We start from the raw sequence: 72,089 nt of genomic DNA, 5'->3' as shown, positions 1-72,089 counted from the left end.
TTATGTGAATACGATTCTATGTCTCATTTAATAAATGTTTACATTTATTACCTTGGAGATAATTGTGGACATTTCTGTTTGACTTGCTCCAAACAAAGAGTCAGAATCTCTGTGCTTTCCTCACTTATTATGAAGTAGGCGACTGGCACACCCCGGCCAAAATCATTTCTAACCAAAAGCACATATAAGGCAAAACCATACGCAGTCACACCTTTATAGGTAGCATCCATGAAAACCATATTACTACCAAAGTTGATTAATTGTTGTGTTTGCCATGGTGACATAATAATAATGATAAGAGGATTATCAGACAATTTGGATAATGTTTGGTAGTATAATATAGTGTCTTTGATTTGATTTTTAACCAAAAAATCAACACTTATGGCGTCGGATTTATCTAAATAGATGCTTTCCAAATAAGATTTTTTCAGATTTTTCAGGTCATCAGGTGAAAGAAAGAAACGACGATCCTTTAAATCATGATGGCCTCTTTTATTTGACCATTCAGCAGACTGCATAAGAATATTGGTTGAAGACTCTCCATCAGAAATCCATTGTTGAATCTGTTTAAGGAGTTCTGTGTCTGTTCTATTCATTTCCAACATTATGTCCATTATGTTCAGCTTGAAAACGGACAATAATGCCGCTAAACACACCTTCAGCAACATATTTAAAACTTACATATGCTGTACAACTGTTTGCTCTTGTTGTACATGGACTGCCTTTAGAATAACCTTTTGGTTTGTTTCCTCTTTCACAAAAGAAATAACTTACATTCCTTTTTTTTTTAAATGTGAAAATGTGCCAAGTCCATCATCATACAGTTTTTTCAAATAATTAGATATGAAATCATCCTTAGACTGATTTTGTAGGATATAAATATTCCGAATAACATTATTGCTTCCTTTACGAAGTTTTCTTTCTATTGCCTTAATCCAAAACTTATCCATTATTTCTGGAAAAATAAAAACAAAACATCTGTTAAAATAAATTTTACTGCATAAAAACAATGCACACGATTATAGTAAGTATAAATGACTAATAAAAAGGTAAAACATACAATAAATAAATTATACAAAAGACAGAACATAAAATATAGCACCATCGTTTCAGTCATCAAATAATATATATCACAAGTCAGCACATACAATACATGACCACGCTGGCAGGCAGCACACAGCGCCGGATTTACTGGGCGGGCGCCCCTAGGCCGCACGGTCCTAGTGCCCGCTTACCGCACGCAGATGCAAAAGCGCCGGAACACTGGGGAACAACGCGTCCCTGTGCTCCCTATTGACAGCTGAGCGGCATGCTGCCCCCAAAAATGTGCCACCACAAATCACAAATCCGGCCTGGCAGCACATAAAATATAATACCATCCCTGAAGGACGCATATCAAATATATCAATAACTAACACCATTCTAGGAGGCTGTGCATAATATATAACATCATATTTTAAGGCAGCACATAGAATATACATAATCCTCCACAATGGTCATACATCTCCTGCCTGCAGAATGGTGTTACTTAGTATGTGCTGCCTCACATGATGGAGTTATATTTTATATGCTGCCTTCAAGAATGGTCATATATTCTATGTGCTGCCTTCAGCATTTGCGGTCTTGTTGGATTTTACTGCCTCCTAGGATGGTGTTATATTATATTTGCTTCATATATTCTATGTACTGTCTGCAAGAATGGTCACATAGTGTGTATTGCTTACATAGATGATGTCAATTAATAAGTGCTGCCTCCTAGGATGGTGTTTTATTATATATGCTACCTTAAAGGATGGTCAATCATTCTATATGCTGCCTGCAAAAATGATGTTATATTAAATGTGATGCCTGAAGGGTAGTCATACACTGTATGTGCTGCCTACAAGAATGATGTCACTTACTAGAAAGGTATTTTATAATATATGCTGCCTTAAAGGATGGTCATACACTCTATGTGCTGCCTGCATGGCTGTTATATTATATATGCAGCTTTAAAGGATGGTCATATATTCTATGTGCTGCCTGTAAGGATGGTGTTATATTATATGTGATGTCTTCAAGAATGGTCATACATTGTGTGCTGCCTACAAGGATGATGTCACTTAATATGTGCTGCCACCTAGGATGGTGTTTTGTTACATTGGTTGCCATACATTGCATGAGCTGCCATAAGGATGATGTCACTTAGCAGTTGCTGCCTCCTGTGATGGTGTTATAATATATATGCTGCATTAAAGAATGGTCATCAATGGAAAACACAGCAAGTCCAGTTGATTTCACTTATTTCTACAGATGACATATGTGCTGCCTGCAAGGCTGGTGTTATATAAGTGCTGCCTCCTAGGATGGTGTGTATTATATATGCTACCTTAAAGCATGGTCATACATTATATATGCTGCCTGCAAGTCTGGTGTTATATTATATATGCAGCCTTAAAGGATGGTAATATATTCAATGCTCTGCCTGCAAGGCTGGTGTTTATATAAGTGATGCCTTCAAGGATGATGTCAATTAATAAGTGCTGCCTCCTAGGATGTTGTTTTATTATATATGCTACTTTAAAGGATGGTCATACATCCTGTATGCTGCCTGTAAGGCTGGTGTTATATTATATGTGATGCCATCAAGGATGGTCATACTTTGTATGTGTTTCCTACAAGGATGATGTCAATTAATACTTGCTACATCATAGGAGGGTGTTTTATAATATATGCTACCTTAAAGGATGGTCATATATTCTATATGCTGCCTGCAAGGCTGGTGTTATATTATATATGCAGCCTTAAAGGATGGTAATATATTATATGTGCTGCCTGCATATCTGGTGTTATATTATATATGATGCCTTTAAGGATGGTCATACATTGTGTGCTGCCTTCAAGGATGATGCCACTTTATATGTGCTGCCTGCAATGCTGGTGTTATATTATGTGATGAATTCAAGGATGGTCATACTTTGTATTTGTTTCCTACAAGGATGATTTCAATTAATACTTGCTGCCTCCTAGGAGGGTGTTTTATAATATATGCTACCTTAAAGGATGGTCATACATTCTATATGCTGCCTGCAAGGCTGGTGTTATATTATTTGTGATGCCTTCAAGGATGGTCATATATTCTATGCCCTGCCTGCAAGGCTGGTTTTATATTATATGTGATGCCTTCAAGGATAGTCATACATTATGTGCTGCCTCCTAGGATGGTGTTTTATTTCATTGGCTGCCTTAAAGGATGGTCATAAATTCTATGCACTGCCTGCAAGGCTCGTGTTAAGTGATGCCTTCAAGGATGGTCATATTTTGAATGTGCTGCCTACAAGGATGTTGTTTTATTATATATGATACCTTAAAGGATGGTCATACATTCTATAAGCTGCCTGTAAGGCTATTGTTATATTATAAATGCAGCCTTAAAGAATGGTGATATATTCTATGCGCTGCCTGCAAGGCTGGTGTTATATTATATGTGATGCATTCAAGGATGGTCATACATTGTGCTGCCTACAAGGATGATGCCACTTAATATGTGATGCCTCCTAGGATGATGTTTTATTACATTGGCTGCCTTAAATGATCATAAATTCTATGCACTGCCTGCAAGGCTGGTGTTAAATTATATGTGATGCCTTCAAGGATAGTCATAGTTTCTATGTGCTGCCTACAAGGATGATGTAAATTAATAAGTGTTGCCTCCTAGGATGTTGCTTTGTTATATTTGCTACCTTAAAGGATGGCCATACATTCTATATGCTGCCTGCAAGGCTGGTGTTATATTATATATGCAGCCTTAAAGGATGGTCATATATTCTATGCACTGCCTGCAAGGCTGGTGTTATATTATATGTGATGCCTTCAAGGATGGTCATACAGTGTGTGCTGCCTACAAGGATGATGCCACTTAATATGTGCTGCCTCCTAGGATGGTGTTTTATTACATTGGCTGCCTTAGAGGATGGTCATATATTTTATGCACTGCCTGCAAGGCTGGTGTTATATTATATGTGATGTCTTAAGGGTTTTCATACATTGTATGTGCTGCCCGCAAGGATGATGTCATGTAATATGTGCTGCCTGCAAGGATGGTGTCACATTATATATACAGCCTTAAAGGATAGTCATACATACTTTGTGCTGCCTGCAAGGCTGGTGTTATATACATCATGCCTTCAAGGATGGACATACATTGCGTGCTGCCTACAAGGATGATGCCACTTAATATGTGCTGCCTCCTAGGATGGTGTTTTATTACATTGGCTGCCTTAAAGGATGGTCATATATTTTAAGCACTGCCTGCAGGGCTGGTGTTATATTATATGTGATGCCTTCAAGGATGGTCATACATTGTGTGCTGCCTACAAGGATGATGCCACTTAATATGTGCTGCCTCCTAGGATGGTGTTTTATTACATTGGTTGCCTTAAGGGATGATCATATATTCTATGCACTGCCTGCAAGGCTGGTGTTATATTATATGTGATGCCTTCAAGGATGGTCATACATTGTGTGCTGCCTACAAGGATGATGCCACTTAATATGTGCTGCCCCCTAGGATGGTGTTTTATTACATTGGCTGCCTTAAAGGATGATCATAAATCCTATGCACTGCCTCCAAGGCTGGTGTTATATTATATGTGATGCCTTCAAGGATGGTCATACTTTGTATTTGTTTCCTACAAGTATGATTTCAATTAATACTTGCTGCCTCCTGGGTGGGTGTTTTATAATATATGCTACCTTAAAGGATGGTCATACATTCTATATGCTGCCTCCAAGGCTGGTGTTATATTATATATGCAGCCTTAAAGGATGGTCATATATTCTATGTGCTGCCTGCAAGGCTGGTATTATATTATATGTGATGCCTTCAAGGATGGTCATACATTGTGTGCTGCCTACAAGGATGATGCCACTTAATATGTGATGCCTCCTAGGATGGTGTTTTATTACATTGGTTGCCTTAAAGGATGATCATAAATTCTATGCGCTGCCTGCAAGGCTGGTGTTAAATGATATGTGATGCCTTCAAGGATAGTCATAGTTTCTATGTGCTGCTACAAGGATGATGTCAATTAATAAGTGTTGCCTCCTAGGATGGTGTTTTATTATACCTGCTACCTTAAAGGATGGTCATACATTCTATATGCTGCCTCCAAGGCTGGTGTTATATTATATATGCAGCCTTAAAGGATGGTCATATAGTCTATGTGCTGCCTGCAAGGCTGGTGTTATATTATATGTGATGCCCTTCAAGGATGGTCATACATTGTGTGCTGCCTACAAGGATGATGCCACTTAATATGTGATGCCTCCTAGGATGGTGTTTTATTACATTGGTTGCCTTAAAGGATGATCATAAATTCTATGCACTGCCTGCAAGGCTGGTGTTAAAATATATGTGATGCCTTCAAGGATAGTCATAGTTTCTATGTGCTGCCTACAAGGATGATGTCAATTAATAAGTGTTGCCTCCTAGGATTGTGTTTTATTATACATGCTACCTTAAAGGATGGTCATACATTCTATATGCTGCCTGTAAGGCTGGTGTTATATTATATATGCAGCCTTAAAAGATGGTCATATATCCTATGTGCTGCCTGCAAGGCTGATGTTATATTATATGTGATGCCTTCAAGGATGGTACTTACATTGTGTGCCTGCCTTCAAGAATGATGCCACTTTATATGTGCTGCCTCCTAGGATGGTGTTTTATTACATTGGCTGCCTTAAAGGATGATCATAAATTCTATGCACTGCCTGCAAGGCTGGTGATATATTATATGTGATGCCTTCAAGGATGGTCATACTTTGTATGTGTTTCCTACAAGGATGATTTCAATTAATACTTGCTGCCTCCTAGGAGGGTGTTTTATAATATATGCTACTTTAAAGAATGGTCATACATTCTATAAGCTGCCTGTAAGGCTATTGTTATATTATTAATGCAGCCTTAAAGGATGGTGATATATTCTATGTGCTGCCTGCAAGGCTGGTGTTATATTATATGTGATGCCTTCAAGGATGGTCATACATTGTGCTGCCTACAAGGATGATGCCACTTAATATGTGATGCCTCCTAGGATGGGTGTTTTATTACATTGGCTGCCTTAAATGATGATCATAAATTCTATGCACTGCCTGCAAGGCTGGTGTTAAATTATATGTGATGCCTTCAAGGATAGTCATAGTTTCTATGTGCTGCCTACAAGGATGATGTCAATTAATAAGTGTTGCCTCCTAGGATGGTGTTTTATTATACATGCTACCTTAAAGGATGAAAATGTACAGTATAATGTAAATGTAGACAGTACTTTTTGACTGAAATATAACTACACTGGTTAATTAAAATATTATATGTATTGGCCATGGCATTCTGTAAAGTTGTGCTCCTCCATGGTGTGTGTGTGTGTATGAATAAAGAGGCACTTACCAACAAAATTAAATACCTGGGTGTCAAGCTATAGTTCAGCAAAACCAGAAGGAAGCTCCAGCACCCACAGATTTGTTAAAAATACAAACAAGTCTTTATTAAAGGGGTTGTTCTCCTTTGACTTAACTTTTAGCATGATGTAGAGAGCAATTTGCAGTTGGTTTTCATTTTTTATTATTTGTGGTTTTTGAGTTATTTATCTTTTTATTCAGCAGCTTTCCAGTTTGCAATTCCACCATCTGGTTGCTAGGGTCCAAGTTACCCTAGCAACCCTACATTGTTTTGAAGAGACTGTATTATAAATATGAAATTTTTGAATATTTATCAGTATTCCAAAACTACCTTTCCAAAAGATTGTTGGTTTCACTTTCTTCATGATACACCTGTCGACCATATTGTGCCCACATGTCAGATACAGGAAACCAGTGATGCTGTAGATAGTCACCAACTTTATCGTTACCAGTGATTGCTTTTACCCGCTCAAGAATCTCAGTAGAATGTTCTTGAAATACTTTTTTCTGAAAGTAAACGATGCAAAAAATAAAATAATATAATAATATAACAGTATTTACTGTGAGTTTACCTACTGTAGAACAAAGAAAAAATATATATAATGTATATATGTTCATTATGTTCAATACAACAATATATTGCCACACAGTTGTTAGGAGTAAGACACCTCAAAAAGTAAAGATTATTAATATATTCTTTATATAAATATTGTTACTATTAGAACAGTAATGAGAGCATTTGCAATTCAGCTGACAGTTTCTTACTTTTGCAGAATCAGTGAGTAAACATTTACTTATATTATTATAACATTATAAATTTTAGTTTTCTTTTAAAAAAACAAATAAATATATACTGTATAATCATTTTACATTACATGTACAACTATTATCCTGGGTGGGGGCAGAAACTTACACTGCTTGACATTTTAAGTGAAATCATAAACTGTAAGACTTCACGACGCACAGAAGGATCTAAGTTACCACAGGTTTTTTTTGACAACCATCTATGAACAGCCTAAAAAAGAAAAACATTTTCAATAATTAAAAAGCTGTATCAGAATGAAATCTTAATCTTCGTAATCTTAATCTTAATTTTCGCGAATATGAAACAGAATTTAAGACGTTGGATACTTAAATTCTTTTATTAACAAGGTATGTGTGGAAAATGTGCATGTGATCAAATGTTATCCAGAAACCTGTTATCCAGAAAGCTATGAATTACTAAAGGGTCATCTCCCATAGACTCCATTTTATCCAAATAATCCACATTTTTAAAAAGGATTTCCCTTTTCTCTGTAATAATAAAACAGTAGCTTGTACTTGATCCAAACTAAAGATATGATTAATCCTTTTCCAAATTATGGAAAGATCCATGATCCAAGTCCTGAGCATTCTGGATAACAGGTCCCATACCCGTGGATTTGTGTCACAAAAAGATTTCATAAAACATAAGGATTTAGATTTTATAATAATCTGCCTGATGCTTGCAAAGCTTAAAGAATGTATGACATTGATTACAATTTTAATAACATTCCCCCTAATGTATAATTATATTTATTTAAAATTATAACTCTATTATGGAGAGAACACAATCACAAGACTAGAGAATATACCTAAAAACACATACTGATATAAACTTTGTTTTAATCTTTAATGTGTCGAGTAACAGTATAATATTTTAGGTGCATTACCTGAAGGACATGGAACCAGCACAGTAAGACTTTACTATAAGGAAACACTTTCTGAATAGCTTTAACCTCCTTGATATCTTTATCAACCATGAAGCATCTAAGATTGTGACATATAAAAATAAACAAAGTATTAAAAAACTAAGAATAAATAAATAATGTCAATGATAGAAGATACTAAACTTTTACATTTTCTCTGTGGTTTTTACTTTGGTGCATAAACTTTACTATCATATAATGATAGACTCGGAAGTATTCATTTTTATTAGAATTGCTCAGTGAAATATGTCCAGAAATGGAGATAATAAAGTAGTATGAATTTTACATGTTGCAGCTCGCTGCTGCCACTATGAGGATATTTAAAGAACAGTAACACCAACACTTAGGGGCAGATTTACTAAAAGTAGGAAGGCCCATACTTTAGTAATGGGGATCTATTTTTAGCAATGTTGTCCACTATGATCTACATCCATATCACAGTTGGCATTCTGTTTCATGGAAAATATTACTTTAAGGAAAACTATACCCCCAAAATGGATACTAATATATAAGTTGCATATTAAAGGGACAAGAAAAGGCAAAAACTAAAATCCCCATTTTTACTTTCTTTAATGAAAAGAAACCTATCTCCAATATACTTTAATTAAAAAATGTGTACCGTTTTTATAAGAAACCTGACTGTATGCAGTGACATTCTCCCTTCACTTACTGCTGTGGATAGGAATTGTCAGACAGTCCCTAACTGCTGTGCTGGTAAACGATCATATTTTCAAATTGCAGGGGGAGCCCCCCACCTTACTTCCTAGAACTCGATCAGAATTGTTGGATTCCCTGTAGAGATTTGTATCCAGAGACTCAGTACAGTCTTTATATTCTGATTATTAATCAGTCTTGCTGTATTGGCTTCTATGGCAGATATTATTTGACTTGTGCTGTTCTGATCATTTATTACGAACCCTAAGCTTAACCTCCCAACTGAAGCCCAGACCACACTGAGCATGTGCGAGTCTTGATATTGCAGAAAAGTCTAACAAAGTTACAAGATGACAGCTCCCTGCGCCAACTTTGAAAGCATAAATCATTTGTGTTATTAGGCTGCTGGTGCAGTACGTTCATGTTTATGTTTAGTATACAAAATACAGCATTTCTAACATTATTCTATTTTAGACTTTAGTGGCCCTTTAAAGTACCCTACCAAACTGGCCTATATATCTAAGTAAATATTGCCCTTTTGCATCTCTTGCCTTCCTTGAACCACCATTTTGTGATGTTCTGTGTGCTGCCTCAGAGATCACCTGACCAGAAATACTGCAGTTCTAACTGTAACAGGAAGAAGTGTTGAATCAAAAGACAGATCTGTTAATTGGCTCATGTGACCTAACATGTATAGTTTGTTGGTATGTTTGTGTGCACCGATAATCATATGATCCCAGGGGGTAACCCTTATTTTTAAAATGGCAATTTTCTATTTATGATTACCCATGGCACATACAGTATTCTAGAAAAGCATATTATTATGAAAATTTACACGAAGCAGGGTTTTACACATGAGCTGTTTTATGCAATATATTTTTATAGAGACCTAGTTTTACTATAAATATTATATTGATTTATAAGAGAATTCATATTACTATATTAAAAAAAACTATTTCTTGTGTAGCTTTAACATAATAAATATCTGAATGAAAACCATAAAAGAGGAGAGTGATTTAGTCAAGCAGTTTGTTGTCTTGAGATCTACTGATTAACAACTAAAGGTCTACTGATAGATCCTGATCTTCCTTTTGGACACTGCGAATTTAAAGGAAGAATATCATACTAGGGAGAGAGGCTGACAGTATGGGTTCTATAAAGGCAACCTTATGTGAATACGATTCTATGTCTCATTTAATAAATGTTTACATTATTACCTTGGAGATAATTGTGGACATTTCTGTTTGACTTGCTCCAAACAAAGAGTCAGAATCTCTGTGCTTTCCTCACTTATTATGAAGTAGGCGACTGGCACACCCCGGCCAAAATCATTTCTAACCAAAAGCACATATAAGGCAAAACCATACGCAGTCACACCTTTATAGGTAGCATCCATGAAACCATATTACTACCAAGTTGATTAATTGTTGTGTTTGCCATGGTGACATAATAATAATGATAAGAGGATTATCAGACAATTTGGATAATGTTTGGTAGTATAATATAGTGTCTTTGATTTGATTTTTAACCAAAAATCAACACTTATGGCGTCGGATTTATCTAAATAGATGCTTTCCAAATAAGATTTTTTCAGATTTTTCAGGTCATCAGGTGAAAGAAAGAAACGACGATCCTTTAAATCATGATGGCCTCTTTTATTTGACCATTCAGCAGACTGCATAAGAATATTGGTTGAAGACTCTCCATCAGAAATCCATTGTTGAATCTGTTTAAGGAGTTCTGTGTCTGTTCTATTCATTTCCAACATTATGTCCATTATGTTCAGCTTGAAAACGGACAATAATGCCGCTAAACACACCTTCAGCAACATATTTAAAACTTACATATGCTGTACAACTGTTTGCTCTTGTTGTACATGGACTGCCTTTAGAATAACCTTTTGGTTTGTTTCCTCTTTCACAAAGAAATAACTTACATTCCTTTTTTTTTTTAAATGTGAAAATGTGCCAAGTCCATCATCATACAGTTTTTTCAAATAATTAGATATGAAATCATCCTTAGACTGATTTTGTAGGATATAAATATTCCGAATAACATTATTGCTTCCTTTACGAAGTTTTCTTTCTATTGCCTTAATCCAAAACTTATCCATTATTTCTGGAAAAATAAAAACAAAACATCTGTTAAAATAAATTTTACTGCATAAAAACAATGCACACGATTATAGTAAGTATAATGACTAATAAAAGGTAAAACATACAATAAATAAATTATACAAAAGACAGAACATAAAATATAGCACCATCGTTTCAGTCATCAAATAATATATATCACAAGTCAGCACATACAATACATGACCACGCTGGCAGGCAGCACACAGCGCCGGATTTACTGGGCGGGCGCCCCTAGGCCGCACGGTCCTAGTGCCCGCTTACCGCACGCAGATGCAAAAGCGCCGGAACACTGGGGAACAACGCGTCCCTGTGCTCCCTATTGACAGCTGAGCGGCATGCTGCCCCCAAAAATGTGCCACCACAAATCACAAATCCGGCCTGGCAGCACATAAAATATAATACCATCCCTGAAGGACGCATATCAAATATATCAATAACTAACACCATTCTAGGAGGCTGTGCATAATATATAACATCATATTTTAAGGCAGCACATAGAATATACATAATCCTCCACAATGGTCATACATCTCCTGCCTGCAGAATGGTGTTACTTAGTATGTGCTGCCTCACATGATGGAGTTATATTTTATATGCTGCCTTCAAGAATGGTCATATATTCTATGTGCTGCCTTCAGCATTTGCGGTCTTGTTGGATTTTACTGCCTCCTAGGATGGTGTTATATTATATTTGCTTCATATATTCTATGTACTGTCTGCAAGAATGGTCACATAGTGTGTATTGCTTACATAGATGATGTCAATTAATAAGTGCTGCCTCCTAGGATGGTGTTTTATTATATATGCTACCTTAAAGGATGGTCAATCATTCTATATGCTGCCTGCAAAAATGATGTTATATTAAATGTGATGCCTGAAGGGTAGTCATACACTGTATGTGCTGCCTACAAGAATGATGTCACTTACTAGAAAGGTATTTTATAATATATGCTGCCTTAAAGGATGGTCATACACTCTATGTGCTGCCTGCATGGCTGTTATATTATATATGCAGCTTTAAAGGATGGTCATATATTCTATGTGCTGCCTGTAAGGATGGTGTTATATTATATGTGATGTCTTCAAGAATGGTCATACATTGTGTGCTGCCTACAAGGATGATGTCACTTAATATGTGCTGCCACCTAGGATGGTGTTTTGTTACATTGGTTGCCATACATTGCATGAGCTGCCATAAGGATGATGTCACTTAGCAGTTGCTGCCTCCTGTGATGGTGTTATAATATATATGCTGCATTAAAGAATGGTCATCAATGGAAAACACAGCAAGTCCAGTTGATTTCACTTATTTCTACAGATGACATATGTGCTGCCTGCAAGGCTGGTGTTATATAAGTGCTGCCTCCTAGGATGGTGTGTTATTATATATGCTACCTTAAAGCATGGTCATACATTATATATGCTGCCTGCAAGTCTGGTGTTATATTATATATGCAGCCTTAAAGGATGGTAATATATTCAATGCTCTGCCTGCAAGGCTGGTGTTTATATAAGTGATGCCTTCAAGGATGATGTCAATTAATAAGTGCTGCCTCCTAGGATGTTGTTTTATTATATATGCTACTTTAAAGGATGGTCATACATCCTGTATGCTGCCTGTAAGGCTGGTGTTATATTATATGTGATGCCATCAAGGATGGTCATACTTTGTATGTGTTTCCTACAAGGATGATGTCAATTAATACTTGCTACATCATAGGAGGGTGTTTTATAATATATGCTACCTTAAAGGATGGTCATATATTCTATATGCTGCCTGCAAGGCTGGTGTTATATTATATATGCAGCCTTAAAGGATGGTAATATATTATATGTGCTGCCTGCATATCTGGTGTTATATTATATATGATGCCTTTAAGGATGGTCATACATTGTGTGCTGCCTTCAAGGATGATGCCACTTTATATGTGCTGCCTGCAATGCTGGTGTTATATTATGTGATGAATTCAAGGATGGTCATACTTTGTATTTGTTTCCTACAAGGATGATTTCAATTAATACTTGCTGCCTCCTAGGAGGGTGTTTTATAATATATGCTACCTTAAAGGATGGTCATACATTCTATATGCTGCCTGCAAGGCTGGTGTTATATTATTTGTGATGCCTTCAAGGATGGTCATATATTCTATGCCCTGCCTGCAAGGCTGGTTTTATATTATATGTGATGCCTTCAAGGATAGTCATACATTATGTGCTGCCTCCTAGGATGGTGTTTTATTTCATTGGCTGCCTTAAAGGATGGTCATAAATTCTATGCACTGCCTGCAAGGCTCGTGTTAAGTGATGCCTTCAAGGATGGTCATATTTTGAATGTGCTGCCTACAAGGATGTTGTTTTATTATATATGATACCTTAAAGGATGGTCATACATTCTATAAGCTGCCTGTAAGGCTATTGTTATATTATAAATGCAGCCTTAAAGAATGGTGATATATTCTATGCGCTGCCTGCAAGGCTGGTGTTATATTATATGTGATGCATTCAAGGATGGTCATACATTGTGCTGCCTACAAGGATGATGCCACTTAATATGTGATGCCTCCTAGGATGATGTTTTATTACATTGGCTGCCTTAAATGATCATAAATTCTATGCACTGCCTGCAAGGCTGGTGTTAAATTATATGTGATGCCTTCAAGGATAGTCATAGTTTCTATGTGCTGCCTACAAGGATGATGTAAATTAATAAGTGTTGCCTCCTAGGATGTTGCTTTGTTATATTTGCTACCTTAAAGGATGGCCATACATTCTATATGCTGCCTGCAAGGCTGGTGTTATATTATATATGCAGCCTTAAAGGATGGTCATATATTCTATGCACTGCCTGCAAGGCTGGTGTTATATTATATGTGATGCCTTCAAGGATGGTCATACAGTGTGTGCTGCCTACAAGGATGATGCCACTTAATATGTGCTGCCTCCTAGGATGGTGTTTTATTACATTGGCTGCCTTAGAGGATGGTCATATATTTTATGCACTGCCTGCAAGGCTGGTGTTATATTATATGTGATGTCTTAAGGGTTTTCATACATTGTATGTGCTGCCCGCAAGGATGATGTCATGTAATATGTGCTGCCTGCAAGGATGGTGTCACATTATATATACAGCCTTAAAGGATAGTCATACATACTTTGTGCTGCCTGCAAGGCTGGTGTTATATACATCATGCCTTCAAGGATGGACATACATTGCGTGCTGCCTACAAGGATGATGCCACTTAATATGTGCTGCCTCCTAGGATGGTGTTTTATTACATTGGCTGCCTTAAAGGATGGTCATATATTTTAAGCACTGCCTGCAGGGCTGGTGTTATATTATATGTGATGCCTTCAAGGATGGTCATACATTGTGTGCTGCCTACAAGGATGATGCCACTTAATATGTGCTGCCTCCTAGGATGGTGTTTTATTACATTGGTTGCCTTAAGGGATGATCATATATTCTATGCACTGCCTGCAAGGCTGGTGTTATATTATATGTGATGCCTTCAAGGATGGTCATACATTGTGTGCTGCCTACAAGGATGATGCCACTTAATATGTGCTGCCCCCTAGGATGGTGTTTTATTACATTGGCTGCCTTAAAGGATGATCATAAATCCTATGCACTGCCTCCAAGGCTGGTGTTATATTATATGTGATGCCTTCAAGGATGGTCATACTTTGTATTTGTTTCCTACAAGTATGATTTCAATTAATACTTGCTGCCTCCTGGGTGGGTGTTTTATAATATATGCTACCTTAAAGGATGGTCATACATTCTATATGCTGCCTCCAAGGCTGGTGTTATATTATATATGCAGCCTTAAAGGATGGTCATATATTCTATGTGCTGCCTGCAAGGCTGGTATTATATTATATGTGATGCCTTCAAGGATGGTCATACATTGTGTGCTGCCTACAAGGATGATGCCACTTAATATGTGATGCCTCCTAGGATGGTGTTTTATTACATTGGTTGCCTTAAAGGATGATCATAAATTCTATGCGCTGCCTGCAAGGCTGGTGTTAAATGATATGTGATGCCTTCAAGGATAGTCATAGTTTCTATGTGCTGCCTACAAGGATGATGTCAATTAATAAGTGTTGCCTCCTAGGATGGTGTTTTATTATACCTGCTACCTTAAAGGATGGTCATACATTCTATATGCTGCCTCCAAGGCTGGTGTTATATTATATATGCAGCCTTAAAGGATGGTCATATAGTCTATGTGCTGCCTGCAAGGCTGGTGTTATATTATATGTGATGCCTTCAAGGATGGTCATACATTGTGTGCTGCCTACAAGGATGATGCCACTTAATATGTGATGCCTCCTAGGATGGTGTTTTATTACATTGGTTGCCTTAAAGGATGATCATAAATTCTATGCACTGCCTGCAAGGCTGGTGTTAAAATATATGTGATGCCTTCAAGGATAGTCATAGTTTCTATGTGCTGCCTACAAGGATGATGTCAATTAATAAGTGTTGCCTCCTAGGATTGTGTTTTATTATACATGCTACCTTAAAGGATGGTCATACATTCTATATGCTGCCTGTAAGGCTGGTGTTATATTATATATGCAGCCTTAAAAGATGGTCATATATCCTATGTGCTGCCTGCAAGGCTGATGTTATATTATATGTGATGCCTTCAAGGATGGTACTTACATTGTGTGCTGCCTTCAAGAATGATGCCACTTTATATGTGCTGCCTCCTAGGATGGTGTTTTATTACATTGGCTGCCTTAAAGGATGATCATAAATTCTATGCACTGCCTGCAAGGCTGGTGATATATTATATGTGATGCCTTCAAGGATGGTCATACTTTGTATTTGTTTCCTACAAGGATGATTTCAATTAATACTTGCTGCCTCCTAGGAGGGTGTTTTATAATATATGCTACTTTAAAGAATGGTCATACATTCTATAAGCTGCCTGTAAGGCTATTGTTATATTATTAATGCAGCCTTAAAGGATGGTGATATATTCTATGTGCTGCCTGCAAGGCTGGTGTTATATTATATGTGATGCCTTCAAGGATGGTCATACATTGTGCTGCCTACAAGGATGATGCCACTTAATATGTGATGCCTCCTAGGATGGTGTTTTATTACATTGGCTGCCTTAAATGATGATCATAAATTCTATGCACTGCCTGCAAGGCTGGTGTTAAATTATATGTGATGCCTTCAAGGATAGTCATAGTTTCTATGTGCTGCCTACAAGGATGATGTCAATTAATAAGTGTTGCCTCCTAGGATGGTGTTTTATTATACATGCTACCTTAAAGGATGGTCATACATTATATATGCTGCCTGCAAGGCTGGTCTTATATTATATATGCAGCCTTAAAGGATGGTGATATATTCTATGTGCTGCCTGCAAGGCTGGTGTTATATTATATGTGATGCCTTCAAGGATGGTACTTACATTGTGTGCTGCCTTCAAGGATGATGCCACTTTATATGTGCTGCCTCCTAGGATGGTGTTTTATTACATTGGCTGCCTTAAAGGATGATCATAAATTCTATGCACTGCCTGCAAGGCTGGTGTTAAATTATATGTGATGCCTTCAAGGATAGTCATAGTTTCTATGTGCTGCCTACAAGGATGATGTCAATTAATAAGTGTTGCCTCCTAGGATGGTGTTTTATTATACCTGCTACCTTAAAAGATGGTCATACATTATATATGCTGCCTGCAAGGCTGGTGTTATATTATATATGCAGCCTTAAAGGATGGTCATATATTCTAGGTGCTGCCTGCAAGGCTGGTGTTATATTATATGTGATGCCTTCAAGGATGGTACTTACATTGTATGTGCTGCCTTCAAGGATGATGCCACTTTAAATGTGCTGCCTCCTAGGATGGTCTTTTATTACATTGGCTGCCTTAAAGGATGGTGATATATTCTATGTGCTGCCTGCAAGGCTGGTGTTATATTATATGTGATGCCTTCAAGGATGGTACTTACATTGTGTGCTGCCTTCAAGGATGATGCCACTTTATATGTGCTGCCTCCTAGGATGGTGTTTTATTACATTGGCTGCCTTAAAGGATGATCATAAATTCTATGCACTGCCTGCAAGGCTGGTGTTAAATTATATGTGATGCCTTCAAGGATAGTCATAGTTTCTATGTGCTGCCTACAAGGATGATGTCAATTAATAAGTGTTGCCTCCTAGGATGGTGTTTTATTATACCTGCTACCTTAAAAGATGGTCATACATTATATATGCTGCCTGCAAGGCTGGTGTTATATTATATATGCAGCCTTAAAGGATGGTCATATATTCTATGTGCTGCCTGCAAGGCTGGTGTTATATTATATGTGATGCCTTCAAGGATGGTACTTACATTGTATGTGCTGCCTTCAAGGATGATGCCACTTTAAATGTGCTGCCTCCTAGGATGGTCTTTTATTACATTGGCTGCCTTAAAGGATGGTGATATATTCTATGTGCTGCCTGCAAGGCTGGTGTTATATTATATGTGATGCCTTCAAGGATGGTACTTACATTGTGTGCTGCCTTCAAGGATGATGCCACTTTATATGTGCTGCCTCCTAGGATGGTGTTTTATTACATTGGCTGCCTTAAAGGATGATCATAAATTCTATGCACTGCCTGCAAGGCTGGTGTTAAATTATATGTGATGCCTTCAAGGATAGTCATAGTTTCTATGTGCTGCCTACAAGGATGATGTCAATTAATAAGTGTTGCCTCCTAGGATGGTGTTTTATTATACCTGCTACCTTAAAGGATGGTCATACATTATATATGCTGCCTGCAAGGCTGGTGTTATATTATATATGCAGCCTTAAAGGATGGTCATATATTCTATGTGCTGCCTGCAAGGCTGGTGTTATATTATATGTGATGCCTTCAAGGATGGTACTTACATTGTATGTGCTGCCTTCAAGGATGATGCCACTTTAAATGTGCTGCCTCCTAGGATGGTCTTTTATTACATTGGCTGCCTTAAAGGATGGTCCTATATTCTATCCGCTGCCTGCAAGGCTGGTCTTATATTACATGTGATGCCTTCGAGGATGGTCATACATTGTGTGCTGCCTACAAGGATGATGCCACTTAATATGTGCTGCCCCCTAGGATGGTGTTTTATTACATTGGTTGCCTTAAAGGATGATCATAAATTCTATGCACTGCCTGCAAGGCTGGTGTTAAATTATATGTGATGCCTTCAAGGATAGTCTCAGTTCTATGTGCTGCCTAGAAGGATGATGCCACTTAATATGTGCTGCCTACTAGGATGGTGTTTTATTACATTGGCTGCCTTAAAGGATGATCATAAATTCTATGCACTGCTTGCAAGGCTTGTGTTATCATCATTTTAGTAGACAATGTGTGATCCATGACACTATTATAACATATACATTATCATTTACATTAAATAACACTGTTACATAATGCCATTCTACCAGGCAAAGTATGTAAAATAACTGGGAGGCTTTGAGCACATATAGGCAGATAAAGTAACAATATATTAATATAAAATAAAATTCTTTATTAATGGTATTATTGCAGGTAGAATATAGAGAGTACCCTTTATAGGAAGATAGCACACAAATCTATCAGCACATTTTGAGTAAAATTAACATTGTAGGTAAGTTATAGAAAATAACACAATCCTTGAAGGCAGTGAGCACATGGTGCATGGGATAACACAAGTCTTTTAAACAATTTCTGGAGCAATTCTGTTACATTAGGCTGAATATTGAGAGTGACATGGTTTTGGGAGGGAGCAAGCAAATGGAGACATTTTTTGACTTTGTAGTCATAGTGTAGAATAAACATCAGCCTTACAGGCAGCAAGCACATGGTTGATGGAGTAACATACTATTTACAGAATTTTTGTAAAATTATATTCGGATAAACAGAATATATAGAGTAACACTATTTTGGTAAATATCAAACACATGAAGAAGTCAGTACATTTTAAAAAATTTCTTTGTGGGCATAGTGTAGAATTAAAATCAGCCTTACAGGCAGAGAACACATTGTTAATGGAATAACATACTATTAACAGAATGTATGTAAAATTATTTTCTGATAAAAAGAATATATAGAGTAGTACTATTTTAGGTAATAGCAAGCACACAAAAAAGTCAGTACATTTAAAAAATGTATTTGTAGGCATAGTGTAGAATAAACATCAGCCTTACAGGCAGCAAGCACACGGTTGATGGAGTAATATACTATTTACAGAATATTTGTAAAATTATATTCAGATAAACAGAATATATAGAGTAACACTATTTTGGTAAATAGCAAACACATGAAGTCAGTACATTTTAAAAAATGTCTTTGTAGGCAAGGTGTAGAATAAACATCAGCCTTATAGGCAGCGAGCACATGGTTGATGGAGTAACATACTATTAACAGAATTTATGTAAAATTATATTCTGATAAAAAGAATATATAGAGTAGTACTATTTTAGGTAATAGCAAGCACACAAAAAAGTCAGTACATTTAAAAAATTCTTTGTAGGCATAGTGTAGAATAAACATCAGCCTTACAGGCAGCAAGCACATGGTTGATGGAGTAATATACTATTAACAGAATTTTTGTAAAATTACATTCGGATAAACAGAATATATAGCGTAACACTATTTTGATAAATAGCAAACACATGAAGAAGTCAGTACATTTTAAACATTTTCATTGTGTGCAAGGTGTAGAATAAACATCAGCCTTACAGGCAGCGAGCACATGGTTGATGGAATAACATACTATTAACAGAATTTATATAAAACTATATTCTGATAAAAAGAATATATATAGTACTACAATTTTAGGTAATAGCAAACACACAAAGTAGTCAGTACATTTAAAACATTTTTTTGATAGGTATGGAAAAGAAATCATCTTGGGATGAATAGAGTGCATGTATAAGATTGCTTTAATCATAAAGATTAAAATCATAAAGATACATTCGGCTCCGATATGCAGCTTACCTTATGTTGGGTCTTCATCCAGAGTCTTTCTTGTGCGCAGCTTTACTTTTTTGTAATCCAGTGAGGATTGTCTCTTAATGATATTTCTTTTTGAAATGATTTTCCCTCCTGATACCATTACACAGAATATGTGTAAAGCTGAGCAATCAGTTGGGGCAGGTTTGGTTAGCAGGAGAACCAATCGGTTAGGGGAGGTGTGCTTTGCATGGCTAGAGGGTGGGAAAAGGGTGTGTTTAAGTTGTTATCTGCCTGGTAGATAGAGCTGCCTGGAAGGCACTCTTCGTTCCCTATTCCTCCCTACTCCGCCATTTTGCAATGCCCCTCCCCCATCATACCTCCTGACAAGACCTTTGAACACTAGTCTTCCCTCAACACACTTACTACAGCCAGTAGTATACTAAAAAGAAAGCCATACCTCAGGAACACACTACAAATTACCTCTTGACTTCATGAAGGGCTGTTCGATACTAAACCTCCTGTCTTCATGTATTTAACTAGTCTGTGGCCCTTTAATAAAACATTGTACTTTGGTGCAGTTTAAGCATACTCTCTGGCATGATAAATCATGCTTTTTCATCTCAGAGCCCACCTGAACATCTATTGGATAAATATGGATGTCATCTGATCCACCAACACGATGGACCAACTTGCTTGTAGTTGAAGCAGCATGGAACCAAATCCCTACAACAATGTTCCAAAGCCTTTGCAGAATATGTTTAAACTGAAATTTGAATATCTATTGTTTTTAAATGGATGAAATAATTTTAATATTGCTGTTCTTTTTTTCAAACAGATGGCATAGACTTTTTGAGAGAACATCTTTAGTAGACTTGCTAACTGAAATTCATTTAAAGGGGACATTTCATATAACCTTCATATTCAGATATATTGCACATCCTTCCTCAAAACATGTAATGATGCAGAAAGAAAAACGTTTCGAAAGCATTTTACCTCCTAGAACTGTCATTATATCAGAGCTGCAGAGAGAACCTCTCAGGTCAGAAGCTAGGCTGAAATGAAGAGTGGGAGTGTCTGTTCATTCTCTCACAGGAAGTGGTCACAGCACTGACTGACAGGCTGAACTCCTGAGCTTTAGCAGCCAAACCCCTCCCCTCCCACCCTCTGTCCTGTGTGTCCAGCCTGCACATAACTGTCTTATGCTGCTGCCTGATCATTCACTTATAACAGCATCCCTGAAATGCTCAACATTAATCAATATATGTGAAGGTTAATACAAACTGTAATAGTAATATAATAGTATTTTCTTTTATTTAAAGTACAACAGTATTGTCCTGTGTTCCACAGCAAATAGGCATCAGTCACACATGTCCCTGGACATAATCTATAGTCCATAATATATTGTTATACACTGTGCAACTCCCTGCCTCTATTACATTATAAAACTTATACAAACAGTGTCCATTAGTATTCACTGTTATGATATTGCAGAACAGCAGCTGTAGCTTTGTTTTCCTTCATATTCATATATGATCAGGTTCAGGGAGTTGCAAGGGAGTAAATGCAGCTGTTCTGGAACAATTTATGATCAGGTGCAGGGAGTTGCAAGGTAAAATGCAGCTGTTTAGGAACAATTTATGACCAGGTGCAGGGAGTTGCAAGGTAAAATGCAGCTGTTTAGGAACAATTTATGACCAGGTGCAGGGAGTTGCAAGGTTAAATGCAGCTGTTTTGGAACAATTTATGACCAGGTGCAGGGAGTTGCAAGGGGAAATGCAGCTGTTCTGGAACAATGTATGACCAGGTGCAGGGAGTTGCAAGGTAAAATGCAACTTTTCTGAAACAATTTATGACCAGGTGCAGGGAGTTGCAAGGGGAAATGCAGCTGTTCTGGAACAATTTATGACCAGGTGCAGGGAGTTGGAAGGTAAAATGCAGCTGTTCTGGAACAATTTATGGCCAGGTGCATGGAGTTGCAAGGTAAAATGCAGCTCTTGTGGAGCAGTTTATGATCAGGTGCAGGGAGTTATAAGAGGAAATACAGCTGTTGTGGAACAGTTTATGATCAGGTACAGGGAGTTGCAAGGGAAATGCAGCTGTTGTGTATCAATTTATAGGGAGGTGCAGGGAGTTGCAAGGGGAAGTGCAGATGTTATGGAACAATTTATAGGGAGGTGCAGGGAGTTGCAAGGGGAAATGCAGATGTTATGGAACAATTTATAGGGAGGTGCAGGGAGTTGCAAGGGGAAGTGCAGCTGTTATGGAACAATTTATAGGGAGGTGCAGGGAGTTGCAAGGGAATAAATACAGCTGCTCTGGGATTTTTTATCAGATGCAGGGAGTTGCAAGGGGAAATGCAGGGAGTTGCAAGAGGAAATACAGCTGTTATGGAACAATTTATAGGGAGGTGCAGGGAGTTGCAAGGGAATAATCGCAGCTGTTCTGGGATAATTTTTGATCAGGTGTAGGGAGTTGCAAGGGGAAATGCAGCTGTTATGGAACAATTTATAGGGAGGTGCAGGGAGTTGCAAGAGGAAATACAGCTGTTATGGAACAATTTATAGGGCGGTGCAGGGAGTTGCAAGGGAATAATCGTAGCTGTTCTGGGATCATTTTTGATCAGGTGCAGGGAGTTGCAAGGGGAAATGCAGCTGTTATGGAACAATTTATAGGGAGGTGCAGGGAGTTGCAAGAGGAAATACAGCTGTTATGGAACAATTTATAGGGCGGTGCAGGGAGTTGCAAGGGAATAATCGCAGCTGTTCTGGGATCATTTTTGATCAGGTGCAGGGAGTTGCAAGGGGAAATGCAGCTGTTATGGAACAATTTATAGGGAGGTGCAGGGAGTTGCAAGAGGAAATACAGCTGTTATGGAACAATTTATAGGGCAGTGCAGGGAGTTGCAAGGGAATAATCGCAGCTGTTCTGGGATCATTTTTGATCAGGTGCAGGGAGTTGCAAGGGGAAATGCAGCTGTTATGGAACAATTTATAGGGAGGTGCAGGGAGTTGCAAGAGGAAATACAGCTGTTATGGAACAATTTATAGGGAGGTGCAGGGAGTTGCAAGGGAATAATCGCAGCTGTTCTGGGATAATTTTTGATCAGGTGTAGGGAGTTGCAAGGGGAAATGCAGCTGTTATGGAACAATTTATAGGGAGGTGCAGGGAGTTGCAAGAGGAAATACAGCTGTTATGGAACAATTTATAGGGCGGTGCAGGGAGTTGCAAGGGAATAATCGCAGCTGTTCTGGGATCATTTTTGATCAGGTGCAGGGAGTTAGAAGGGGAAATGCAGCTGTTATGGAACAATTTATAGGGAGGTGCAGGGAGTTGCAAGAGGAAATACAGCTGTTATGGAACAATTTATAGGGAGGTGCAGGGAGTTGCAAGGGAATAAATGCAGCTGTTCTGGGATAATTTATGATCAGATGCAGGGAGTTGCAAGGAGAAATGCAGCTGTTATGGAACAATTTATAATGAGGTGCAGGGAGTTGCAAGGGAATAAATGCAGTTGATGGAATTGTATAACATATAATAACAGATGCAGGGAGTTACTAAGGAAACCCCAAAAAGACGTTGATTGCTGGTTGTATACAACATAATACTGGGTAGAAAATGACTATGGTACTTACACTAACTGCTCATACTCCTCATTGCCCCCAGAAAAGAATAAAATACTTTTAGCAGCAGATTATGTATTATTTATACAGAAATTTGCTTTTCTTTCTTTTCCACAATTATTGCAGGGCAAGAGAAAGGAACAAGCAGTGAAGGGAGGGGGAGGAAAACAAACAGGGCAGAGAGGGGGTTACATAAATAGGAGAGGGAGAGAAAGGAGCAGGGAAGGGAAAACTAGCAGTAAGGGTTAACAGAAGTTAACAGAAGTCTGCAGGGAAGGACTGAGAGAGACATCACAGACACGCCCACTCCTCCCTCATTGGCTGTTGCTCTATAGCTTATACAGAAAGAGCCGTCGGCTGCAGTTCAGATACTGAAGAGTCTGAGACAGGAAGTTTCAAAGGGGGAGGGCTGAGAACAGTTTTCAAGCTAATACAGGCGTTTTTTGATGCAAAGGTATTGAAATAAAAACACTCTCTTCTATTTTACATTATTTGAAATGGTTTAAAGCATTGTGAAAATGTATGCTATATGTCCCCTTTAATTTAATTCTGCCTAGAGGGGAATGTACAATGACTGGTACAGAGGCACACAGCTCTGTCTGCACTGTAAAAGTTGAATTCATTGGTGGATGATTTCTCCACTGATTATGAGCAGTTCTCTGCATTAGTCCGAGCATCTGCTGGAAAACAATTCTGGGGCAAAATGACCTCCACTCAACTACACTCACGCAGATCTGTATAATCTTTTTCTAACTATACTTTGATAAGAATAAACATACAAAATGTAATAATCTCATAATAAGTCTTAGTTTAAGGTTATATAAACACACAGTAAAAACAAAAACAAAAAAATGTACTAGATTTTCCCAGCTTTTCTTTCTGCCCTTTAAATGATCAAAGTACAGAAAGGTGTTGCACTGACCATTCTCAAGTCTTGGTGTACACTTTCAAGGATCCTGAAAGGTCTGGCATGGAGCCCAGAAACTGGCACATTGAAGATACAATCTCTCTGATGAGAGCTTTCTAAGAGAAAGTATGAATGTAGGTGTCTCACAAACTGAGTTGATCTGATGTTATTGGTCAGATTTGACATTGTTAAATCTATAAAACTTACCATTAGCATTGGAACAGTTCATTATTCTATTGGTTACAAATCTCTGAAATCTGATCATTGATATTGATGTATTTTTCTGTATAGCTACGAATCATGCTGGATGCTGTAATGTTTGACTTCATTCTCAGTGAATCTTATGTATTAAGCCTACATTCTGCTGTTTATCTGATATCAATCCAACCACATGCTATTTATCCAGCCTTGTTACTTGTCAAACATAATTTATTTTGTGCACAAAGGGATCCAGGCCCTGTTGTCCCCATTGGCCTCTGATGCATATTCAGTGAAGAACCATACCTACTCAGTATTTGGTTTGCTTAATGTCCAATATTCACAAAACAGACTTATTTTATGCAGTTTAAATAATGTCCCTTTATATAAATATACTTGCCAGAATAGACAAATAATAGGGTCAACAAAGAAAAGGAAATCAGTTCTTATCGAAGCAGTAATGCTGTAATTATTGACATTTCTTATGATCCAAACAAGTATCAGACTGACAGGTCAATGTAGTTATTCAAGGCTTTAGTCATTTTCCACAAATGACTGGAACAGTATATTTTTGAATATGGTGCACAAATCAGACTTGTAAAAACCTTTCCAAAAAGCCTTCTGTGATTTAGGAGTATGGTTTAGCTGATGGGTTTCAGGACAGAATTTTACAAGCCGCTGAGTGGCATCTTGTGTAGAAATAACATCCTGGATAACAACAAGTACTGATTTGTTTTTATTACATGAAATACTCAGCTGATCTTAAAGGAGAAGGGAAGCTATGGAGGCATTTTATTGCCAATAGATTAGCTGCAATAGTGCAAGCTAGAATGCTATATTTATTCTGTAGAATGTTTTACCATACCTGAGTAAAAAGCTCTAGAAACTCTCTGTTTGTTTAGGATAGGAGCTGCAGTATTAATGTGGTGTGACATCACTTCCTGCCTGAGTCTCTCTCTGCTCTGGGCTCAGATTACAGTAGAGACGGGAGGGGGGGGGAGAGGAGCAAACTGAGCATGCTCTTGCCCAGGGCAATGAGGTTTAAGCTGAAGGCAGGAAGTCTGATACAGAAGCCCATGAGTACACAATAGAAGGAAAGCAATGTGCTGTTTCCTTTGACAGGGGACTCAGAGCAACATTACTTTGGGGGTTTACTGGTATATTTAGGTGGACCTTTCTGATAAGGCTTACTTAGTGTTAACCTTTCCTTCTCCTTTAACTTAATCAGAATTTCTTGACTTTTCCTGCAACATCCTCTTTTTTCCTGTGTCTTGGAGTATGGGATTTTCCTTGGTAGTTTGAGTCCAAATCCTAGACAGAGGACAGAAAGTGAAACACAATCTGCACACACCATACAATTAGAAATGGGGCATACTTGCCGAGACCTACCTCTGTAGGATGCCTGCTCTCGTTATCAATATATTCTTCATGCACAACTTCTGCAACTCTCTGTAATGGAGTAGCATAAGGTGACACAGTTGAAAAAAATAATGGCAACTATATTATGTACATGACAATAGCCCTGAATTATGGGCAGGTATAAACAAGCCACATGAACCAAATAGTAAAATGTGACCTCGGCTAATTGTATAATGAATGTTGATATGTGTTGACAAAAAATGTTGGCACATGTACAGATGCTCGATATGTTCACAGTTTTCTGTATTGTTCCTGTGTGAATGTCCAAGGGCACCACACAGTCACAATACAACAAATGCAAGCAAGATTGGTGAGAGACAAAGGTTGTGAGAGTTCACCTCTCTAGCAGCATTCCTGGCGGTGTGCTTAAAACGCTAGTTTTAAATGTAGAAAAAGTGATAAAAGTTTCATGGTTTTTCATGAGTTTCATGGTTAGTTAGGGTATCATATCCTGAACAGTTAAAGATATCAAGGTTCCCAGAGCAGTGGGGGACTCAGTCTGAAGGTCAGTAGGGTAAAATTCTCTTAGATATGCCTGTAACCCCATCTTGAAGGTCATTTAGGGTCAGATTTAGGGGGAACTTGCTCCTTCCTGTATTATGAGAATGCATTTGTTGACAGGTTTTTAGTCCAATATGACCAACTTTGGTCCAAATGGATGACACAAGTTGCCTGCCACACTGAGACTGACAATTTTTTGGTTTGTTTATATTTTTTTTTAAATATATTAATAATCCAACAAATTTCCCTTAGTAGTTGAGACCCTGCTTAAAAGGTTTTGATGGTCTATGCAGATGTAATGGTTGCAGATGACAAAGTAGTTTTGGTGGGTTTATGTAACCCTATATGTGGCATTGATCCAAATTCTGGTGTACATGGCAAGTATGTACTATGGGGCCTTTAGGTTCAGAACCTCAGTGGGAAACTTTATAAAAGGAGGCACATGAAATGAGATACTGTGTATTCAATAAGGACCATTTACCCCCCAGAAATATGTGTACATGTACATACAGAATAAATAAAACAGCATAGCCTCTAATATTACTAATTAAACTTTTGCATGTATACACATACATATTTTTTAAGGCACTGAGTGCAAAGTCTATTTTATAATTATAGTCTGGTGATTTTCTTACACAACAGTTTAGTGATATGCAGCACCTCCTTTCCTAGGGGTGAGAGGTGAAACAGCCACTGCACAGGGGAGTGGACAAATAAAATCTGGTGAGGGTGTTACTCCTTCCGATTCTCACAAAAGGAATTCCTGTTTTCACTGGCAGAGGTAGTTTCCAGCAGTCTGGCTATTATTGCTATTGTAATTAGCATGATTTCCCCCACACACATTACTGAATCCTGTGTATATTATTTGTAATGTTTCTGCTTTATACAATTGTTCCTTATCCTGGGCCAGATTTAATGCCTTGTAACATAAAAAACAAAGGTAATAAAAGGAAGTAAATCAAATCAATTATAAACTAAAAGAATAACAGCGAGTGGGGCAGGTATGGTAGCCATCTTAATGTGTCAGGAGCTCACTTGCCTGCTTCTCTTTAGGAATATGATTCCTGACCTGTATTGCAATGCATTGTGGTAAAGAATCAATTTTCTATTGCGTGCTTACATTATTAGCATTGACACATTTTATACAAACATTTGCAGACACATGGAGAACTCACAATCCCATAATGCAAGACAGCAAAGCTAACCACTGTGCCACCCAACAGAAGATATCAAAATTGTCTTTCATCCACATTAGTTTACTGTCTTGTATCATTGGCTGCCTAGCAACAAAATCCCCACTTTTACCTTTAGCCCTTTATAATTTAACCAATGCTTTTATGCCTGGTGCATTTATTATGTCCTAGTGCAGATTCTGAGGTTGTGAAGACACCACAACATTTAAATTCATATATGACTGTGTTTACAAAATTTGGTTTTGTGCTGTTGTTTAACAGGTCAATACATTTGCTTTGCTACTGCAAAGTGTTATTAGAACTGCCAGCCTACTCCAAGAGGTTTAATTTGAGGTGCCTGTGTATTTTCATTTGTGACAACAAATATGTGATATTGCAGAACATTTGTTGGGCTGTAGTCTCTCAAACTGCAGAAGAAACCAATATATTATGAAGTGCGATCAACAGTATACCTGATCCACTGGTAACTCCACATGGGTATGTGCATCCTCCTTAACTTCCCGTGCTCCTTCCAGCTCTTGCCGAGTCTCCTTTACCTTGAAAACTCCTTCTCTTCCTGCAGACATTAAAACACTTTGATAATATTTGGTCTTCAAGTCACACCACAAACAATTGGGGGAAATAAAGAGTGTGTTTTTGTTGCTGTATGTGCTTGTGCTGTGTTCAGGGCAGCCATCAGGGGGGGACAGGGGGGAGAGTTGTAGGGAGAGCTGCTGACTTCGGGAAGGCATGGACGTTTAAGGGGCCCTGGCCACCAATTTTCTTATAATGTGGGGATGGGCCCTGGCCACCAATTATTTTTTTCTCATGTGGGGTCCTAGCCACCAATATTTTTAATGGAGGGGCCCTGGCCACAAATGTTTTTTTATGGGGGGCTCTGACCACCAATAACTTTTTATTTTATATTAACATGTGGGAACCCTAGCCACCAATATTTTTTTTGTTTTTTTACTGTGTAGTGGGGGGCGGACCTGTAGGTGGGGCTTGCGGTGGGCTGGGCCCAGGAAATTTTGTCGTATGGGGCCCTGCGATTTCTGATGGCGGCCCTGGCTGTGTTCTCACCTGTAGTATCTTCCAGGTTTGGTTTTGCTTTACGTTTTGGATAAACTCTCACTGGTTTGGCATAGAATACAGATTCATCCCCTTTAGATGGGTGTTTGGGACCAGAGAATTTCGATTTTTCTTCTGCACCAGTGGAATGGACCCTGCGGCCATCCTCCTAAAATATAGGATAGTATGTGTTAACATTAAAATGCACTTTTCAACATGAAAATACCTAGCCACGTTATACTCATGAGATGTTTTTTTTTACCCGCATAGGAGAGTCGCTATAACCATCCTGGGAAACAGAGTGAATTTTTACGACCTGTGGAGGAAAACTGGATGTAGCACTTTCTAGCAGGATATTCAAAATCAACACACCAAAATAAAGATACAAATCAGTAGACATTAGTAAGAGTTTATGAGGCAAGTGCTCATATTTTAAAGAATGGCCTTGCATGCTGTAAATTAGTGGCAAATAGAACATGGTCTTACTCCGAGTTATAAAAACAGTAATACATTTACAAAAACCAATTATCCAGAAAGCTCCAAATTACGGGAAGGCCATCTCACATAGACCGCATTTTAAGCAAATAATTCTCAATTTTAAAAGTGATTTGTTTATTAAACTGCCTAAATCAATATTGGTGGCAAAACAAACCTATTGGGTTTATATACTGTTTACTGTTTCTAGCAGACTAAAGTTATGGTGATCCAAATTACAGAAAGATCCATAGATACTATACTTGTATTACAATGCAGGTAAGAGATCTATTATCCAAAATGCTTGGGACCTGGGAATTTCCTGCTAAGGGATATTTCCATAATTTGGATCACAATATCTTAAGTCTTCTAAAAAAAACACTTAAAACATTAAATAAATTATTTTGCCACCAATATGGTTTTGTGTAGCTTGTACACATTATAACATAAAAAGGAAAGTATTTTTAAAAAATAGAATTATTTGCTTGCAATGCATGCTACAGAAGAAATTTGTAAGGGAGAATGAAACCCCCCAATAAGAAAAACCCCTACATACTACGCTAGATAGTCCCCCACCAAGATTCCCCCCCCCCCGCATAGTTAATTACCCCTGAAAGTGTCCAGAATACAGTGCTCACGTATCGGTGCAGAGTAAGTGCAGCGGAGCTCATGGGAGCCATCTTCCGGATATTTTATCTTAATCTGTAAGGGAGCGCTGTATTGGCGCAAGCGCAGTTGAAGCTGTCTTCCAGTTTGCAGCAACTGTGCAGTAAATTGCCAAAGGGAAGGAAGAGGAAACTAAGAATACCGAAGATACGGAAGATGGTGCCCATGAGCTCTGCTGCAGGGGTGAGGGTTAGTTCTCCTTTAAAGGAATAGTTCAGTGTAAAAATAAAAACTGGGTAAATAGATTGGCTGTGCAAAATAAAAAATGTTTCTAATATAGTTAGCCAAAAATGTAATGTATAAAGGCTGGAGTGATTTGATGTATAACATGTCAGTCAGAACACTACTTCCGGCTTTTCAGCTCTCTTGGTTTACACTGACGTTACCCTGGCTACCAGGCAGTAACCAATCAGAGACTTGAGGGGGGGCCACATGGGTCATATCTGTTGCTTTTGAAGTTGAGCTGAATGCTGAGGGTCAATTACAAACTCACTGAACAGAAATGTACCATGTGGCCCCCCCTTCAAGTCACTGACTAACTCAGAGTTATAGAGCTGAAAAGCAGGAAGTTGGATTCTGGCTGTTTTATTAGACATCTGTTCACTCCAGCCTTTATATATTAAATTTTTGGCTAACTAACTATATTAGAAACATTTTTTATTTTGTACAGCCTATCTATTTACCCAGTTTTAATTTTCACACTGAACTATTCTTTTAAGGAGCCACACAGAAACACTATTTTATGCAGTTGGGACCTTATCCCATTTTTTCTATTGGTGAGTTGACTGTGCCAGTCATGTAAGGAGATCTGCACCTCCAGTGCATTGATGTGTAAACTGTGGTAAGTGCAGCTATAGCCTGTATTGGATAACTCTACGGGAAATGCCCATCCTGTAATTCTGGATAATGGGTTTTTGCATAATGGATCCCATACCTGTACTAAATAACACAGACAGAGAGATCCTATATGGTATAGCAGGAGGAAACATTTCTGGAAGAGGTGTTAAGTGACAGTGTAAGCAATATCTGGGTACAGAGTAACCTCATGATACTTGTTACTGACCCCAGCTTTGGCAATCTTGCGTCTGGCACCAAGATGACCCCTACAAGACAAGAAACCAAGAGAAATGATTAAAGCAAGGAGAACTGACATTTATTTTTTTTAAAAAAATCCATATTTAGGCCCAAAAGCTATGTACTTAGTATTTTTTGTAAAACCGAGTAGCTTTTGGGGAGGAGGAGGGTAAACTTAAAGGAATAGTTCAGTGTGAAAATAAAAACTGTGTAAATAGATAGGCTGTGCAAAATAAAAAATGTTTCTAATATAGTTAGTTAGCCAAAAATGTAATGTATAAAGGCTGGAGTGACTGGACGTCTAATAAAACAGCCAGAATCCAACTTCCTGCTTTTCAGCTCTATAACTCTGAGCTAGTCAGCGACTTGAAGGGGGGCCACATGGTACATTTCTGTTCAGTGAGTTTGTAATTGACCCTCAGCATTCAGCTCAGATTCAAAAGCAACAGAAATGACCCATGTGGCCCCCCCCCTCAAGTCTCTGATTGGTTACTGCCTGGTAGCCAGGGAAACCAGTCAGTGTAAACCAAGAGAGCTGAAAAGCAGGAGTGTTCTGACTGACATGTTATACATAAAATCACTCCAGCCTTTATACATTACATTTTTGGCTAACTATCTATATTAGAAACATTTTTTATTTTGTACAGCCTTATTTTTTACCCAGTTTTTATTTTTACACTGAAAAAAGTTCTAGTAAAATTTGTCCTTTCATAAGGAAGTGTAATCCAAAAGTTCTGTTAAAAATAAGCTGTTCTGTCGTGAATTTGTGCAGAGATTCTAGCTGTCCTTAGATGGCAAAGATCCTATCTGAAAAATGTTATCATTACAGGATGTAAACCTCTTAGGTGCAAAGTCAGATGGGGTATTTTGTCACTGTGTGAAACAAAACGCCTGAAAATACCTCCGTTTTGTAGACTACAGGAATCACTGTGCTCAAAAAAGTCCCGTTGTCTAATCACACAGCAGACAGGATGTCTGGCCACTGCCACCTGAATGCTTTATTCTAAGGATTGCTATAATCCACTGGTGAAAGGTTATTTCCATTCCCTGAGCTAATCGTAGTGAGGAAAAAAAGTAGAGTTTTGAACTTTGAAGAGAGGGAAAGCTCAGCAGCAAAGGGGAGGAGAGCAGTTTTGAGAAAGTGAAATGTTGAGGATAGCCACAGTGAGGATTGATTGAAGTCCAGTTATTCACAGATTGCATTCATTTACTCTGGACAGAATGAGGGTTAATCTTTTAGCAGTAGAAAGACACATTAGAGGACCTGAATGAGTATTCTAGATTTTCATTAGATACTTAAAAAGAATACCTAGTGGCCATAATAAAAAAGTGCTGTAGTGTGTATTTGGAGAATGATATATATATATGAGAGTGATATTCTGAGACAATTTGCAATTAATATTCATTTTTATGTGTGGTTTTCAAGTTATTTAGCTTTTTATTTAGCAGCTCTCCAGTTTGCAATTTCTGCAATCTGGTTGCTAGGGTCCAAATTACCCTAGCAATCATGCCCTGATTTAAATAAGATACTGGAATATGAATATGAGAGGGCCTGAATAGTAAGATGAGCAATACAAGTACAATACAAAATAAATGTGTAGCTTTACAGAGCATTTGTTTTAGGTGGAGTCAGTGACGCCCATTTAAAAGCTTAAAAACAAATAAGACCATTTGAACAGTTGCTTAGAATTGGCCATTCTATAACATACTAAAGTTAACTAAAAGGTGAACCACCCCTTTAAGGAAAATAAAATGAGACATACATTTATTTCTTCTTTAAAAAGGAACGAAAAAAAACAAATCAATACAGAAGCGAAGGCAGTTTAGTGTCATACTTGTCTTCGTTTAGCGTCAGAAGTTCTTGGTAAGGAAGGCACTTGTACTTCTCCGATCCCAGAGCAACATAATATTCTCCAGAGACCAGCTCAGCCCCATTAGAGAGAGACACTCCATCAAGTGTGCAGAGCCTAAGAAGAGAGTTCAGAGTGGTGTGAATTGCAGTAATTAAAACTAGACACACAAGGAGAGAAAGCATGAACAGTAAGAGAAACAACGGTTCATTTACAACTAAGGGGAATACAAACATCACCACAGTTTCTATACACAAAATTCTGTTTGTAAATGAACACCTTTGAGAAAAAAATGTAGAGTAGAATGTAGATGAAAGCTTTGGCCAAAAGTTATTGCTTTGTAAAGTCAAGCAAAACACAACATTCTTTGCAGTTTGGAAGTATGAATATTGTTCCATAAGAGATGTTTAATTTTTTTTTGTTTAAGTTTACCTTGCAAAGTAAGTAGTATTGCAGCCCTAATGCAAACATGATTAGAAAAGATTCTGAAAGCAAAACCTAATCAGGGAATTAATATATCCACCAGCACACGTCACTTTAAACTTCATAGATACAAGTAAAACTGTAAATGAAGGCAGAGAGAGCATTTGAGGCGATAACATATAGAGCTGTGAGAATGAACCAAACACTATGTAGATAAATGTATGTAGAGCACTCTGTAGATAAATATACTCCCTCCACTGAAAATGCCACTTACTTCCGCACTGCACCGCTGTTGAGGTTAACCTTCTGAGTCAGTAGAGAGAGAACCAGTTCCCATTCTTTCAGAATAATCGGATACAGAAGCACTCGGTAGGGAGGAGTCATAAGGTCTCCATTACGAAAAACGCTAATCCACACGAGAGGAAAGCATGTAAGTAAAAGTAAAAAAGTTATAGCAGTTAATTTGTTAATTTTGTTAGAAGTGGTTGCATACAGGCTCATACAGGTATGGGACCGGTTATCCAGAATGCTCCAGTCCTGGGGTTATCTGGATAAGGTGTCTTGCCAGAATTTGTACGTCCACACTGTAAGTTTACTTAAAAAATAAAAGTATTTAATTGTTAAATAAACCCAACAGGATAATTGGATTAATTATATCGTAGTTGGGATCAAGTACAATGTTTTGTTTTTAAATAACAGGGGGAAAAGAGATCAGTTTAAAAATTTTATTGTTTAAAATTTAGTTTATGGTAGATGGTCTCATAATTCGGAGCTTTCTGGATAACAGTTTTTTCTGACAATGGATCCCGTCACACATATATTCGGGTTATTTTAACTCGTTGGCCCTCGGGATGAACAAATAAACTTCAGACACATGGGTCTTAAAAAAAAACGAAGTAGCTGGCGATAAAGATATGCATTGTGGAAAATGCCCATGATGTATAGAATAGTTGTTTTTAAACCTCTGCCATTAACATTTGTCTCCTTATACATGCATTAAACCTGTCCTGTACCATTAATAATCATTGATTAATACTCACTGAATGACACAGGGTAGCTGGGTGTCTTTTCTCCATCGCTCTATGAAGTTCAGCTTGGGGTACACCTTGAAAACATGCAGTAGCATATGTTTCTTATTGTAAATCCAGTGAGAGATATGTAAGGTATAAGGTTCCCAACAACTGTAACTATGTTTTAAGTAATGAATCGCTCTCAAAATGGGGATGTAAATAACAGAAATATCTATACCTACAGTATAATATAATATTGAAATTAGAGGTAAACTAAAGTCTAACAATGATTGAGGCTATACATACAGTACAATAAATATAGTGAATAAAATAACCCCTATTATAAAATAAGGATATTATTAGTGACAGAGGCATTCCATGGAAGTCCGAGGTGACTTTTAATATCCTCATATTTTATAGCAGGGGGTACATTTTTAATTATAATACACAAGTTTCAGTGAGTCATGTGACGGAAATTACATCACTACATACCCCTTATAATTGATGATATTAATAAGCACTGTTTATAAGAATATCATTTACAAGATTAGGATATGATTTACTCTTGTGTATTTTATACATTTATATAAACAAACAAAAAATAAACCACACTCACAATTGTTTGGTGCAAAAAAGCCGTGGTTTATAAGTCAACTTCCAGATGACGGCTTAAGTGTATGAGCTGAAATGTCGCAAGTCCTGCGAGTGCGGTTTATTTTTTGTTTGTTTATATTGATATATAGCCAGCACCCAGGCAGTTGATATTTTTTGTATGTGGGTGCTCCAGCTTTACCAAAGGATTTATACACGTGTGGAGGAGGAACTAAAGTCAAATTCAGAAAAAAAAAATCATTTAAAATGTCATGCTAAAGACAAAATCTGAAATCTGTTTAAAATACATATTGACAGAAGCAAAGATTAGAAGTATGTTAATATGGTGGGAACTGCAACAAATCATTCTGCACTTGTATTCTGTCTCATTAGTACTTTTGTGAATTCCCCCCCAAAAGATTCAGCTAATTAGCTAACTTTGTTTGGTGTCCACACAAGGCAATACGTACATTTACTTTTCAATAGGGAGTACATCATCTTTTGAAATGCATTTAGTAGTAATCAAAATAATAGTCTTTATATTATGGGATTAATTCACTAACTCATGCACTCATTTGCCCCGCATCTAATAACCTTAATAATTAGTAATATTATAGCAATCAGAAATCATTATGCAAACAAAAAGCTGATTACGGAGTCACTTCAGGGTTAATTTAGCCTTATGTTTTGAAATAGTCCTTCTGGAAGATAAACTATGACCCAAGCTTCCCTTTTTGCAGACTAAAATAGGTTTTTTAACAGTATTTCCCACTATTTTGCTCTAAAAGGGTGGCAAAGAAGAAGGCATTACTCAGAATGAAAAGCATGCAATTTACCAATCTACACAGTGGGAGATGGTTCTGTGGTCTGATGCATCCAAACTTTGTTCACTTTTTCACTAACATAAGGCACAGACCGTTTAGTGATGTGTGGGTCAAGAAAAACTCGACAGACAGCTGGTTAGGGTCGGGTTCTCAGGTTCGAGTCAGGATAAATAGAGGGAAATACTGCTCAAGTATATAAAAAGGAGCGTGTTTGGCAGAAGTAGGGCACTAGGAGGTCGCACCCAACCTGCAAACTTTTTTTTTTTTTTTTTAAAGTTTTTATTTAGATTTTTTTAAACATAACACAGTTAAGAACAATAAAGAGAAAGAAAGTTAAGAAAGAAAGAGGGGAGGGGAGGTAAGGCATAAGATGATACATCCAACAAAGTAGTGTATAGGCTTTCAACCATCTTGAACAGTCAACCAAGTACCCCAGATCGCTTCAAATTTCGCGGGGCATCCTCTCGAGAGATAGGTCAGTTTCTGATTCGAGAGAGAGTCATTTACCAGAGTTTTCCAATATTGCAATGTGGGAGGGTTGAGCGATTTCCAGTGCATTAATATGGCTTTCTTAGCATAATACAGGAGCTGCAAATAACATAATTTAGTACATGGGTGCAGCTGCAGATCCCCTATAATCCCCAACAGACAGGTTTCTGGCGAACGTATGCCGGGGAGTGCAAGCTTTTCATTCAAGTATTGGAGGACTGCACTCCAAAAACTCTGAATTATTGGACAGGACCAAAATACATGAAACAGAGTACCAGATTCCACCCTGCACTTAGGGCACAGGTCCGAGACCGTACCATATATCTTAGCCAGGCGATATGGGGTTAAGTAAACTCTATTCAAAAATTTAATTTGAATAAGCCTGTCCCTCATAGATATTGATAGTGCAGGTACAAGTTGTAGTGCGTCCTTCCATTTTTCATCATCCAAGTCAGGTATATCTGCTTGCCATTTGCCCTTAACTCTTTCAAGGGGAGAGGGACCAGCGGTAGATAGTATCGTATAGAACCAGGATAGTGGTTTTGGCAAGTCTAACCTGTGCAGGTAGGTCTCAAGAGACGACATCTTTAAATCCACAGGTTTTGTTGGGAATTGCACGTTGAAAGCATGACGTAATTGGAAATACCGAAACAACATATCTGGGTGGGGATGGAATTCCTGTTGGATTGTGGCAAAGCTCTTACAGTCACCCCCCATGACGATATCACCAAGAGTTTTAATCCCAATCTGTGCCCACCGGGCGATGTCAGGGAGGGAGCGTAAATGAGGGAGGTGATTATTACCCCATAGCGGGGCATGGGGGGACCAGGTGGTGGAGGTTCCTCGAACCAGTTCTATGGATTTCTGAAATGCTTTCACCACCGTTTGCATAGGGGTAGTGGTCACGTGATATGGGGAGACACCTCGGTAAGGGAGTTTGGCAAGGGCCTCAAAGGAGCCTATTACTGCTGCCTCTAGCACCACCGCTGAGTTGCTCAACCTGCAAACTTTAACTCACCCGCAGGTCCTGCAGGTCTTGGGTTGGCCCTCGCATTACTAATGTTGTTATCTTGGTAATCCCAGAGTGTCTTTCAGAGCAAGTTTATAGTTTGCAGCAGAACATGGTGTTAAGAAAAAAAAAAAAGCAAATCAGAAAAAAGGCCTGCACTTACCTGGTTTGCATCTCTGGATTTCTGGACAGCAGGTTGCTTAATCTCAGTGTGTTGGTAGCTGAAAACACAGTGAAATAGCAATGGCTAATGGTGTCCTTTAATGGATAGCTGTTAACATTACGCTTTATTTATAAGCAATATGAATGGAAGCTCCTGCTCCAATGTGCAAGTGTAAATACACAAACCAGATACGATTTGTTTTTATTAAAAATAAATAGATACTAAACACTTCCTATTAACAGGTGACAGTTGCCTGTTACTGTGCTCTTGTACAACTGCATTGTATTGCAGGCAATGCAAATAAATTGATCCAAGTATAGGAGAAGGAAGAGGAACTCCAGCAGTATTACTGCAAAACAACTTTTTATTCCAGGCAGTGGTAAACACAACATGTTTCGGGTTCAATACCCTTTATCAAGTGAAAAAAGTTGTTTGCAGTAATACTGCTGGAGTTCCTCTTCCTTCTCCTATACTTGGATCATTTGCAGCAGTTGCAGCACAGAGCAACTATTAAGGAATTGGACGCATACCATTTGGAAAAGCTGTGCTAACCACCATCCCCCTCTTCTATTTGGAATGCAAATAAAATGGCAATATACAGCAATCTGAGATATGAAAGTGACAGGTTATACTCACTCAAGCTTTCTAAACTTCTCTGTACCACCTGCGACATAGTGGCCCTTGTTTAGCAGGTCTCCAAGCTGACTGATACGGTGGCCATTACGAGGAGTGTAAATGGAGCGAATGGCAACTGGAGCCTCGATGCAGCTGGTAACTTCGTTCAGGAAGGCCTCAAAGGTCAAAAATTGCTTCTCATTCACCACCATCTTGCGTCCAGTATGAAATGGATCCCCATTTCTGTACACCACAACGTTTCTGGCTAGTGGAGCCATCTGTACCCCTGAGGGGGAGCTCATATTTAGCAAAGGAGTGGGTTTGGGTATAAACTTGCTATACCACCCCACACAGGCAGAACACTACAATATTTATAAACATACACAGCTCATCGTACGGCTCCTTTTCATAAAACACACACAGCCTTGAACACCACACATGTAGCTTTGCTCCCTCCTCTCTATCACTTAGTTGCCGAGACTCTTTGCTGTTGCCAAGAGACAGTCACCAATGCCTAGTGTGTATTGTGTCTGAGGGTGCTTTGTGTTAATGCTCAGTTACCAAACCACTCCTGCTAGGTTTTCAGCTCACATTACACAGAGTGACACATGCAAATATACCAAAACACCTGTCTCCAGTTTATGAATTACACGCAGAGGTTAATCCCATATTTATTAAAGGTATCAAAATATACAAACAAATAAATAAATATCACAATTATATGAACAAAATATATAGCATTTTTATTATAATTTTTGCAAAACTGTCTAATAGTCCCCATAATTTGGAGAAGTATTCAGAATTTGCTGTGTCTGGAGCAGGAGTGTAGATCGGGCAAATCCTTCACTTTCAGCTGTAATACTGGGGGACCGGTTGGCTGCATAAATGATGTTCTTCTCATCTGTCCACTATGCCCATCCTTTGTCTAACCATTAGATACTGAAAGGAAAATGAACCACAAAATTATATAAAGTGCTGCCAATTTGGCCAAATGAATCCAAGCAATTGCTATACATTAGTGCATAATTCCATTATGAATTGTTATAGCTCCAAAAATGTGTTTTATAAAAACAATACTGTCAGTGTACAGATCGTATTGTCATGGCCAACAAACAAACATAACATTGGCCCTTTGGTTAGTCTAAAACACAAGAAAAGTGCAATACACTGGGGTTGCCTATTGCATATGCACTGTCTAGAATTTGCAGATGCACTGAATAGTAAAAAAAGACACATGCCAACTATAATTCAATACAATATTTTTACTACAGGTCTGGGACTTGTTCTCCAGAATGCTCGGGACTGGGGGGTTTTCAAATAAGGGATAATTCCTTCATTTGGATCTTCATTCCTTAAGTCTACTTCAAAATCAATTTAACATTAAATAACCAATAGTAAGGATGAATGTTATCATAGTTGGGATCAAGTACAAGGTACTGTTTTATTACTACAGAGAAGAATGAAATAGTTTTTTTAAAATGTTAATTATTTGATCATAACAGAGTCTATGGGAGACAGCCTTCCTGTAATTCAGAGCATTCTGGATAACGGAGCCCATACCTGAAAATTATAAATGCACTTGACGTACAGCTGCATAATTCCCTAGAAGAGCAGTAAAGATGTGGCACAGTGCTCAAAGATAACTAGGGCCAGCCCAAGATAAAATGTAAGCAAATTGGCTCACACAGTATATTGCACTTTCCTTGTCCTTCAAAGCAATGGCAGCTTTTATCAATTAGAGTGACAATATGGAACCATTCAATTAAAAATTTTAACCTATCATTCTGCGGCTAGCATAGTGTACCAAACATGACTCGTCATGATGGAAAATCCGACCCTGCTGTGTGGAGAAGCATTGGCAACAATAAGCAATAACCTAGACCAGTGCTGTCCAACTGTGGTACCGAGGCTGGAATTTTTCTGGCCTACATGGTGGGGGCCGATAATGGAAGTCAGTGTTGAACACACCTGTTTTTAAACCACACCCATGTAACAACAATTTCCAAATGTTAACAAACCCCCAGTATGGCGCACACAGGAAGCATAGGGCAGGCAGAGTATGGCACACACAGGGGGCATAAGGAACACAAAATACAGCAGGAGACAGGGAAATCTATTAGGACCACTCTAAGATGAAGAGTTCATTCTGTACTACATACAGTGACACAGAGCTGGTGCCCCTCCAGCAGTTTGTCTGCGGTGTACAGGTGAACAGGTGAACAATTTGGGCAGTTTCAGTCTGGGTCTAAGGTGTGAACAGTACAGGGCTTTAGGGGTGTGAACAATAGATGTGTTACAGGTAAGGATGCACCGAATCCACTATTTTGGATTCTTCACGAAAGATTTGGCTGAATACCGAACCAAGTCCTAATTTGCATATGCAAATTAGGGGTGGGAAGGGGAAAGCATTTTTACTTCCTTGTTTTGTGACAAAAAAAGTCATGTGATTTCCCTCACCGCCCATAATTTGCATTTGCAAATTAGGATTCAAATTGGCCTGGCAGAAGGATTCTGCCAAATCAGAATCCTGCTGAAAAAGGCCGAATCCTGGATTCGGTGCATCCCTAGTTACAGGTGTGAACAATGCAGGGGGGATTACATGTGTAAACAGTGCAGAAGTTTACAGTCTAAATTTGAGGAGCAGGGGCCAGTTAATCTCTGCAGTGATATCCTTTAAATCTTACACAAGGTAAGCAATCACAGAAAACAATCATGTGGGCGCCACACAAATAAGGGCACGGCCCACCAGTTGGATAGCCCTGACCTAGGGCACTACATAGACAGGCCTTATGGCAATAAATGCTCAGGTTTAAATGGTAGCTTAACATACATGTTTGGGAAGGTTTCTGGTGAAAGTCAGAGAAAATTGCCCTACTCAAGAACATAATGGGATAAGTGCCCACAAATAAGTAGATCATGTTTGCTGCTTGAGGAGTTACAACATTGCTGAACAATGACTCTATAGTTTCTCACATGAAAAGGCATCAAATATTCATTAACACCTGAGAAGTTGCCTAATGTCCAAAGAAAGATTAAAATAAGAATACATGTTTATGTTCTATTGAATTTAGGAGAATATAGACTGTGTTTCTACATTCTAAGCTTTCACAAGTTGACATTGTGCAGATTTGTTTGCATACCTCTGTTACACTGTACTTTAGAAACAAAGGAAAAAGTATTAATTTCACATTCTAGTGGAACAAATTTGAGTTGTCAAAAAATATGAGCAAATTTCTGAAGTTTGCTTTGCATTTCTTCCTTAGTGAAAATGTATGAAAAGTGTACTAAGTCAAGCTTTAATTTGACTACGAACTAGAATTTCCTGCACCATTATAAATTTTACACATTATAAAAACTTTGCACCAAGGTCAGTCTTGGAAGGATAAGAAGGTGAAGCACATTTTCTGATTTAAAACCAGTTAGGAAAATGCTTTCGTAAACGAGACATGGTTGTTAAAATTTGTGATTCTAGGGCGGTTATGTATTAAAATCCGAATTTTTAGTGGAAATTTTTTTTTTTGGAATTTATTCAACCCCGAGGGTGTTAAAAGTCAGAACATAAAATGTACTCCACCTCAGACCTGCCGAGTTCATGTAGAAGTCGATGGGAGAAGCCCCAAAGATTTCCTGATCTGTGTTTTTGGGGGTCAAAACCGGAAAAATTTGTACGATTTAAATTTTTCACATTTTGTTCGGGTTTTTTCCCTGCACAGGAAATTTTCGGGAAAATGTATTGATAAATAAGGGGGGAAAAAAACGTGAGGATTGGTTTTTGATAAATAACCCTCTAGATGAAATGTTTCAGAATGTCTGGAGCTTTAGGAATGGCAGAATAAACTTTAATAAACTTGGATATAATTTGAACTGAAGGAAAATGCTACGTTTTAAAACGCCATGGCTAAGAGTATATATATTTAGGGGAAAAGGCGAGCATATCTTCCCAGATCAAAATACATCACTTATTAACCAATGATCTGCATTATTGCAGCTGCAAAGACCAATGCAAATATATGTCAACACACTCAAAAGGTATTTGGAAAAAAAACAAAAAAAAACGACTTTATGTTAACAGTTATAAAAGTCAGATTTTATTTGTCCAAATCATTAATTCTCACTTGGAACTAGCATTGGGGATTAATGATTCAAATAGGTATTAAAACCTTGCTTCTCTACCACATCTGATAGGGTTTCTGAGTGAAATCTCAATAGTTCCACAAATACTAGACTATCTAATGCACCACCACTTTTGTTAATACTAATAATTGTATAGAAACATTTTTTATTTTGCACAACTTATCTATTTAGCCAGTTTTTATTTTTATACTGAATAATTCCTTTAAAAGCTGAACCTTCTCAGTGTGCCTTAATGATTCAGTGGGCTCTCATGTTAACTGCTTACCCTAAACATCAGTTAGCTGATGGAGCTACATTGGCTACTACTTATACTGTTGGGCTTTTTGTTAGTAAGTTTTCATTAGTTGCCTCTGCTAGCTTGTGCAATGTTATCTAGCTTACTGTTAAATAATAAGAATAAAAATCATTACAATTATTAGTATTAACAAAAGTGTCCACAGCATTGTGAAAAATAAAGATGTATACAACAAACAAATGACTTACACATATTGACCCATTTAGGAAGTAAAGAGGCCCCTGATCTCCCTTCTTGTCAGCCCTGCCTACCTCTCTTTTAGATTTTAAGCTCTTGTTTGTTATGCAACTTTGTATTTATTTCTTAAGCCAACTCTTTTCTGACCCCTATTATACAGCACTATGAAGCATGCTGGTACTTGAATAAAAGTTGATTATAATAACTGAAATTACTATTAGTAGGGTTTTCTCACTGAATAAAAGAGGGCAGGGCAAGATCAGCAGTATATAGGAAATCATTGTGCTCAATGCAATTATTGTAAAATAAAGTTTAGGGGTTGTTCTCCTTCTAAACACTTTTTTCTGTTCAATTGTTTTCAGATTGTTCACAGAGAAATAAAGACTTTTTTTGAATTGCTTTAAATTTTTGACCTTTTTTCCAAAATGTAAGTTTAAAATGTAATGTCCCTGTTTCTGGTGATTATCTGGCAGCTCAGTAATTCAGGTGCAGGCTCTTAACTATTACAATTTTACAACATTTAATTGATACATTTCTCAGCAGCATCTCTGAACTATTATCAACTATTATCAATTCTAACAGCTTCCTGTAATGAAACCCATGGATTCTGTTCATCAGGGACAAAGATGGGAAATGTATCTAAATGTATCAAATTAAAGCAGTTACAGAGTTGGCGACCCCCCCTCCAAAGTAGTTAACCTGCAAGTGAAAGGCAGTATACCACCCCTCCCAGCAATCATGAATCAATAAAATGAGAGCACGTGAAAACTAGTACGGAAATACATATGTACTGTATGTTCACATTAGAAAACAGCCTTTCATATGAAATGACAGTAAAACAAAAGAATTTGCATTCTTAAACATAGGAATGTGTAGCCATGAGAGCAGGACTAAATGCTTGTGTTATTGTCCTTGGTTTTTGATACTGAAAACACAAACACATAGCGTGAATATTTTATATTCATTTCAATATAAACATGTGAAACGTAGTGACCATTTCAATAAGAACATGTGAAGACAATAGATCTTACTTTAAAGAGACATCATAGTAGCATATTATGAGTTTTAATGTATAGAGTAAAACAAGGTAAGCCACACGTCTAAAAGTAATGGGATACAGGGCTTGTTTGGGCACTTTAAGCATCACAGGGCACAAGCAACCTCCCCCAACTGTCAGTGCTTATCAGTGATTGTAGCCTGGAACCATGCCAAGATTGACAAAGCCATATAAGTCTCATAACTGTTGTTATCATTTGGTAATGGGAAGACACAATTTCACACTGGAAGAACAAGTAAACCTACACATATATGATAATGGGGGTGAATCTAGCAATTATTTTGAGCATGAACCTGGCTAAAAAAATCTTTTAATGTCTATACTAGCTGAATATTAGCATTAGCTGCTGCAAATAGATGTACTTACTATTATCTAATACCCCAATGCTGCTGAACGAAGAAAACTACTATCAATAACATTTGCACTGATGCATAAAGCAATATTTCTGTGTTAACAGGCTACAGGATATTCTCAAAAGTAGAAAGTAGTGTTGAGGGATTTCAGAGAAGGCAAAGTACAGAGAATTAAAAAAAAAATAGCAGGACTCACATTCTTACGGCTAGCAATTGCTTGCTGCACCCATAGCATCTCCATGGCCAGGTGGCTTCGATGCTGTCGCAGCTCACTCAGATTTTCAAAGGGAATTCCTGGAAGGAGGTGAAAAGAGAGGAGATTAGAAAGCAGTATATAAAATGTATAGCACAGAAAAAACATCTAAATAGTTTACAGACAGCACATGTAAAACATTTTGCCAACAAAGCAACTCAAGTATTATTTGGATAATGCCTATATTATAGTATTGCAATAAACGGTGTTTTCTAATTATAAAAATATAAGAGAAATAGCCAGATTAGTACTTTTTATTTTGCAAGTTAGATTAACATGCAAGTGTTTTGTTTTGGGTATTCTCAGATAGGTCTCAGATTTTCCCTGCTCACCTTTATCTAAGACTTTGCCCCTCCATATCCAGCTGCTGGTGCTCCATTCTAGGCTCTGACCTTTATGTGCTGTAGATTCAGTCCCTCTATGTTTAATCGCAGTCTGCTCTCTGTCTTTGTCAGAATTAATCTTTGAACAACTTTTCTCAGAATCTCCCTGTTCGACACTACTTCCTATTTGTAAAGCCATACTGGCAATATCTTTGTCTGATTTTGTGCTTATTATGCATCTCTCGGTCTCTGAATCAAAACCAGCCACAGTACTCTCCGGATTTGTAAGTAATGAGCTTTTACACTTTGTTGAGATGCTTTCGAGCATTCGGTTCTCTTCTTTTTCCTTTATTGTTAGGCTGTCGCCTAGATTGGCCTTCTGGAGGTATTCATGATCTTTGTGGCATGCATCAGGATGTTCACACATCACAGCAACTTGAACTGATGATGCATCCTTTGAATCACCATTTAAAGGTCCTTGAACCAACTTTTGCTGAAGTTTTTCCTGAAAACAACGGAGAGATGCTCAATTCAAGTTTCTCAAATAAATTTCAATAGAGGGACAATCACTGTTTGTGAGGGCTTAACATTTACAACATTACATAACACCTGACATTACCCCTTTCCCTTTTGAAAAAATTGAATGCGTTTTGTTTACAGTGTGTTTATCCTCAATAGAATGTATTTTGCTTTTCATGGTATGGCCACCTTAAGACTGAAAGCTTTTAGGGCAAAAGAATGTTCATATGAACCCCAGTTGCTCTGAGCATTTTCTGGTTTCTCCCTTTCTGACCCCTCTACAGACCAAAATTCAGGGTAAATGTGTAGCTGCCTAGCAGGTATCCCAAAACTGTACTGCCATAAAATAATTTAAGAATATATTTTAAATAGATTAGAAAGAAACTACCATTTAGTGTTCTGATGCAAGACCTCGGCTAATAAGGGGTTAACAAATGGATGTGTAGACAAGTATTGCCTACATAAAGCTGATGATGAATGGTAACAAGACAATACACTGACCAAATAACACATATCTGTTGGATATTCCAACTGGTTAAAACCAATGTACGGTATTGTGTATCCAAGAGATGCTTTATTTAATAATTTTTCCTTCTTGTCACATTTTAAGTAAAGTAGTACTAACCTCTCGGATAAAACGAGGTATAGAGAAAACATTTGTCCCCCAGTGCAGAAGTGTTTCTTCTCCTTCAATTTCATTTACCAAGGCCGAATAGTCTTCCCGTACATTTTGTAATCTGTGGCGGGTAAGAAATCCACGCACATGGGCCTACAGAATAAAAAAACTGTTAAAATTATATAGAAACGATGTGGTGTAAGGTAATAGCTCAAACAATCATCTGAGGCAAAGTATGCTGTAAGCCTAGAAAAAAGTAGTCCCTAGAGAATGCTCTTCCTTTCCCAAATCTCCACAGACTTCTTCTCATGGTGGGGCAAAGTTCTTATAGACTGGAGAAACTGTCAGTGTCCAGTATATAGCTTTTGCCTTCCAGCTTCCTTGTCAGTGCAACAGCAGCAGGCATATGGGCTCATTTACATTTTTGTCTTTCTGTTCTAATGCTGGTCACTTATTCTCACTCACTGTGAACTCTTGGGGGGGGGATCTTGGTTAAAATTTTATAGATGTTATATATTTTTCCTACTGATTAGAGAACAATAGTTAAAGGAATAGTTCAGTGTGAAAATAAAAACTGTGTAAATAGATAGGCTGTGCAAAATAAAAATTGTTTCTAATATAGTTAGTTAGCCAAAAATGTAATGTATAAAGGCTGGAGTGAACAGATGTCTAATAAAACAGCCAGAATCCAAATTCCTGCTTTTCAGCTCTATAACTCTGAGTTAGTCAGCGACTTGAAGGGGGGCCACATGGTACATTTCTGTTCAGTGAGTTTGTAATTGATCCTCAGCATTCAGCTCAGATTCAAAAGCAACAGATATGACCCATGTGGTCCCCCCTCAAGTCTCTGATTGGTTACTGCCTGGTAGCCAGGGTAACCAGTCTGTGTAATAAAATATCCAATATAGAATAAATATCATATATAGAATGCGCACAGTTCCATATCATGAGAGTTCCTCTATCGTTTCCTTCATATCCATTGAGAGTCTTTCTAATCAGTCTGCATGTACCCACCCAGCGCCATTTATGTTAGCACCTTTGCTGAATCATAAGCCTTATTGTTCCCACTAAGACAGAAAGAGCAACAGTATGACCTGCAACACTCGCGCACTTTTATCCAACACTCCGGCTCCCTCCATCACCAGTTAACTGCCGTCTCTTGGCAACTCGCTTTGTCGCATCCTTGTGACGTCACAGCAAAACCCAATGGAACGCTCAAGCGGTTAAATTCTTTGGTATCTTACATGTATCAGAAGCGCCGACTTTAGTAGCTTTATATCGCCCCCTAGCGACAATTGCAAAGGGAAAAAATATGAACTAGCGAGAGAGAGTCGAACTGGCTACTATTACAGTACTTTTTTTCCATTGTCCGGCATGGAAATTGAAATGTTTAATGAACATGTTTAAATAATGGCATTGATTCTTATACCATGACATGTATTTAGGCTTTAGGCTGGACACGCAAGTGTAACATATTGTGTACACTGATAACCAGTTTTGTAGGAAATGCACAAGTTCTTCAAAGGCAGTCACCATTGTATATTATATATACAGGACATTCTCTACTCTGAGCCTCTCGGTCCTCACAAAGTTTAGTCGCAGGAATCATCTCACAAGGAGGGAAGGGGCGGAGCTAAATTCAGACTGCTGCTCTGAGCAGTGGAATTAGCATTTGGAGGGTCCATTATTTGAAGGGGTGATTTCATAAGCTTATTGCAGGTTCTCAATGGTAATTTTAAGAAATGTATTTATTTAAAAGAGAACAAAAAAAAATATATACTTATGGCCAGGGCCGCCATTAGAAATCACAGGGCCCCATACAACAAAATTTTGTTTTTGCCCCCTTGGCCCCGCCTACACTAGTGCCCAAGCCCCGCCCACTCCACCCAAGTCCCATTCCATCCCTCCAAAGACCACACAGACATCAGCGCTAAAAAAGTAACCCCCCACACACAAGTTATAAAAAGCTATCGATAGTCAGGGCCCCCTTATAAGTTAAAAAACCCATTGGTGCCAGGGTCTCCCTTACAAGTTAAAAATTGGGGCCCCAAAAAATATTTTTTTAAAAAACATTTCCGCCAGAGCCCCACTTACAAGTTAAAAAAAATTGGGGCCCCAAAAATATTTTTTAAAAAAAACCCACATTGGTGGCAGGGGCCTATAGAATATTAAAATAATACATTGGTGGCCAGAGGATTAAAAAAAAAACCCCACATTGGTGTTCAGTAGAATTGAACTCATGGCTTCAGCACTTCAACTGTGCCTCCTTTCGCGACTTTGGGTCTTTTCACAGCTTCAGGACATAAATTTCGTCTTTTTGCAGCTTCGGGAGTTTGGCTTCAGCCATTTACATGGCTTCAGGTCCTTCGGCTGTTCTGTTCAAGGGGGCCCGGCTCTTTTCAAAACTGCAGCACTTCCGGGCCCCCCTTCATACCCGCGCCCCTTGCCCCCCCTGATGGCGGCCCTGCATATGGCAAGAGAATATGCTTTATCATATCTAATAAATTGAAAAGATGAAGGGCCGCGACGGGGTTTAAGCTGCACCGATAAAATCAGTGGATCCACAGGCCCACTAGTATATGTCTAATTAGTATGCAGGAGATGGTGCGCTGCTGGATTTTTTTTACCTAAAATACCTAAAGGAAAAAAGGAAATATCCCAATAGTGTATTATACTTGTAATAAGGGTAATTTCCGCTTCAAGAACTACTCACATGTAATTGTCGGGTTTTTCACCTGGTAAACTGAAATATGTCTAGCCCCATGTCAGATTTCAAAATTAAAAAAAAAAAATTCAATTTGCTCTTTTGAAAAATGCATTTCAGTTCACAAGTCTGCTGGCGTGGCACTGTTAACTGATGTGTTTTGAAAAAAACATTTTCCCATGAAAGTATCCCTGTAACAGCCTGCTTGATGGTCTTTTCAGGGGTTTTGCCCAAAAACTCAAATGATTTGAACGATTCAAGTTTTTCTCAGACAAAAACTTGATCGATTTGAGTTTTTGGGTTGTGGGACTCAAACTCACATATTTGGGTTTTTGCCAGTCAAGTATTTTTTTTTTTTTTTTTAAATAAGATACCATTCAAGTTTCGGGTGCATTCGATAAATAAACTCTAAAACTTGACCCCTTTAAAGAAAAAGAAACCTATTGTCAATATACTTTAATAAAAAAATGTGTACCGTTTTTATAAGTAACCTGACTGTATGCAGTGAAATTCTCCCTTCATTTACTGCTGTTGATTGTCAGGACCCTAACTGCTGGGCAGGGAGACAATCATACTTATAAACAGCAGGGAGAGCCCCCACCTTACTTCCCAGCCATGCAGAACTCAAGCAGCTTTGTTTGTTTCCCTGTAGAGCAGTCGGCTACTATGTAGAGATTTGTATTGGATTTTATTTTTGCCTTTACATCCCCTTTGCTGTTTCCAACTCCAGCTGCAGGGACAAATATCATGGAGCCAGATTTAAACAGATAAACTGGGATTCTATTTGGAGGATTATTTTTTTGCAGCCACTGGTTCTGCAGAGTTGGAGAAAGTTTGTATTAAACAATACAAAAACTATAAAATCCACATTAGATTACATGACAGCACAGGACCCAGTGCAGTATGTATATTCTGATTATTAATCAGTCTTGCTGTATCGGCAGACCACACTGAGCATGTGCACAGTCTTGGTGTTGCAGAAATGTATAACAAAGTTACAAGATGGTGACCCCCTGTGGCCAAAATTGAAAGCATAAATCATTTGTTTGATTGGGCTTGTGGTGCAGTAAGTTTATGTCTATGTTTAGTATACAAAATACAGCATTTCTTGCCTTCTTCTATTTTAGACTTGACTGCCCCTTTAAGTCTAAATGGCATGTACTGAAGAGAAAACATGCTGTTTATAAAGGGAAGAAAGTACTCATTATTGTAAAATATAAGATTATTAGTCACCAAGGAATCCATTATTATACCATTATAACATACATATAGTATAACATTACTTATTATAATACAAATTTTGAGTCATGTGGCACAAATTAAACAGCACCCGCAATGACATCACTAAGTACTGTTGATAAGAATATAATTTACAACATATTCATGGCTTATGTGCAATTTCATGAATAATGTCCCCTCTTACTGTAAAATACAAGTAGATTATAAGTCACAAATGAGTACCATGATGTTCTAAAACTCTAAGGTGATTTTTAACATCCTCCCCCCATCCACAGGGGGCACATTGTTTATTATATGTATGTTATAGTGAGCAGTGACAAAAATTACAGCTGCCTGGTAGATCTAAAAACTGCACTCAGTAGTAAAATCCACTGCAACACCTTCAGTTATATTGAGTAGGAAAAACAACAGCCTCCCAGAATGCAGATCCATCCTAAAGTGCTGGCTCTTTCTGAAAGCACATGACCAGGCAAAATGAGCTGAAATTGCTGCATAGACATCTATGACATGAATGAGTTTTTACTGTTTATTGTAGAGTGAATTATTTGCAGTGGAATTTAGAAATAAAAACTACACCATAAAAATCCTGACAGAATTCCTTTAAAGGGATACTGTCATGGGAAAAAACATTTTTTCAAAATGAGTCAGTTAATAGTGCTGCTCCAGCAAAATTCTGCACTGAAATCCATTTCTCAAAAGAGCAAACAGATTTTTTTATATTCAATTTTGAAATCTGACATGGGGCTAGACATTTTGTCAATTTCCCAGATGCCCCAAGTCATGTGACTTGTGCTCTAATAAACTTCAATCACGCTTTACTGCTGTACTGCAAGTTGGAGTGATATCACCCCCCCTCCCTTTCCCCCCCAGCAGCCAAACAAAAGAACAATGGGAAGGTAACCAGATAGCAGGTCCCTAACACAAGATAACAGCTGCCTGGTAGATCTAAGAACAACACTCAATAGTAAAAACCCATGTCCCACTGAGACACATTCAGTTACATTGAGAAGGAAAAACAGCAGCCTGCCAGAAAGCATTTCTCTCCTGAAGTGCAGGCCCAAGTCACATGACCTGGGGCAGCTGGGAAATTGACAAAATGTCTAACCCCATGTCAGATTTCATAATTGAATATAAAAAAATCTGTTTGCTCTTTTGAGAAATGGATTTCAGTGCAGAAGTCTGCTGGAGTAGCACTATTAACTGATGCGTTTTGAAAAAAACATTTTCCGATGACAGAATCCCTTTAAGGATAAGCTTAATAGGGAGAGAATTACACCAGAATCCAAAATCTGGTAACAAATGTGGTACATTGTGCCAGTCTGTGGACATCCCCTAACACAGTCTGCACTTTCTACATATTGAGCAATTATTTAAAGGGTCAAGTACCACTTTAACAGAACTTTATAAGAGGCTTCCAGCAATATTGTGTTGATTGAGCTTGTTTTAGTAACGAACCAGATCATGGACCAGTCCTTTGGGTCAATAGTTTGGTTAGGATCTGTTTCCCAGGCCATCACGTAGGGATGGTCCAGAGGATTTGTAATTTTACACAAGGCAGGAGGCTTGGATCCACCATCTTTCAAAAAAGGAGTGAGTTTTGAGAGCTGATATCAGTTTTTATGATGAAATAAGACACTGAAATAGATTCTAAAAGTTTTATTAAAAATTGGGAAAACTTTACAGGAAGACTGCATATTGAGAGGCCATGGCCATATACTGGAGACAAGCTACTCTTCTGTCTGCTTTCCCTGTGACCTGTATTTTTCAAAAAGCATTATTGCTACTAAATTATAAATCTAAAGAAATATCTGTACTCCATCTTGCAAAAACCATACTTGCTCTTTGCTAGTACTTAGTATTTTCTGTAAATGCCTAGCTTAACACTACACTGTCCCACACACAATAGAAACATGTTTCTTTTAACCTTATAAACAGAACATCTTAGTACTCTCTTTAGAAAGATCTTTTGAGGCCACTAGTTGTTTGGCCCGTTCTAAAAACAAGATATAATATTTGTTCTATATCCCATTTAGTGGAGCTCTGGTCAAAGTTCTTCTTCTCGCTCACTCCATGCTGCACTTTACTGCAGGCTTTCTGTCACTTCATCACTGGGGGTGGAGGTTGTCTCCTGGTTTTCTGCCAGGTGCAATTTTTGTCTGAATCACGTGCTAAGAAAAATACACTTAGAAGAGTTTTGCATGAAATTACTGTGATAGGAACATTGACTACTATTGACTACACTGAATTAAAGGGCACCTGTTACCATAAAATAGTTTCCCCCACCAAAGTTGCAGCCTAATAGAACCTGCACTCAGTTGGGGGAAACAGTCTTTTTTTAAATTGCCCACCGCCATCACTAGGACAACGACACCAGGAGGGAGCTCCCGGTACAAGCAGCCATGTTGGGGCACATGCATAACGAGTGGGTGCTGCAACTCATTTAATATGTCCATGCATGTGACGTAAGATTATGAGACGCGTAAGTCAGACGCTCATTATGCACACTATCCAACATGTCCTCTTGCACCGAGAGCTCCCTCCTGATGTGGGTATCCTAGCACTGGCTGGGGCAATTTTTTTTAAAAACGAATGTTTCCCTCAACTGGAGTGTGGGCTCTATTAGCCCGCACCTTTGGTTGAGGAAATATTTTAGGGTGACAGGTGTCTTGTAAGCTCTGTATCTGAATTCCCATTCAATAAATCCCTTTCAACAGATGATTTACTTCGTCCAATATCAGTACAGCCAAGTGTTGTCTCTATACATGCCAGCTACAGATCATGAGCTCTAAAACAAAAGTAGGATCTAAAAAGAACTATATTGTGCTAGAAGTAAATTGGAGCTATGTTCTACATGGTATTACTTTTGTATACAGGTTCAGGCTTTGGTTTTATTTCTGTATATTTGGATTTTAAAACAATTGAACAAGTATATTAATGCTTTTATTTAACAAAGAGCGATAACAATTGTCTGTGTACACAGCTGCATAAATCACTTGCATAATTTAATGGATGATCTAAAGATAAGAGGACCACTTATAAAGGATACATAGAGTTACTCAGTTCTTCCAGCTGAAAGAGAAAATAAATGACATGACTACATTTTAACAATTTCTGTCACCACCCCCCACCCAAACATACACACCAACAGGAGCGCTTATAACAGTTTTTCACCCATTAACTTACATTGCTCAGCAACTGCTCTAAGTTTTGTTCTGCGTGGGTCTCCTCCCTCAAATCCTCTGCGCAAACATCCAAACTGAAGTGGAGCCGAGCCAGCTGCTCCTGCATCTCACGTACCCGTTCCAGCTGCTCAAAGGAGCAAACCTGGCCTGTAAAAGATGTGGTTCTTCATTCTTAGGAAAATTCACAGCTCAGAACATAAACATAAAAACATAGGGGACAAAAATACCCCAGGCACAGATAGAGTAGAACTTTGCACGGCAAAGATAATATATAAAGCAATCAACATTGATGCATTTTGCTAGCTTTACAACAGTGCTTAGCTGTAAATCTGCCACTTCTGATAACTACACACAAACTGGGAATGTACACAGTAGTTATCTCTTCATTATACGTGCCTAGACAAAATGTGATTTTTATTTTAGGCCCTAGGGAACTACCTCCTCATGTTCATAATTCAACCCTAATTTACTAAACAGAAACACACCAAAGAGAAATGAATTATTGGGCCACAAATAGACTATGAGAGTTGCAGTTTGTATCAAAGCAATCCTACAGAGGCCTGAATATAAATATTTGACAGGATCTTATATCCAATTCTTGCAAGGCATGTCTGTATGATGTTAAAGGTGATTCTGTATCTGTATATTTTCTTATTATATATAAGATATTATCTTATTATCTGTGCTAATTGTATGATCCCTGTTTTTGAATATATCCAGATCCGATTAACATGAGGATTCATAATGTTCTACAGCATCAAATAAAGCTGGGCAAGTTCATCCAGGCCAATGAACTAAGCATACTTCAGGCCATGCAGACCCTGTGGGAGAAGACTGCATCAACAAATCAATGCAGTCAATGTCCAATAGGATTTTCTAACCTATACAATATCATTTGGGCCAGCCATTTGAGAGTCTCCACACATAGGCCAATAAGATCTCATAGGCCAATAAGTAGTGGTTGGAACAACATTTGTCTTTGAAATAAAGGCTAAGGGAGGAGATTTATCCCAATTCTGTTGCTGTTGTATATTGCTTCCCTCGTTTCTAATACAATTTCTCTAGTGTTCATTTGTCTCTCAGTGACTGCAAATCTGCATTTCTTTATTTTCAGTGGCACACATACTAATACCAGCTGTGTGATTTTGAACAATTTTGTTGCTCTTCATTTTTCTTATGCTGGCAAGAATATCAAAGTCACAGACATGTTCAGATTAACCAAGTACCTTAGTCAGAGTAGAGATTTATACGAATCTATACTAATCTATGAATGACTAATGCATTGCTGTAAATAAACACATATTATTTCAGAGTTTTGAGCACACAAAACAATAGTATGTACACCAAAATGAATGCCCATAAATGCCCTCTAGATTACCAAATGCCTGAAGTTTCCCAGAATGGAAATCATTAAGAAGACTGAGTAGACCTCCCTCCATCTCACACACATGGGATACGTCTGTAAGAAAGGAATGCTGCAGACTGGGCCCTGGGCTTCCTGCCTCACATGATGCAGATGGTCTAGTACGTTCCTTAATGGCCCTAAGGAAACACAAAGGGAGACAAAATTCACATGCCATGATTTAATTACTATGATATATTTCCAAAAAATATTTAACTGTATTAAATGGAATCTTAACCTCATGGTAGGTCTTAACATTTTAGGGTTTATTTTTTTCTAGTTGCGATGGATCATTTTTAACTTGTATTTTAGTAGTTTAAACTGGGTGCACACAACATGATATCAGCCATTGTGCCCGTTTTCAACAACATGCCCAAGTGTGCTGGTCACCACAGTTTAACTGTGTAGATCAGACGTGGTAAATGTAACCCTATCCTGGATATGACTTGCTTTCCCTTTACAGTCTATATAACCTTCACTGATGGAATTCATTGTAGGAAAAGGAAAAGAGCTGGGTGAATTTTAGGTGCATGGTAGGTAAGAGGTTACAGGGCAGGTCTGGAACAACATTTTTACCTTTACTGCAGTAACTGAGGTTATTGAGTTTTGAGTTTAGCTGTGGTTTTACAGAGCTGCAAATTGGGTACAAATATGAGGACTTGGATGTGGGTGTTCACAAAACCCATTGCACAGTTTTCAGGATATATTATAAACATTTCCTGTTGCTAAATATGAAGCAAAAACTTTTTTTCAGCTCATTAATAACCATGGTCAAATTTGCACCAGTTTAGAAACTCATATCCACAGTACAGCTTTCAATTTTGTATCCTGGCTGGGCAAAGAGTACTTCACTGATTCAAATTTATCATAAATAAGTCCCAATATCTCTTACCAATATGTAACATCAATATATAGCAACCTGACAAAAATGAGAATTTGATGCCTCAATATTATTTAAGCCTTAGCATTTTAATGGTCCATTCTCAAAGCATGTAAGAGGCTTACACCAAATCTTATTAAGCTATAACTTCACAAGAAGTGGATTAATATAAGGACTTGCTGAGAGTACAATGACTCATACAGCATACTGTATGTTTGTGATTTTCACTAGATTAGATGTCTTTGAACACAAAATAATTGTGTTAAGTAAAATGAAGTAATTGTGTTTTACCTGTGCTCCCCTGTGGTCAGTTTTAAAGTGATACTGACACTTAAAACTTTTCAAAATATTAATGTACACAAAAAATTACCTATGGGTCATGTTGACAGTTTTTTGCTAATAGGTCTGCTTTTGTAAGTATTTGTTACCTGAAGTTCCCAAACCTGACTGTCTCTTCTCAACCTGTCAGTTAAAGTTTCTACTGCTAGCAGACTACTGTTGCACAAATATGGCAGCCCCCTCATCGAGGAAAATGGGGCATCAGATAAATAACGTAAAATCATCAGTAAATACTTTTATGGTAAAATTATAAATAGCATGCAGAGACAATGTTAGGATAGATGTTAAAAAAGGTTTCATTTCAGGTGTCACTTCATCTCTTTAAAGCATTCCACCACACTGAAGTGCATGAAACACAATCTATTATCTCTAAGGGGCCTATCCTGACATAGAAACAACAATTCACAACCAATCAGCAATTCGATTTGAACAGTAACCTACAAGTTAGAAAACAAAAGCAAATATCTGATTGCTTGCTATTGGCACCATCTCTGGTCTGTCTCCAATGTTAATAAATATGCCCCAGAGTGTGCTGCTTGAGTACAGGGTACTTGATGCACATTATTTTGTACACAAGTAACTTGATAGGTTATCTGCACATTGACTTTGCCCTGGCAGAACTAGAGGTGGCAGAGTTCACTGGTGGAACCTGGAAGGTAAGATATGGTTATACACTTGTGACTGATAGCTTTACCTCTGCCACTTGGGTTGATCTAGGGACACTAAGGGAAAGAAGGGGGACTTGGCACAGATTTGGAAGTCACCAAATTACATGGAAATGTGAACATGGTAAAGAGGTTACAAAAAAACAACATTTTTACCTTTACTGCGTTAACGAGGTTATTGAGGTACTGAGTTTAGCTGTGGTTTTACAGAGCTGCAAATTGGGTACAAATATGAGGGCTTGGATGTGGGTGTTCACAAAACCCATTGCACAGTTTTCAGGATATATTATAAACATTTCCTGTTGCTAAATATGAAGCAAAAACTTTTTTTCAGCTCATTAATAACCACTGGTCAAATTTGCACCAGTTTAGAAACTCATATCCACTTTCAATTTTGTATCCTGGCTGGGCAAAGAGTACTTCACTGGTTCAAATTTATCATAAATAAGTCCCAATAAGTCCCACACTGAAGTGCAGGATGAAACACAATCTATTATCTCTAAGGGGCCTAAGGTTATCTGCACATTGACTTTGCCCTGGCAGAACTAGAGGTGGCAGAGTTCACTGGTGGAACCTGGAAGGTAAGATATGGTTATACACTTGTGACTGATAGCTTTACCTCTGCCACTTGGGTTGATCTAGGGACACTAAGGGAAAGAAGGGGGACTTGGCACAGATTTGGAAGTCACCAAATTACATGGAAATGTGAACATGGTAAAGAGGTTACAAAAAAAGGCAATCTCACACAGCCATTAGCAAAATACACAAGTATAATTTGATCTGCATGTAGGTACCTCTTCATTTTGCCCCTCTGTTTAGGTGAAGGGGGATGTGGGAGCCCAAGGCTGAAGGTGGCACTTTTACAGGGGGGTGCAGGAACTTTACGCAGGGGGGCAGGTGGAAGCGTCTGGGTCACGCACACCTTGGGGCTTCTCTTTTTCCTCTTATCCTCCATCCCGTCTGTGCTCTGGTACCTAAAACATAATTAATAATACCTTTTTTGTTTGTTGTAAGTGTATAAAATATCAAAACACTTGTAAAGAAATACATACATAACCTGTACAATACGCAGCTAGACATAGATATGCAAGCAAAACTATTTAGCTGACACGTGTACCCATTTTTAGAAGTTTCCATGTCACGAAATAATTCAGGGACACCTGATCCTCAGCTACAGAGTGGAGTATTTGTACCACGTGGTACTATTTACTTTGCATCTGTCTGTATCTGTCTATCTTTCGGTGATTTGGGGAGACACAAAATTAGAAGCAGAGTCCTGTCGTAGACAAAGACTCAGACATTTCTGGTTAGTGAAAAGGGTTTTTTGTTTGCACTCCTTTGTGCCTTTGCCATGGTGATCTAAAGAGTTGAATATGTTAATACTAGATTCCCAGGATCCCATGATGCCTCTTTCTATTCGACTCAAAGCAGTCTCTGTACCCTGGCATAGTTACAAAGCCTTTATTATGTAAATGGAATAAACTCATTCTCTTCTACTAATCAACAGTGTATAACTGAATGGGAATAGAAGGAATATAGGTTGTGTGCTGAACCTATAAATGTAAAGCTGCTGTGTTCAGGAGAAATAAACTGAAATTTCACTGATTTATTAGTTCAAAACACACAGCAGTAGCGTCAAACACTTTCTTCTCAATAAGGACAACAAATTCCAAAGCTGCCCATATACTTGAAGATGACTGGTTAGATCACCAAACAAGCAGATCTTTGAACCTTAATGGTCACCTATGTGCTGGGCCAAATTTGGCTAAACCAATTATTTGGCTGAACCAATTATTTGGCATCAGGGCCAATGCTTAGATCATAATGGAGGCCCAAATGACCACATCAATGTGCAGATTTTGGATTTTCAAACCTGCATGATAGATATCTGGATGATTTATGGTCCACCCACAGCTAGATAAACTGCCAACTCAGTCTGAAGGGGCTACATCGGCAGCTTAAAGCTGTCCACGTTTGGCCAAATTTACCATATAGCTTTTCATAACTAATCTATCTTCTCACAGTTTAAATGTTTCTTATTTAGTGAGACAACACATGGCTTATTTGCCTGTTTCAATTCATTTTGTTTATAGAAGGGATCTAATATCCAGAATGCTTGGAATCTGGGGCTGGGGCTGGATTTCTTTGCTTTCAGTTCCCAGGGATCCTTTGTGTAGGCTTGGGTTTCGTTATATGCAGCATACTAAAGCCTACAAAAGGGACCCCGGGGATGTGCAAGGCCCACTGGGTCTATTATCCCAGGGGGGCCTGACTCACCCTCTGGGGCCCCTGCTGCCCACCTGCCTCCCCCTCTGTGTAGAGTAGACATTATACTTACTTTTGTAGCGATCGGGGAGAGCGACAGTGGGGGGGGCAATGGTGGAGGGCAGTGGGTGCTTCCAAGGCCTATTAGAAAATTCTTAGTTTACTAGGGGGGTGACTTAAATTTTGGCTGCCCTAGTCAATTAGCCTTTCTTTAATATTACTAATAAAAATGTTTAAGCATTATATAATGTTATAATCCATAACATGAATCCATTATATAATGGAATTTTTTGCTGGCAATATTGATTTATTCAGCTTAGTTGCCATCAAGTACAAGCTATTGATGTATTATTATAGAGAATAAGTATATAATTTAAAAATTGGTAAATTACCTTTCTGCAATTTGGAGCTTTCTACATAAACGGTTTAAAGATAAGAGATCTGTATATGTATAAAAGCCTGTAATTGTGCACACAATTTTCCTATAGCAGCTTTGTTGGATCTATTATCCAGAATGCTTTGGACCTGGAGTTTTCCAGATAAGTGGCCTTCCCGTAATATGGAGCAACCTTAAGGTTGCTAAAACCTTCAAAGTAGAGTAAAAGTTGAATTCTGAGTTTTCTGAAAAATAGGTTTCAGAATAAAAGATTCCATACCTGTACTTTTTATTGGTATAAAATTAACTGATAACATAGGGCCTGTATATGTGTAAATTAGACTGTTTTTTTAAGGCACGCAGTGGTCTAACTGATTGGGTCTTAAGAAATGTTTATTAGTTCCAACTGACAACTTGAACCAATCTTTAATGACAACCCAACAAACAGGCCCTGAAACCAGGAAATTACATCATTATAAGCAAGGAAGTGACAAGGTACATAATGGAAGGAGCAGCTAATCGTAAAGGAGTAGTGTAAAATGTCCTACCAGAACCAGTATATAAAGTGATTAAATCAAGGCGACAAATGGCAATTTTAAGTGTTGTTTAATTTGTTGTTTATGCACAAAAAAAAAAAAAAAAAAATGAAGAAAGGAGAGAAAAAAATGGATTGGGATGTTTAGGAGATGGAAATATAAATAGAAAGTGAATGGTGTGTTAAAATCAGAAAGAAGGCAGATTGCCATTTGATAGTTACTGCCAGGGTCCCGGCTGTTGTACTATTTATTCAAGTTACTGCCAATTATACCAAAGTATGAATTTATCCAGCTTGTGGCCTGACATATACAGGGAGTTACATACACCTGACTTACAAACAACTCACACTTACAGATGGGGGCTGTTACATAACATACTATGGATTTCTTGACATTTATTAGTATTTACTTTAATAATCCACCTGTCCCAATCCCCTCTGACATGTGTCTACTGCGGAGCACAGGTAAAAATAAATACTATGTTAAAACATACATCTGTCTAAGTTGCATTTAATAAGTAAATGTATATGCCTCAACTTACACACAAAATTAACCTACAGACCTTATCTCATAAGCAACCTGGGGACTGCCTGTATTGATCAACTACAGCTTCCAGCATAGGGCCATTTAACCTCCTACCTGCCTTTACCCCTTACAGACTAGCAGCCTATAACATAGGAGCTGTCTGCAGCTGAAAAGATGCCACAGATTTCCAGCAGTAAAACATGACATTTCATTTCTTGTCACGAGTCTTAAGGTAGCTGCGCACACATCCATATGCATAACAATCAGTCCAGGGATTTGCCAGGTTTCAAAATGTCATCAGCTGATGCATCGTGTGAGCCAGTGAGTTGTACATGGACAGTTGGGAATGTGAAGAGCAGCTGTGGCTCCCCCTTTACCTCCTGCTGTTCTGATCCTTTGTGCTCTTTGTACAAAACACTGGAACAACAGAAAGGTGCTGTGAGGTATCGCCCCTTGTTTGCTCTCCATTCGGCCGCCCCAGTTCAGTCAGCCCATGGCAAGCCAACAGGCCCGGACTGGCAATCTGTGGGTTCTGGCAAATGCCAGAGGGGCTGCTGTAAGGTGCCATAGAAAGTCACTATTTAGTGGGCTCGTGTGGGGCTGATTGGGCCTCTGTGTGGCCTGTTGGGGCCTCTGGGTACCTGAAATGCCAGGGCCTATTTTGATTCTCAGTCCAGACCTGCAAGCCAAATATAACACATTGGAAACCAAATTTTTCCAACCATTTTTACCCAAATTGACTCAAGAGCTTGATAACCCAATTCAATCTCTGTCCACAGTTCTGAGTGATCCAACTATATATTGTGAGAGCTGAACAACCAAATCTGTTCCTCTACTGTTCCCTCTAAGCTGTGGCCACCTGAGCGCACACAAGTTATGAATTTGGTTAGAAAAGATAAAATTGTTGGGAAGATGTGTATTGGGCAGCACAATGCAAGTAGTGAATGAGAATCAGGAACAATGGCAGGAGAGAGGGGGAGTGCAGAGCTACATCTCCAGGAAAAGGACCAAGGTTTGTAAAGATGCCAATGTACCCCGAGCCCTCATTAATGATATGTAAAGGTGTTTGATGGAATAGGTCGAATAGCAAGAGATAGAAGCAGAAAGTGGAACACACAGACATAAAGTAGAAGAGGGATATGATATGTCGCGAGTAACTGGAGCCCGAGGCCGCAGCAGAACATGGGAGCTGAAGAGATTCTTGCTGCACTTTCATGTTAGTGACCAGCGTGGTCCAAGAAGGACGAAAACAATAACAGAATAAACACAACAAGCGGCTCGAATTGCCAAGTGGCCACTAACCTGAGGTTGACTGGGGACAACCGACAGCGGCAATATTATGATATATCCCTCCTCTCTAGTCGCGCTGCTCCCGCCTCTCTCTCACACTGTCCAGGTTTTCCTCTCAGGACTGGTCGTCACATCGCCATTTCCCCCCGTTGCTCATCATTGTGCCCGTTACCGGACTCAGCCAAGCACACCCGCTGCCTCAGGCTTTCCCATCACTGTGATGTGTGTGCGCCACACCCTCCCTCCCTGTCATCTTATGCGCCCGGCCCCATCCTTCTGCTCCACCCTCCTCCGGTCCCATTCTGGAACATCAACTCTGTATTTATGCAGTTTATTGCTAAACTACTGACAACTAGACAACAGAATCATTTCAGTTTGAAAAGAGACACTCGTACATACGGCCTACAACTGCTGTGCATCGCTAATCCTACATTCAACATGATAATCCATCACCTGCCCTCAAGCATCTCTTCAGTAAACTGCATTAGACTGTGACAAGAATATGAGTGCCACAAAAAAACCCCACCAGAGCTGAATTAATGAAGTACAAGTGTTTCTATCACTGCAGACTTTCTGGAGAACATATATATATGTATATATGTGTATATATATATGTATCCAATAACAGTTACACCTGCATGAATAACACCACTTATCACGAGACAACATTTGACATCATCGTTTTACCCCATTTTCCATAAAAAACAATATTTATCCCCCATTAATGTCCTTTTCCCGCATGTTAAGTCTTTTTTGAAGTTTACACAATTTTTAAACGCTGTTTTTTTCCCCAGTCAACTACAATTGGTCATTTGTTGCAAGACTTCATTATTAGGCCTTTAGGTTAAAACATGGCACCACGTGAGGATAAAGTGCACAAACATCCAATAATTAGGCTTAGGGAGACAGAGTGCTATATATAGTTGTTAAATATCCCCCAGGTGCTCTTCCACCTACTGCGGCGTATGGGGAGTTTGGGTTGGTTTAGGGGGGGGGTAGATATACATGTGTCCTTGTTTTTAGAGTGAATGATTTTCTCCTTAGCCGCATTATTGTTTATGGTCCTGTCTGAGCTCCACACCACAGGCTTAAATGTAGGTGTTTTCAGTATGATACAGATAGGACTGTCCAGATCTGTGGGATGGACGCAGCTTTCCAAAGGATTCTCCAGGCCTACAGCCTGTCCAAATTCATTATGGACAAGGAAACCCTAATTAATGGGGTGATGCCAATATTGTTTCACTGCACCAGTGCTCCTCCTAAAAATAAAAATCTTATTTGTCTTACCCAGTGATGCCTAGCATATGCTTAGATTTCAGCATGCGCATTTTTCCATTTTAGTGTACTGCACACGTGCAAGTCTTTAATGGGGATCATTATGAAACACAGGTAAGACAACACACTGCTATAGACATTTGGTTCCATTTACTTTTTCCAAATAGGCACACCACACCAGGGGATGGCCGAACATAGTCAAATTATTTATTGTAGGGTATCTATTATATTGGTATCCTTTAGTATTTTCCTTGTCTTGATCTACGTTACCCTTTTCTTACTAGGACTATTGGTGCAATGGACTTGAGGTCTACACCATTAGTAGACAATAGGGGGATGATGGGTAACCCACTATGTACAAGTGAGATATATACTCTACTTCAGGGCTTGTCCAAGGGGCAGGTCCCAGTAAGCATGCAGTAGTGATCTGCGAGTCAGGAAAAACTCAACCTCATAACCAAGGTTATCAATGTAATAAATGACATAATAAAGAAGTTATATGTGTGTAAACGAGCAAATGATTTTTGTGCTGAAATGTCCTTCTTGTAAATAAACTGGAGTTGAGAACATCATGGAGTGTTTGGCAATATCCACCCTTGTCATTTCTGCACATTTTCTTCTACCTAGATCCGAGGTTTAGCACGGCTTAAAGTCATAAAAGTTTTTTGGTACTTTCATACAAAACATTTGCATCTAAAGAAAGACCACCAAACAAATGGGGAAACAAGTCTTAAGGATTTATTGGTTCTAGTACATATAATTAAACAAGTCCTTATTTTCTTATTGAGTATACTGACTTAATCCAGTCTCCCTGTATCACACACACAGAGCAGGACAAACTCTTTGGTATTTAAGGTTAAGGGAATGTCAGTGTCTGAATTTAGAGCTCAGCCATAGGCTACTGTCACAAAAGGCCTTTACTCTGGCTCCCACTGCCTACTTGAGACAAAATCTATGTGTGTGGCAGTAGCCATAAGATTTATTTTTTGCAGCCTCCTTATAAAATAGTCTCCGTTTCATATGGTTTAACACACAAAAAAAAGCAGCATGCATGCAAATGTGTTCTAGTATACACATTGCATAGAGCAAGCTGTTGCAAGTACAAACTTTGGAAGGCACATCCAACAAACAATTATTCTGCATAATGCAACAGTTCCCGAGGAGATCGTTGTCATATACTCTGGTAATTTTAGGTAACAAACTATAAGAGGGCCCATCATTTAATAAATACAGGTGTCTAGGCATATGAGTTTGCAGAGGAAGTAAACAGAAATAGCAAGGACTAGCTGGAAATATTTTACAGGGAAATATGCATTCCAGGAGCTTTACTATGACTTGCCTCAGCAGAGTTTCAATCAAGTTGCAGTATAATAATGTTAATAAAAGAATCCCTTCTGTAGTGCAAAGCCATGCAACACACCAACAATACAGCTTCAGTGTGAATCTTCTACAGAAGATCAGTCTTGCACAAAAAATGGAGCTGATCCACACAACAGTTTAAGTGTTTAACGTGGACATTAACAAATACCCAAAATCAAAAAAAAGTTACTAAAAAAAAAAAAATTAAAAAAATACACTAAAGAAAAAACTGAATTTTAAACAAATACACTTCCCTGCTAGGGGTCCTGCCTAGAGTCCCACCATGAGAGTGGGCTTGCTACAGATTTTGGCAGGTTTCAGAATTCATGGTTGTGTTTCAGGGTAGAGTTTGGCTAAGGCTTAAGTGGATTGATGGCATAGTGAAGACTGCGATATAGGCAAGCATTTTTCCCCCTCTATTGGGGACTCATTCTACTCTAATGACCAACCATTCAGGGGGCCCAGGCAGACAGTAGGATATTAGAATACAATCCACAGGAGGGTGGGCATTCTTAACCAAGCAGCATAGTGCCCCATTATTTCTAATGGCGGCCCTGGATGTATCTATGTATATGTGATGAATTACTTAAAAAAAAAAAAAAAAAAAAAAAAAAGTTATTTATAGCCAAATGAAATTAAAAAGAAATTAGTACTGATTTCCTCTATGCAAAAAACAAAAAAAAAAGAGCAAAGAAGAGATGTATGAATTGGTAGAAGGTGTATAATGGGTAGGGATATCGATAATGGTTCACAGTGGAGAGAGCGGAAAGTCTGATACAGCAAAATGGCAACTGTGATTGATCATAAAATGATGATAACAGCTGCCATTTGGACAGAAGGAAACAAAAATTTTTTTTTTAAAGAGATACAGACTATATTGTACATGTACACCATTGATGTAAAGTACAAAACGGTTAATCAGAAACTATAGTGAAATTTAATGCATAGTAGACTTACAGTGGTGTACAGTATTGTACCAGGCTTACATTTGTAAAACAAATTGGGAATTATTATCAGTTCAGAATGAAGCAGAATGAATATTATCTTCTGAATAAAAAGCAGCATCATTCAGTCTGCTGGGGAGAATGAGGTCATGATGTCAGCGTGCTTACTTTGAATAAATATGTGCTGCACTCTTACATCACATACCCTTTTAACATGCTCCCACTTATTTGCTGGACAAAGTAGTAAGGCAACAGCTGAAAAACGAATGAACATATTAAAGTTGTTGCTGGGTGGAATAATATGTATGTATGCAAAACTAGGTCCCTTGTTTTAAAGGTAAATATACCATACATGACTTAACATGGTAATTTTCCTTTAGCTTTGTAGCAACGCTTCAGATTTGTTTACTTCTGCTCATCCCATCTTAGCAGTATATGTTTCTCTGCACTGTAAAACATGGTAAGATACAAAGGTAACGAATAGACCTTTATGAAGCTGCAAAACAAAAAAAATATATAGATTTCCTTCTTCATCCTGTGTGGGAACAGCACACACACAATACCCCTTACACTGTAAGAGAAGGGTGATGGTCTGAGTGTGCACAGGAGGTATAAAAGTGGAAGCGATATTATAAAAGGAGAAAGGATTTTCATCCAGTTTGATTCTGCTACATCTGAATCATTCAGCTGCAGGGTTAGGAAGAACGGGGAATGAAGGGGCATCTTGCTGCCCAAAGGCTCCACTGTTACTTAGTCCTACATTTTCCCCAAGTGGAAGGCCTGTACAGCTGCTGGGTTCCTCTTGTGTGAAATGCTGGCCTGGAGGGGCCTCTAAAGATTTACACAGGTCCTGAACCTTCTTGTTCAAGTCATTGCGCTCTGTCTGTAAAGCCCGACAAAGCTTCTCAAGTTTCTGGATTTTGGCTTGCAAAGCCTCTTGCTCTTTGTCTCGCAGGGTTTTCTGAAAAGAAAGAAGCCAAATTACACACATACAGTATACATTATAGTAGTGGATAAAATAGATGTTTTTTAAGCCAGCCCTGATCTCAGTCCATTGAAGCCTCTGTGGAGGTGCACAAGCATCACTGGACTATCCCGAAAAACCTGGTGTAAATCTGTCTGAAAGAATGGGCCTATATAACTCACTAACAGAGTGCAAACCAGTACATAATTATCCTGAAATTCTCAAAGCTCTTATTGCGGCTAAAGGTGCTCTACAACATATTAAGCTTTAGGCACTAAATATGTATGCAAACATATAATATAAAAACAATTAGTGACCAATTGAATACCTCATACTGCTCACTGTTCCTTAAAAAGTGCACTGGCCCAGGGTACAAAATTTCAGTACAGGATTAGTAATTCAGGGTCGGAACTTTTACAAGGCATGTATTTTCAAATTCATATTTATCATTATATGCCAAAATGGATGGCAAGTTTTTTTTAATATTCAAATTACATTTTATGGAGCTGTGAACAATTGTTTCAACTTCCTAACTGAATTTTTTTCTGTACCTTATTTTGTTTTTTAATTTAGCTTCTGTGACATCCACTGAAACCATCACACTCCCTTACCTTTGCTGGCGCTGTTTGACGTACACCTCCATGCTCACATTACTACTGTCATTTGGTGGCACATTCATTGACACTAGGGGGTGCATGCCTGGTTCTGCTCTTATTTTTTGATGCATCCTTTTGGTGCCTTTTTTTAGGTTACAAAGGTATTTGCATGTAGTGTATACTTGCCCAAGCAGTATTCTATCTCAGATCCTGCCTAAGCACATATATATTGTTATATTGTTTGTTATTTTGTTTTTGAGATCTGCCTATTTGACTGTGAAGTTTGCCACTTGCCCTGACCTTTGCCTGACCCAGTTGTTGGTACCAGCTTTGCCTTTCCTTTCGCAGTGTTGCAAGTTCTCCGCTGCAGAAAGTTCTAATTCCCCAAAAATACCTTGGTGAAGACCAGTACAAAAAGGAGGTTCTCTCTCTTCACCTAGAGAAGTTTAGGCTCGTCATTAGCCTGTTTTAAGGTTACAGCTACCTTGCTATTTAGCATCTTTCTATACTGAAATGGAATAATCTGGCTTTCATGATCATTAGCGACAATATAAATCATCTTTGCACATCTACTATTGCTAGTCTCTCTTTCAGGCCATATTTGTTTCCATTTAGACTTCAAAACCACTCCCTGGTTACCAGATAACTAGATACATTTTAATTCCAACCCTGAGAGCTGCAGGTCTACAGGTGTTTGATAAAAAAAACAATTTAGGCATTAAAAAGTATTTTTAGACAGCATTGTACGGCTTGCATAGATACTCACAATTTAGTCCCAATTTGGTACCAAGATTTTTTCAACAATTTTACCTCCATCTGCTTATAAACAGGTACATTTTAACCAAGGCTCCTCTGCTTCCACTGTAACAACACTGCTGGCCAAGTTTAAAAAGTACAGAGATCCCCTGTATACACTCTCTAACGGCAGAGCTGGCAAACCAAATAACCCGTTTGGGGGGCAGTTCCCCTAGCAGTGATCGCCATCCAGGAGCATGCACAGTGGTAGGGAGGTATACATGTTCCCATTTGAAAATGCCAGAGAGAAATCCACCAGACAAATCCACCAGTTGCCACAAACGGCTGCTACTGATCAAACTGCACAACATTTAGAAAGCAGATACAGTATTACAAATTTTGGACCCTGCCCAGAAAGGAACTTTACAACACAGTCTAATGTCACCAAAACATATGCAGGAAACCCTCCATGTAATACAAAGCTTTAGATCTTGTCAAAGCTTAAAATATGAAAATATTGTTCTGAATTATTTCTGTGCTTTCCACCCATCAATCCAGTCTCTTACCTCTTCTGCCATGACAAGCAATGCTTTATTGCTGCTTTCCCATCGGGACCTATACATGGTTGTCTCTTTTTCCAGCTTCTTGATCTTCTTTGTCATCTGAATATAAACGATGATGATAATAGAAAATATAATTAAGTCAAAGTTATTTTAAAGACAATTCTCTCAAGGTAATGACACTGGGCGCTTACAGTATCCCAAAATTACCTCTACAGACTTGCTCTGTAACCGCTAGTCCAAGCACTTGTTAAGGCAGTAGTTGCCTGTAAAAGCACCTGTTAGACAATTTCAGTTCAAGGCTGTGGGGGACAGTTCTGGCACTGTGTTTCTGGACTATTTCACAACAACTGCAGCAAGTACCCATAACTGCAAGAAACAACATTAAAATAACGTCCTAATGATCCAGTCGGCTATTTACTACATTCACTGCAACAGGCAGTAAAATGATTCATTCACAATCCTTACCTTTTCCATTTCTTGCTTAAAAGTGGTGAAAACCTCATTGCTTTTGGACAAAGTGTTTTGAAACTCCTCAAACTTCTCTGTATACAGTGCTAACTGGAGGACAAAAGACAATTACATAAGTTTAATGGCCCAGAAAGGCTTCCAAAAATGTCAGTATCAATTTGTCACTTTCTACTTCAGTAAGGATTTTTCCATTTTCCTTGGAGACAAGATTTCCTTTAAAAAGTAAGACCACCAAACTATATTAACATGCCATAATGCCGCTTTTCAGCTGTACAAAAGAAATGCAATAAAAAGTACGGCCTACTACCTGTTGCTTGAGGTGGGTCTCTTGCTGTTTCATTAGTTCACACATGCGCTGTGATTCCACTGCCTCTTTCAAGAGCTATATGTTGGAGATATAAAAAAAATATATATATCACATTGTATACTAATCTCGGACTACACAGAGCAATACAATCCATATTACCTGAAAACATTAAGTAAATATTGCTAATATAACTTTGTCTAAGTTTAACTGACCGTTAACAGAAATAGAAGAAAATGGATAACGGACTATTGACTAAATCCTTCAAAGCATGGAACCAGCATTATAAAAAGCTAAGACTCATACGAGAAATACATGTAGCAATAAAAGGAGAGGGGTATAGGAGGAAAAAAGATGGGCTATGATTATAACAACGTAACGTGTTGTTATAAAAGTAAATGTATGTTAGTTACTGATTGGACCATGGGGTCGGTCGTGTTCAGGCTGACCTCGCACCCCCATTTGCGGGTGGGTCCGGGTAGAGCTCTTCCTCCTGCTCTCCCTGCCCACACCTTACCCTGCCGGGTTCCGGTTTTATAGTCGCGCGCCTGCTTGCCCCGCCCCTTTTTTATCATTATTGGTGGGGTGAAAGGAGGTCAGGTGCGGGTCGGATAAAACCTGACCCACATATCACTAGTGCACATACAAAAGTATCCATTTTGTAATAAAATTTGAAACAAAGAATAATGTTTGAGTCTGTTCATACATTTTGAACACACTGAAACATGACTGTAATAAGACACAAATACATAAAGCAGTAGTTTCATGGTCTGTGAAGATTCTCATTCATCCAGGTCATGGCACATCTGTAGAAATAAGTCAAATCAACTGGACTTTGTGTTTTTTTTTTCTCCTTGAAGACGTTTCACCAGTGCTTCGGAGGATCCGATCAACTGGGATTCTAGTATAGTAGCTGCATTGGAGACTGTCAGGCATGCCCACCATTAGGCCCGGACTGGCAATCTGTGGGTTCTGGCAAATGCCAGAGGGTCTGCTATAAGGTGCCATACAAAGTCAGTATTTAGTGGGCTGGTGTGGGCTGATTGGGCCTCTGTGTACCAAAAACGCCAGGGCCTATTTTAATTCTCAGTCCGGACCTGCCCACCACCATGCTGTTAGGAGTTTGGCTGCCAGGTAGAACATGAGCATATTGGGGGCTGCTAGACCCCCAACATATATTGCAAGTTGGAGAGGGACTAGGGAGACCCTAGGGGTAGTGTTTGCCCAGTAGAGTGTTGTGAGTAGCGAATCTATTTTTTAAAAAGGGAATTTGGGATAGAGATCGGGGATTGGTGAAATACAGAACCTTGGAAGCAGTAACATTTTAAAAATGTTTATTTTCCCCAGGACTGTTAGTGGCATCTGTGACCATGGTTTTATTTAAGATTCCAGATTAGCCAAGATTGGAGTCAAATTTAGCTCTATGAACTTGTTTGGGTCTGTGAATTCAAGTATTTGAATGTGTCTACCCATTTTATGTTAGTCTGTATATGTGATTGGTCGTGGGCGAACTGATCAATTGGAAAGATTATGGATTCAGCCCAGTTGATTTTGAGTCCTGAGGATGTTGTATGGTCATCGATCGTTTCGAGTGCCTAAGTGAGAGGTGTGTACGGGTTTTCCAGAAATAGTAAGGTATCATCTGCATACATTGCAATTTTTTCCATATGTTGACCCACCTTCAATCCAACTAAATCCACATTTTCTTTTACAAGCATAGCTAGAGGCTCCATTGGCAGAGCAAATAGCAAGGGTGAAAGGGGGCAGCCCTGCCATGTTCCCCATGCGACATGGAAGGATACTGCCCATAAGTATTCCCATTACACTGAATCAAACGCTTTTTCATTATCAAGAGCTACAAACACACTGTTACATGAGTTGGTGTGGTTAGTTGTGATGTTTGTATAGAGGCGTCGTAAATTAATGTCAGTGGAGTGGCCCACTATAAAACCCGTCTGGTCAGATGAAATGAGCGTATGTATAACTTGGTTAAGACGTTTAGATAAGATTTTTGCTAAGATCTTAGTGTCCACATTTATCAAAGAGATTGGCCTGTAAGATGAGCATTGTAGTGGGTCCTTCCCAGGTTTAAGAAGGAGAGTAATTAAGGTTTCACCCATAGAACTCGACAAGGCGCCCCCCCCCTCCCAATAATTTCTTGGTCAGTAATGTGTTGATTGAATTCTCTTTTCTGAATTTCTATCTGGGGCAGTGGTATTTGTTGTATGTAATCTAAAATATCCTGGAGGCATACAGCTGTGCATTGTACAAAGTTAAAACATCATTGATTGTATACGGGGAGGTAAACAAATTATCCTGGGCATCTCCAGGATATTAATACAAGCCCGGTCCATTTTTGTTAGAAGTGCCAAAAGCTTGCCATTTCCCCCCCCCCCCCCGTGGTAAACAGGTTAGCACGGTGGTATAGAATTGTTTGTTTACTAAATTAGTTTAGGCTAGTGTATGATTATGCATAATCATTTGGAAGTCTTGTTTAGCTTCTGGTGTAGGGTTTTGGATAAAAGAGATCTCTGCCTGGGTTACCTGGTTTTGAAGTTGTTATTCTACTAAGGGCAACTAAACAGCAAACAAACAAGCACACAAACATAAATAACAAATAGAATACTGTCAAATTCTTGCCTTGGACCAAGTTTGGTGTCCCACATGGACAAGACAAAAAAAAAAAAAAAAAAAAAAAAAAAGATTTAAAGGGAAGAACATAATTCCCCTTTTATCAAAAATCTATGGTAGACACAAAATAAACGGAGCATAAAGAAGTCCCATAAGGAGGATCTGAGAAACTGAATATGATTGTTGCTAATGGACTACATCAGTGATCTCCAACCAGTGGCTCGTGAGCAACATGTTCACCAACCCCTTGGATGTTGCTCCCAGTGGCCTCAAAGCAGGTGCTTATTTTTCAATTCCTGGTTTGGAGGCAAGTTTTGGTTGCATAAAAACAGTGTGTAATGCCAAACAGAGTCTCCTGTAAGCGCAAGTCCACATAGTGACAATGAAATGGCTAATCACAGCACTTATTTTATACCACCCAGAAACATTTTTTCACACTTGCATTGTCCCCCAATTATTTTTACAACTGAATGTTGCTCACAGGTTAAAAAACAAAAAGTTGGTGGCCCACGGACTACAGATTACAAAAAAATTGTAGTCAAAAAGCCACATCTAGGAAAATGTGTAAAAAGTGGCAAAGAAAGGAGCAGAGGACCTTCTAGCACCTTCCATGACTTGTTTTGCTGGAACCTTGTAACTCATTCCCCAAAAGGCACTCACAGCATCACTGTGAAAATAACACACTTCTAGATTGCATTAAGATCAAAATTGGATAGATGTTTCTTAGAATAATCAGATTGAATATCCTACAAGAGACTCAAACCAAACCACATGACCTTACTTAATATAAATATAATTAACAGTGGGATTCTGTAGGCGGGACAAGATAACCATTTTTTGGGCAGAAATAAGAATTGCAGGAGGAGGTCTATATGACAAAATAACACTTTGTCCTTGCATCATTTAAAGGGTACAATTAAACAGTAGAACAGTAACCGGTCTACTGTTTACAAGTAAAAATTGAGTTTCTGACTTACTAAATCAGGGGCAAACAATTCAGCTTTTCTAATATTAACTCTTGTACTCATTTACAGATGAGCAAATGTCAAAACTACAAAAATTGGGCATCATATTAAACAATAAAAATATTAAAACGATAAAATATAAAGATTGACTGGACTTTAATTACTTACAAACTCCTTTTCCCGC

At 38.4% G+C, this 72,089-nt stretch overlaps 4 protein-coding genes across 8 annotated transcripts in view; all 4 read right to left on the bottom strand.

Annotated features, from left to right (window-relative positions):
- Positions 1 to 25,720: 25,720 nt before the first annotated feature.
- Positions 25,721 to 38,535, bottom strand: dcdc2b.L (doublecortin domain containing 2B L homeolog). Of its 2 annotated transcripts, XM_018246746.2 has the most exons (11): positions 37,993 to 38,535; positions 37,357 to 37,414; positions 34,311 to 34,375; positions 33,545 to 33,676; positions 32,833 to 32,964; positions 30,987 to 31,026; positions 29,046 to 29,099; positions 28,796 to 28,952; positions 28,186 to 28,289; positions 26,010 to 26,069; positions 25,721 to 25,931 (listed from the first exon to the last, which is right to left on the bottom strand). In XM_018246746.2, the coding sequence occupies exons 1-11, from the start codon at positions 38,271 to 38,273 to the stop codon at positions 25,845 to 25,847; spliced, it is 1,170 nt and encodes a 389-aa protein (XP_018102235.1). In that variant the 5' UTR covers positions 38,274 to 38,535; the 3' UTR covers positions 25,721 to 25,844. The 2 variants fall into 2 exon arrangements, with proteins under 2 accessions (XP_018102235.1, XP_018102236.1); XM_018246747.2 differs by lacking the exon at positions 29,046 to 29,099.
- A 69-nt stretch (positions 38,536 to 38,604) lies between these two features.
- Positions 38,605 to 46,950, bottom strand: LOC108708250 (IQ domain-containing protein C). Its single transcript, XM_018246748.2, has 5 exons — positions 46,793 to 46,950; positions 45,708 to 45,851; positions 44,573 to 45,068; positions 44,184 to 44,281; positions 38,605 to 38,910 (listed from the first exon to the last, which is right to left on the bottom strand). Exons 1-5 carry the CDS (start codon positions 46,835 to 46,837, stop codon positions 38,869 to 38,871), a joined length of 825 nt encoding a protein of 274 aa, XP_018102237.1. The 5' UTR covers positions 46,838 to 46,950; the 3' UTR covers positions 38,605 to 38,868.
- Positions 46,951 to 51,282: 4,332 nt separating this feature from the next.
- On the bottom strand, positions 51,283 to 61,312 carry ccdc28b.L (coiled-coil domain containing 28B L homeolog). 3 transcript variants are annotated; one of them, NM_001092784.1, is given in 6 exon segments: positions 51,283 to 51,797; positions 52,688 to 52,710; positions 52,825 to 52,970; positions 54,202 to 54,365; positions 56,904 to 57,083; positions 61,114 to 61,312. In NM_001092784.1, coding segments are annotated over 5 exon segments (570 nt in total). In that variant the 5' UTR covers positions 57,065 to 57,083; positions 61,114 to 61,312; the 3' UTR covers positions 51,283 to 51,721.
- A 1,780-nt stretch (positions 61,313 to 63,092) lies between these two features.
- The window catches only part of txlna.L (taxilin alpha L homeolog), a 15,065-nt gene continuing 6,068 nt past the window's right edge, over positions 63,093 to 72,089 (bottom strand). For both annotated transcript variants that reach the window (XM_018246745.2, XM_018246744.2), the window contains 5 exons: positions 72,074 to 72,089; positions 68,313 to 68,387; positions 68,003 to 68,095; positions 67,541 to 67,636; positions 63,093 to 65,640 (listed from right to left, as the gene is read on the bottom strand). The exon at positions 72,074 to 72,089 is cut by the window's right edge and continues 104 nt beyond it. In XM_018246745.2, coding sequence (XP_018102234.1) covers positions 65,359 to 65,640; positions 67,541 to 67,636; positions 68,003 to 68,095; positions 68,313 to 68,387; positions 72,074 to 72,089 — 562 coding nt within the window. In that variant the 3' untranslated portion in view covers positions 63,093 to 65,358. The remainder of the gene's footprint in view (positions 65,641 to 67,540; positions 67,637 to 68,002; positions 68,096 to 68,312; positions 68,388 to 72,073) is intronic.

Source organism: Xenopus laevis, chromosome 2L (assembly GCF_017654675.1).
Source record: "Xenopus laevis strain J_2021 chromosome 2L, Xenopus_laevis_v10.1, whole genome shotgun sequence".
In the NCBI taxonomy this organism is placed as follows: domain Eukaryota; kingdom Metazoa; phylum Chordata; class Amphibia; order Anura; family Pipidae; genus Xenopus; species Xenopus laevis.
Note: the sequence above shows the minus strand (reverse complement) of the source record. Positions and strands in the feature narration are given on the sequence as shown.

What these genes read in the sequence shown, in the direction of transcription:
- dcdc2b.L (XM_018246746.2), bottom strand. Translation starts at nt 38,273, where the DNA reads ATGAGCTCCCCCTCAGGGGTACAGATGGCTCCACTAGCCAGAAACGTT. An exon ending in AATCCAGAGATGCAAACCAG is followed by an intron (nt 34,376 to 37,356) that starts GTAAGTGCAGGC and finishes CATGTTTTCAAG; the next exon opens with GTGTACCCCAAGCTGAACTT. An exon ending in AGAGCAGGCATCCTACAGAG is followed by an intron (nt 25,932 to 26,009) that starts GTAGGTCTCGGC and finishes TCCTCTGTCTAG; the next exon opens with GATTTGGACTCAAACTACCA.
- LOC108708250 (XM_018246748.2), bottom strand. Translation starts at nt 46,837, where the DNA reads ATGGAGGGAGCCGGAGTGTTGGATAAAAGTGCGCGAGTGTTGCAG. An exon ending in AAAGTGCGCGAGTGTTGCAG is followed by an intron (nt 45,852 to 46,792) that starts GTCATACTGTTG and finishes TTTATTCTGTAG; the next exon opens with GCCCATGTGCGTGGATTTCT. An exon ending in CAATTGCTAGCCGTAAGAAT is followed by an intron (nt 38,911 to 44,183) that starts GTGAGTCCTGCT and finishes TTTTCCTTTCAG; the next exon opens with TATCTAATGGTTAGACAAAG.
- ccdc28b.L (XM_018245085.2), bottom strand. Translation starts at nt 57,246, where the DNA reads ATGGAAACTTCTAAAAATGG. An exon ending in TAGAGCAGTTGCTGAGCAAT is followed by an intron (nt 52,711 to 52,824) that starts GTAAGTTAATGG and finishes TTTCTCTTTCAG; the next exon opens with CTGGAAGAACTGAGTAACTC. An exon ending in GAAGAACTGAGTAACTCTAT is followed by an intron (nt 51,798 to 52,687) that starts GTATCCTTTATA and finishes CACGTGATTCAG; the next exon opens with ACAAAAATTGCACCTGGCAG.